Source organism: Temnothorax americanus, unplaced genomic scaffold (assembly GCF_048541705.1).
Source record: "Temnothorax americanus isolate GAGA-0224 unplaced genomic scaffold, ASM4854170v1 Scaffold69, whole genome shotgun sequence".
In the NCBI taxonomy this organism is placed as follows: domain Eukaryota; kingdom Metazoa; phylum Arthropoda; class Insecta; order Hymenoptera; family Formicidae; genus Temnothorax; species Temnothorax americanus.
Genome location: NW_027509791.1, coordinates 705626 through 777284, shown reverse-complemented (window position 1 = coordinate 777284; position 71659 = coordinate 705626). Strand labels below are relative to the sequence as shown.

The 71659-nt window shown below is 34.0% G+C and overlaps 5 protein-coding genes and 1 long non-coding RNA gene across 10 annotated transcripts; 3 read left to right on the top strand and 3 right to left on the bottom strand.

Annotated features, from left to right (window-relative positions):
- Nucleotides 1–37079: 37079 nt before the first annotated feature.
- LOC143905895 (uncharacterized) lies at nt 37080–39943 on the bottom strand. Its single transcript, XM_077421554.1, has 5 exons — nt 39802–39943; nt 38755–39606; nt 38439–38608; nt 38084–38317; nt 37080–37960 (listed from the first exon to the last, which is right to left on the bottom strand). The coding sequence occupies exons 2-5, from the start codon at nt 38871–38873 to the stop codon at nt 37530–37532; spliced, it is 954 nt and encodes a 317-aa protein (XP_077277680.1). The 5' UTR covers nt 38874–39606; nt 39802–39943; the 3' UTR covers nt 37080–37529.
- Nucleotides 39795–40680, top strand: LOC143905896 (uncharacterized). The gene is made up of 2 exons (XM_077421555.1): nt 39795–40195; nt 40391–40680. Exons 1-2 carry the CDS (start codon nt 39866–39868, stop codon nt 40562–40564), a joined length of 504 nt encoding a protein of 167 aa, XP_077277681.1. The 5' UTR covers nt 39795–39865; the 3' UTR covers nt 40565–40680.
- A 5736-nt stretch (nt 40681–46416) lies between these two features.
- LOC143905882 (uncharacterized) lies at nt 46417–49155 on the top strand. Of its 2 annotated transcripts, none has more exons than XM_077421532.1 (4): nt 46417–46986; nt 47073–47183; nt 47287–47354; nt 47616–49155. In XM_077421532.1, the coding sequence occupies exons 1-4, from the start codon at nt 46680–46682 to the stop codon at nt 48069–48071; spliced, it is 942 nt and encodes a 313-aa protein (XP_077277658.1). In that variant the 5' UTR covers nt 46417–46679; the 3' UTR covers nt 48072–49155. The 2 variants fall into 2 exon arrangements, with proteins under 2 accessions (XP_077277658.1, XP_077277659.1); XM_077421533.1 differs by having other exon boundaries at nt 46438–46961.
- A 5856-nt stretch (nt 49156–55011) lies between these two features.
- Nucleotides 55012–57082, bottom strand: Tcs3 (Probable tRNA N6-adenosine threonylcarbamoyltransferase Tcs3). The gene is made up of 4 exons (XM_077421531.1): nt 56861–57082; nt 55685–56126; nt 55391–55569; nt 55012–55322 (listed from the first exon to the last, which is right to left on the bottom strand). Exons 1-4 carry the CDS (start codon nt 56973–56975, stop codon nt 55051–55053), a joined length of 1008 nt encoding a protein of 335 aa, XP_077277657.1. The 5' UTR covers nt 56976–57082; the 3' UTR covers nt 55012–55050.
- A 3302-nt stretch (nt 57083–60384) lies between these two features.
- On the bottom strand, nt 60385–63036 carry LOC143905883 (uncharacterized). 4 transcript variants are annotated; one of them, XR_013259355.1, is made up of 5 exons: nt 62805–63036; nt 62062–62699; nt 61555–61708; nt 61327–61447; nt 61124–61200 (listed from the first exon to the last, which is right to left on the bottom strand). XR_013259355.1 is itself a non-coding variant. In XM_077421534.1 (3 exons), the coding sequence occupies exon 3, from the start codon at nt 61183–61185 to the stop codon at nt 60415–60417; it is 771 nt and encodes a 256-aa protein (XP_077277660.1). In that variant the 5' UTR covers nt 61186–61200; nt 61327–61447; nt 61555–61575; the 3' UTR covers nt 60385–60414. The 4 variants fall into 4 exon arrangements, 1 of the variants encoding a protein (XP_077277660.1); XR_013259356.1 differs by having other exon boundaries at nt 62572–62699; XR_013259357.1 differs by having other exon boundaries at nt 62062–62695.
- Nucleotides 63037–66540: 3504 nt separating this feature from the next.
- Nucleotides 66541–69506, top strand: LOC143905891 (uncharacterized). The gene is made up of 4 exons (XR_013259362.1): nt 66541–66684; nt 66885–66953; nt 68414–68559; nt 68711–69506. It is a non-coding gene; the product is annotated as an uncharacterized LOC143905891 (long non-coding RNA).
- Nucleotides 69507–71659: the final 2153 nt, after the last annotated feature.

Sequence of the window (71659 nt, the reverse complement as noted above, 5' to 3'; positions counted from 1 at the left end):
GGCTGACCCCTCGCCACCAAGTCGACCCCCCCCCCCGGCTGACCCCTCGCCACCAAGTTGTCCCCCCCCCCCGGCTGACCCCTCGCCACCAAGTCGACCCCCCCCCGGCTGACCCCTCGCCACCAAGTTGTCCCCCCCCGGCTGACCCCTCGCCACCAAGTCGACCCCCCCCGGCTGACCCCTCGCCACCAAGTTGTCCCCCCCCCGGCAGACCCCTCGCCCCTCACCCCCCCTCGGAGCTCCCGAGGTAGATCTGTTATTGATATATCTACTAATGTATATTTAAATTACAAACAAAAAAAATGTAATATTTTTTTCATGCAAATTCCCTATTATAGTATAAAAATTATACTATAAAATATTACATCTCGTAGATTTGTTGCCTTAAAATGGATAGACTAAAACTAATTACGGAATAGTTATTTGTGCAACAAGTGCTGGAAGATGAAAATTCACGGGTGCGGAGTTGACGCACGAGCCGAAGGCAAATGTTATTTCAAAAAAATATATGAAATCTTTAAATTACGCCAACTACAAAGAGAATATATATATTGCTTTGAAAAATAATTGTAGTGCAACTAATCTTAAAAAATAAAACAAAATTGTGTTACCTAATTCAATCCAATTGTGATATGTATCTTTGTATTCCTGAGGGTCTTTCTATCAACCCAAGTGGTAGTAGTTTTAATTCTCCTTGATAAAATTATAATATTACAAAGAATCATTTTAATCACAAAGAACTAAAGAGGTAACATTATAAAATAAAAATATTTAATTAAAATAAAATAAATTAATTTTTTTTGTAAAAAAACTCGGCGCTGCTTTTTTACTCCTGTCACATTCTTCCCTAAATTATGTTTATTGTTTTTTTATTTAATCAAAAATTTTAGTACTAATGTTTAAATTTCGAAGCCTAGCAGCACCAAGTTTTTTTACAAGAAAAATTTATTTATTTTATTTTAATTAAATATTTTTATTTTTTACTTTTACTTCTTTAATTCTTTGTAATTAAAATGATTCTTTGTAATATTATAATTTTATTAAGAAGAATTAAGAAGCTATTACCACTTGGGTTGGCATAGGAAGATCCTTGAATAGGAACACAAAGATACCACTTGGGTTTTATTTTTTAAAAGTAGTTGCACAACAATTATTTTTCAAAGCAATATACATATTTTCTTTGCAATTGGCGTAATTTAATTTAAAGATTTCACATCTGTTTTTAAAATACATGTCACTTGAGTTAAGTTAGGTAACATAATTTTGTGAAGGAGAAATAAAGCTACCACTTAAGTTGAATATTTGAATTTATATATATTCTTTGCAATTGGCGCAATTTAATTTAAAGAATTTACATTTTTTTTGAAATACATGTTACTTGAGTTAAATTAGGTAACATAATTTTGTGAAGGAAAAATAAAGCTACCACTTAGGTAGCTTAGATTTTTGAATTTACAATAAAATACATTGTGTGTATTTTGGCGTCTTTTTTTACTTTTTTTGAAAAAGGTAATTTTGTACTGTAGTAAGTAACAGTAATATATAGAATAATATATATATAGGATAATTATATATAAAACAATTACCTTGAATTAATCGTCACGTCACGTAAAGAGTCACGGTCGGTCTCGCTCCGACACTACCGTATCTCTCGATAGGTTAACTGAACTGACTGTGACAGCGTGCTGAACGCACTGTCTGCACTGCGCGCAGTACACACACGTATGTAGTACATATCAAAACTGGCGATACTAGCGCCAGTGTCGAAAAAGTGAAAGTGACATTTCTCTGATATATATATGTTATATATATGTTATATATTGAGATGAGAGCGGTCGACGTAGAAGTATCTTAAAATAAAATTTTCACATTTGGACTTTGCGTCGCAATATCTCCGCTCGTAGGGCACGTAGCGGAAAAATAAAAACACATCCCCCTCCCTCAAGTCGACCCCAAGCTATCGATTAAACCTACTTAGAACTTGATCCGTTCACTGGTTATTGAGATTTCAAAATCTCGGGTACTTGCAACTCGTGCGTTCGCGTAAATGAGTCACGGTGCGTCTCGCTCCGCGCGTACTTGGCGCGAGACACTGCCGTGTCTTTTGATACTACGTTTACGCGAGTGTTTACACAGGTTAACCTAGATTTTACATAATATAGATATATAAATATCGACAATCTGGGACTCTCTCATTGGGGCGACATATAAGACTCATAAAGAATCAGAAAACGTTTCTGACGAGGAAAGACGCAGAATAAATGTAAATATTGTTATTATTTGAAGGGTTTAATGACACGTTGTTGGACATCGCGCGAAAGATGATACAAAGAAATGAATCGGATAGCTCCGACGGCACATTCAACATGTTAACTGGTACAACCAACTTGTAAGATATGGGAATGCTAAAAGAGTGGAATTAGTAATTCATAATTTTTCCCTATTTACAGATATATCTATTTTTTTATATCATCTAACAAAATAGCTTACTTATTCTTATCTCTTTTATCAAAAAAAAATATCATAAAAATATTTTTTTAATAAAATTTAATAAAAATTTTATATTTCAAAAATCATTACTTTCTCATATACTTTTTGTTTCTCTTGTTTTTTTAATATATTTATTACGCTGATTATATAAATATAAAAATTGATCTACGTAACAAAAATTTGAAAATTTAATCTATTATGTATCTTATATTAATTCAAAAATCTGAGATCGAGATTTCAATCATGATAAAAAATTGACGTGGTCAATATGACATCAAATTGACATCATTTTGACTTTTCTGTTCTCCTTGGGTAGTAGTATTTCATCAGGAAGCTCAGACAAACTGATAGCTCCTTGGATTCATCCGAAGAGAGTTTTATACTCTGTACACAATTTGAATGACTTTTTAATAGAATATGAGGTGAGTTTTTCTCTTCATGAGGTTGCTCATAACCAGGAATTACTTCCTGAGATACTTCTTTGTGTTTCAAATTATTCTTATAAGAAGTCTTCCTTTTTACATCGCTTTTACAAATAACGCAATATTCGGGAAAATTCTGTAGTAGTTGAACTATCCAAATGTGCACTTTTTAAATCTGAGATTAAAAAATCTAGTTAATTTTTTTCAACAGAGTAGTTAAACTCTCGTTAGTTTCTTTAGAAAGGATCAATTCTGATATACCGATAAGCATTACAGCGTCCAGAACTGTGTGTCTTGTGTGTCTTGTTTGCAAGTCTAGTCTCGAGAAATTTAATTCTGTTATGCAATGCTTGGTTTTCTTCAGTGAGCAGTGAGCAGTGAGCAGTTATTTCCAAAGTCCTCTAGCTCATTAAACAAGCTCATAAACAACGGTTGGCCTCCCTCAGAACCCTTGAGGCCAGTATCTGCAGAGGGTGGATTTTTCCAGGCTTGTACCTGGTCTGCCTAAAGTAGTATTTCCTAAATTTGTTTTTTCTATTGCTCAGAGTGATTGCTAGTTTTGGTTCATCCCGGGTATTTTATTTCCCCGGTACCCTCCGGTAAGCCGAAGAGGGTTTCCCAATCCGCCACCTGGGGAGACGCTCGATGGGGGAGTAGCAACGGGCATATTAGACGTGCATATTTTCTCGATAAAGACCAAATAAATGTCCCATTGTGTTAATAAAAATTTGTCCTATTGTAATGTTTTTTAGATATGGGAGAATGTATCACGGAGAAAATTTTATATTAAATATTACTATGATATCTCACTAACTGCAGACCATCAACGAATTATAAGTTTAAAAGCTATGGCCATTGTTTTAAAAACAATAAAGCAACGCAATTTATACACTTTCTCATAGTAAAAATTTTTATGTCTCAAAGCAAAAACTTGCTGGATAAAAGTTAGAATTACAAAGAGAGGTAAAAAATATGTACCGAATAAATTATTTCTGTACTACACCATAGTAAACCAAAATTAACTCTTTCCATTTTAAAACAGCGTTTTTACAAAATTATTTATTCATATAATAAAAAGCAGTGTTGCCATAGTAAAAATTACATGAAGATCATCTAAACATTTCAAATTCGGTAACTCATTGTTAACCCTTAATTAGCACACCTCGGTTGGGCCACCTCAAATGCCACACTAGTGCGATCTGACATTTTGACAACTTTTAACTGTCGTATCTCAGTCATTTTTAATAAAAATTTATGTAAAATTTCCCTGGCAATCGAGTAGTGCTCTTTATTTTAGGAAAAAGAAGTGATTTTTATATGAAAAATTGAAATATATAAAGTGTTGAACGAAGAAAAAGTGGTGCGAATTAGCACATGTGTGCTAATTGAGGGTTAAAAATTTGAAGAGAAGGGGAAAGGAATAAGCATTGCTTGCAAGATCTTGTCGAGCATGAACGATTTTTGTTGAATAAGTAAATGCGGCAGTCAGCTAGAAATGTAATATATGCCATTTGTTTTTTAATCGTTTTTAACTTTAATTTGATTTATTAAATAAAATCTTCACTTTGTGCGTCCAAGTAGCGCTTTTAGGCGTTCTCATTATTCTCATTAACTTTATTACATATTTAGTTTTAATATATATTTAATATTATGTTATATTGTGTTGATATATAAGTGTTATTCGTATATCAACGGCGCTATCTGAACACAAGGTGAAGATTTTATTTAATGAATCAAATCAAAGTTATATAAAAACGGTTAAAAATCAAATGGCGTATATTACGCTTCTAACTTTAATTGCCGCGTTTAATTATTCGACAAAATCGTTCATGCTCGACAAGATTAGTATTCATTGTATATCACTGTATTGTTGTTGCATTGTTTTTAATATTTGCTAGTTAATAAATTTCAAGATTTTTGAACACCATAAAGATATGTTATATACGAATATAAAGTAGAAAGAAGCAGCAGAGTCAGAAGATCGCTACTAGCATGTTCGATCATCAAAGTCAAGCGACGTCGGGCGTGGATACTAGTTGGATGGGTAACCGGCTGAGACAGCGGATTTTCGGATGCTCCTGTAACCTAGCTGTTCTAAAAAGATCGGTAATATTTGTTTGTTAATTTTCAGACAAATATCTGATTTTTTTGATGGAAAAAAACCTGAATTTTTCTCTCAATGTACGAATTTTTACTATGGCAAATGATAAAATATGTTAGGTAAGTTTTAAATTTTACTACGTTGTACTATAATTTATTCTATAAAGTCATGATGGTCCACCAATATAATATAAAAAATAGTAAAATGTAATTTAAAATTGTATTACAAATTAATATAAAATTGTCTCCGTATATAATATTGCATTTGTTAAATTTAGAAATTTAATGTTTGTTGATTTCTTTTTTTTTTAAGAGGCCAATAATATTATCAAACAATTGAACCAGTCAGATAGACGTTTTACAATATAGTTTTAAAAGAAATAATAACATTAGTCTACGTGGCATTGCAATTATTGCCACTGCAGGTTTATAAGAGCAGTTTATAAGGTTTTATAAGAGCAGATGGAAGGAGGATGCACTCATTTATGCATTAAATCTGCAGGTTTGACTCTCCTCAGATGTCTCAGCCTTTCCTCTGTGAGGAGTAGACGGTTTAGATGGCTGGCAAGGCGTTGCTTATGTTTTTTAGTAGCAAGCGCTCTTTCTTCAGAAACGGTATTAATCTGCAGATCTGTTGATTTTCTTCAATAATTGGTTTGAGTCTGTTAATTATGAGTTTTTCGAAAACTTTGGATATGACTGGAAGAAGTGATATTGGTCTATATAAAGTGATTTCATTCAGAGATTTAGCAAGTTTTGGTATTGTTATTACTTCGACTATTTTCCATTGTTTAGGAAAATATCTTAATCGTGAAGACGCATTAAATAATAAGTGAGTCATTTTCATGATTCCTTTGTGCGGTAATTTCTTTAACATTTGAACAGTGATGTGAGATCGAGAAGCCGGGGTTTTTTTTTAAATTTAAACAATTTATTTCTTTTCTAGTTTTCTTAGGAGAGATATGTTTAATACGGATATTTTCTTTATACATGCACTTCATCGGTTTGATCAAAATCTACAGTATGGCTGTCATGTGGTTCGTGTGGTTGAAATACACTCTCCAAGTGATTAGCATGAAGATCAGCTTTCTTGGTTGCTTCTGGCCCATTTGCCATTGGATTTCCTAATAGGTGGAGCGTTAACAATAGGTCTTCTAATACGTTTTGTTGCTCTCCAGAAGGAATAATTGGTATCCTTTTCGGCTGAAAGTCCTTGAAGATACCTTGCTATCTCTTAGTTTTTGATTTCATATGTAAATCTTTTTAGTTTCTTATTTATTCTATTGAAAATAGTTTTACCCTCAGGCTCTCGTGTTTCCTGCCAGTTTCTGCGCGCTTCTTTTTTTTTTAAGCATTTCTTTTATTTCAATAGAACGATTTGTTCCGGATGTTGTTTGTTTAATGATTTGTTAATCTCGATCTTATATGAGGACATTTTTATAATTTTATTTAAGAACTTATTTATGTTCTCAAATACATTTTTTGTTGAGTTGTGACTCAATTGTGACCTCAATAGAATTTTTTTAGTATGGAAGTTTCTTAATTTTTGCCAGGGTATCTGAAGCAGGGGGGATCCGGGTTCAATATAAATAAATATACTTAATGATTCAGGCCTTCCGCAGGTATTGGGCCAGGTCTTGACATTATCTAAACATTTTCGAAATTTATTTTTGCAATCGCAGTGCGACATAGTGTATTCTCTATAATTGCATATTTTGTATATGCCTATTCTACATGCGTTACTATGAGGCATTTTCCCGGCGGTATATATAGGAGTGGCAGTGAACGTGTTCCCTACAGCACATATCCACTTTCCAAAAAAGCCGGAAATCTTCATCCAATTGAAGAAAATCATTTCGACGTTATTGGCGACCTTGGTATTGAGATTATGTAAACATCTGCGGAATTTGGCGTCGCAATCGCAATGCGACATAGTATATGGTGAATCATTGCATATGCCATCTACGCTGCATCGTTGCGGCGCTATCGTGAATGGGCAGTGATCCCAAGTATACATTTTAATTTAAAGTTTTGATTCAACTGTTTAGATCGGTTGAAGTTGTTGCGTTGAACATCTTCGCGATGTTCGTTTTTTTTGTTCTTCTAGAAAGATTTTAAGTTCAGATTTATGTTCGAAAAAATTGTATTCTCATCTTAAGAATATACCACTTATAATATTTTCCACTAAAATATAAGCGCCAAGAGAATCCTCTTAGTTTAAGAGGGAAATATCCTCTAAAGATTCTTAAGTTTCAGATATTCTTTTAATGTGTAAGAATATATACTAAAGATATTCTTAAGTATCAGATATTCTTATATATATATATATAAATTTGTAAGAATATATACTAAATGGAATGTTTTCTTATTATTCATTAAGAGAAACGTTTTATTACTATGTGAACCAACATTTTTTGCTGCAAAAGCTAATTAATTTTGCAATAATAGCAAAATCTTTTGTTGCAATAGCAAAGTTCAGTAAAACTTTCATATTATTGCAAAATTAATTAGCTCTTGCAGCAAAAATGTTGGTTGTTCACATAGTAACAAAACCTTTCTCTCAGTGTTATATTATTATATTATTTATTATTTGGGATTGTTGATCATGATAACATAAAACAGTTCTACAAATGAATATTCGCTATTTATTAAATGATCGCATACATATTGTAACTGTCGTTTAGTCTTTCGTATTGTATGCCACGCACCTTCTTTGCATCCTGATGAGGACTTTAGACGCGGAACTTATGCCTCATACTACTAAAAGAACATTCCCCAGCGTAATCGCGCGCTCTATCCACGTAAATCCACCTGTTGAATTTACATTGTTATTTTCGGCATACGTATGTTAATTAAATGAACGCATACATACTATTGATATTATAGATAGCGAACCCATTTCGGAACAGCATTTATTTTAGAACATTTTAATTTTTTCTCATGTCAAGCACCATATTTCTCTTATACTTGGTGTTGCAAATAGTTACTTCTTATTTAACTATTACAGAGTTCTCAAGACCAGGAGGTAAAATATATTGAAAATTATTATAGTTATAGCAATCAGAATTTTTTCTTTAAAATGAAAAACTATATCCCATTGAAAGCCCCGCTTGGATAAAAAGCGAGCCGAAAGACTGAGTGAATATTTCTTATAACCACTGTTAGCGGCAGATTTTTTCGACAAGTTGTAGCTTTAGCTACTTGTTTTATTACTGGTCGATGTTTTTCTTCCATGACACGCATCGACCATACATGAATAAGAGGGCCAATAAGATTCATAATTCTAGGTTAATGAACCATAAAGTGGTATTTGGGTTTTAATGTCTTGGAGAATAATTTGCAATATAATTCATGATGTTCAGCAATCAAAGTTGTCAGATACGGAGTTAAGTTTGTGTCTACAAATGGAGCAGTAACAATATCTAATATTTGAACAAGTCGAATGTACAGTTGCCAAACTTTCTCAACTTCAGGCACCAAATCTCTAATCATGAGACTAAAATGTCGAACAAAAAACAACATTTCAGATGCAGACATTTTCAACTTTTGTCCTCGAATATAATCAAGTATTATATATATATATATAATAGAGGGTTTATTACCTATATTAAAACCATAATCAAAATTTTGTATTTGATTATTGAGAGTCCAAGAGTAAAATATCCTTTAACAGAAATCAAATCTTCTAAAATAGCACAAATATCGTAATGACAAACGCCTTCCAGGAGATCGTGCATTAAGTCTGCAACAAGATTGATAATCACATGGTAGGTTTGAAGCTCATTTTAAACACATCGATTTTTAATAGTGATGCATTCGAGCGAGACAAGACGAAAAATACCGATACCGAGATTTAGTGTCGACAAAGACAAATGATTGAAAAAATTCTCTCGTCTCGACGGGCCGAGATTCTCGTTTCTCGATATTCTCGAATTTTATGTCGAGATGTTTGAGACTATCGACTATCTCGTTTAATCTGTTCTTTTATAAAGAGATAGTTCATTTCACGTTATTTATGACAGTAACATGGATATGAAGAGAAGTAATAATGAAACAAATAATAATTCTTATTATAAAAAGCAACGACTCGCTGAAATATCACGTAAGACATAATTAATATCTTTATCAATTACACAGGACCATAAAAAATAATTTTGAAAAATTAACTGGGATTAGAGTAGGTGTTTCTTATAGAAACATCCGCACACACGCAGACACACTCAAAACACTCTTTTTTCCCCCTTTTCCCTTTTCCCAAAAAATCTTTCACCAGTACATTTTATGATATATGTCATCCGAATTTCTGTAAATAAACCAATGCTCAATTTTCAAAGTGTTCCTCAAGCACCACAAACTTTTTAATAGTTTTATCGTATTCAGGAGATTAAAATCTACAAAAAACACTATTTCTTTTACTTACACCTTTTTGGGCGAAAATCGGCTCTTTTTTAACATTCTTTTTTTTGCACTTTATTTAACTTACTAAAATATATTTAAATCAGTTCTGCGACCGCATTTTGATGTTATACCTTTTCTCTTTCTTTGATGTTATACTTTTACTCTTTCTTTAAATGTTTATTTCAATTTTCACAGATTTTCCGTTATTTTTCTAGATTATCTAAAAACCTAGACGTGATGGAGCAAAACTGTTTACAAATTTGGATTCAGTGACCCAAAATCTATAAGAAACATCTACTCTGATCCCAGTTAATTTTCCAAAAATTTTTTTTGTGTTCCTGTGTTATATATTACATTTATTATACTCATAGTGGAGACAAATTAGGTTTTTATCTCGGAACCGGTTAAAACTACTCGGATTTGAACGTTTCTTTTTAAATGTAGGTAATTAAAAACATTACAATGTTTATGGGTTAAAAATTGACGCTAATTGTTTATTTAATAAATTTTTATTTAATAATTATTTAATAAATTAAAGCGTCAATTTTTAACCCATATACATTGTAGTGTTTTTAATTACCTACATTTAATATAGAAAAAACGTTCAAATTCGAGTAGTTTTAACCGGTTCCGAGATAACGCACTTTTTTGGTCTAATTTGCCTCCACTATCATAACATGAATATTGCCAACATTAACATTATTATTATTTTCAACTCGCTTATAGAAAAGACGACAAATATGGAAGATAAAATTCAAAATGACAAGGATGACAGAGATTGTACTCCTGATCAAAGCAAATCCACAGATTATTGGACTGGCGATAAAAAAGTATTATTAGAAAAAGCATTTTTATTTGAAAAACGAGAAAATCAAGGTGAAATCGCAGTCTGTAAATTATGTACATCAGAGAAAAACGAAGTGAAAATAAAAGACGGTAATACAAGTGGAATAAGAACATCTTTTAAATGCTTATTTGCAATATTATGAACTTATATATGCTAATAATGGATCAAAATAAAAACTTACATCGGTAAAATATTTTTTCTCTTTTAAGAAAACTAATTTTTATTATATTAAAGCATAATTATTACATACATTGTTGGAAAATTTGTGTTAAATTTTATAACATAAATCGCATGTCCCAAACGGTCCACTCAAATTTTTGTGTTAATTTAACATAATATGGATGTGTTAAATGGTAACACCGATATACTATGTTAAAATCTTTCCACAGAAAGGAAATGTAATTCTAATCGTAATTCGAGGTTAATTATGTGTACAATTAACATAACTTTTATGTTGAAGTTAAGATTGTAAGATAAAATCAACACTCTTTTTTTGTAAATTTTTATTTCTACTTCTGTTATAAAGTAAAATCAACGCCCTTTTTCTGTGTAAATTTTAACATATTTAATAAGTACGTTCAAATTGTGTGTTATTTTAACATATTATAAAGCTAACCGATAAATAAAGTAATTTATTTTTAATGAAAATTAATAAATAAATAAATAATTAGTTAAATATATAAATAAATAAATAAGTAAATGTAATATATTATACGTATAGGTATCATTCACGCAAGAACGCTTCTCTGAGATGTTGGTTGATTGGGTTGCAAGAAAATATCTACCATTGAGTTTTTTTGAAGATGATGAAACTCAGAGATTATTCACATTTTTAAATAAACAAGCAGTTTTACCTGGCAGAAATAAACTTAAATCTAATGATCAATCCCAATTTTATAAAAAACAAAAAGCGGTTATTACGATTTTATCAAAAAATTAATCGAAAGTTTCATTCACAATCGATGGATGGACATCAATTGCGCTAATCAATCTTTTTATGGCATAACTGGTCATTTTATTGATAATGATTGGAATTTGAGATCATTAGTTATTGATTTTGTTCCATCAAATGGAAAACATATTGGCCAAGATATAGCAACACTTTTTTATGGAGTCCTAGAACAATTTGGATTGCGTAAAAAAATTTAAGGCATAACTGTCGATAATGCTGCCGTTAATACTACTTTTATGAAAAAACTCTCATATTTAATGAATTCTGCAAATGGCGAAGTGTTCGATCTTATCAACCAACATTTTCAATGTATGGCGCACATAGCAAACTTAGGAATTCAAGACATGCTTCGTTTGTTAAAAAGTGGTTTGCAAACTGAGAAAGACAATGATTCCTTTAATGAGATTGATGAGGATGAAATTGAGGAGGATAACGATAACGATGATGATAGCATTAATGAGAAATGTGTATTTCAGAATTTTCGTACTCTCTTTAAAAAATTAAAGTATTCAGAACAATTGTGAAATAAACTCAATGCTTGCTGCGAGACAACAAATGTCAAACCTATGGCACTGATTTTAGATGTGTCAACGAGGTGGAACTCAACTTTTGAAATGATAAAATCAGCAGTAAAAATGAAACAAGCTATTAATCTACTTTACGAAAATAATGCAAATATTCAACATCTTTCTGTTGCAGAAAATGATTGGCAGATATTATGTGCAGTTTTTAAACACCTTCGTATATTTAAACAATTGTCTGACGTTCTTAGTGGTGAAAAGTATGTGACACTACCACTAGCTGTGCTGACATTTAATCTTTTACTTGACAAAATTGAACAAGTTATTGGAGACATGAATCAAAAACATGATCAATCAGACATAGAATATAATATTCAAACAGCACTTGTTGCTGCTCGCGATAAGCTTGTTAAACATTATCGAAAAATGAATTACATTTACTGTGCAGTATTAATTTTCGATCCGAGGCATAAAGTAGAAACATTTAAGTACACCGATTAGGGAAGAGAAATGGAACAGATGTCATATTGAAAACATTTGAAAATATTTACAAAGAGCACTACTACTACCCAGAAATTAATATATTTAACTTATCGCAGGATGAGAAGAAGAGAGTAACACATCTGACGATAATTGTATTAATGTAAATAGATTATTTAAAAAAGGGACTAGCATTAATCTTACAAGAAATACTGTATATCGTAATAATCTTTGGAAGTAAGAAATAAATCATTATTTATCTGCTGAACGAGCTGATGCAAAGAAAGATATTCTACAGTGGTGGCATCAACATGAAAAAGTATATCCGACACTGTCTCGAATAGCTAAGGATTTCTTAGCAACACCCGCTACGTCTGTTCCTGCCAAACAATTATTTTCAAGAGCCTCTCTTATTATCCGTAAACACCGTAACAAACTCACAAAAGAATCCGCCAGATGGTTGTTATGTTTAAAAACTCATGGATAATATATGTGATTTAGTAAATTATATACATAATTTCATGGAATAATTTCAAAACAGTATAATATGTTCTACAATAAATATTACTTTCATAATTATTTGTTTCATAATTAATTTTCTTAATTTCTAAACTGTTTTTTAATTAATTTTTGTCTTAAAATTTAATGTTGAGAATAGTAGGGGAGACCGGGGCTAACTCAACACAATTTTTTTAAAGGCAATTTTCAACAATTAATTAAAATTTCCAAGCAAATTTAATGGTACACATTTAAAGAGCGTTCCTTCTGGTACAAAATTGTTTAAGGAAATTTTGCTGTATATCGCTTAGTTTTGCCCGAAAGCTCGATGAAAGAGTAGACCATTTTCGAGAGATCAGAAAAATTACTTTTCACTATCAAAAACGCTTATGTCGCATTAAAAATTACACTATAACTCAGAATGTTACCAAATTCCGTTGATAATACTGGCACATAAAGACGCATTTACAGTAGGAAAGGCAAGTTTCTACGATAGATTTAAATTGGCAAAAAGCCTAGTGTCAAGTTTGCCCCGGTGTCGAGTTAGCCCCGGTCTCCCTTATTTATCTCGTTTTTCCGAGAAGAGACGAGAACGAGACAAGACGAGAAAAAACAATTGACAGATAATAATCTTGAAAATATTATCTTAACGAGACGAGAAATTCTGAGACGAGATTTCGAGATTCTCGTATCAAAATGCATCACTAATTTTTAATACCTGTTAATGATACGTTATTGATAAGAATATCAGTTTTATAATTTTCTTTATTACGTAAAAGCAACAAATTTTTTCTAACTTGTTTTCTTATTACTAGTTTATGTTCTTTACAAAAACGGCAGTAATAGTTTGCATTAAAAGATTCAGTAAATCCAGTAATAGAGTACAATCACTACAATCCTAAGTTGTCAGCAAGACTTGTTGATTGCCAGTTGCTGTATGCACTAATATGACATTGTCTTCGAGATCTTGAAGTTCATTTATAACAGGGCGGAAGACGTTTCCATTGTTTAGATGTCTGTCATCTGATAAAAATATAAAAGATACAAAGATATTCTCAAGAGTGGACATATGATGCTGAGGAATACAAGGAATTTGATAATATAATGCTCCAAGACTATGATCACCCACATGTGAACCTGTGTGATTGTCAGGTTCCACATCATCAAAGTATATAAACAATGGCAATACTAAACGGTTTCTAAAATAAGAATTTTTAATATTTTTCCACAGAGGGCTTTGAACTATATTAGTAAACTTATCTGCATTTTATTGAGATTTTCAACGTTAGCCAAAATAGCATCTGTTACGTTCTGTCGTCCGTTTTTGGGTCAAAACATTTAAGTTATTTACCCGGGATTTGGACCAAGTTGTGTGATTAACGCTCAGGGTACGATCTGGGTTAGCGTAACCCGAGCGTAATTTTGAAAGTAGCGCCATTTTAAAGGAAGTGAATGGTGGGGGTCCGTACCGGGGGGGGGGGAAATCTTTGAGGTAGCTACTATGTAAGCGCCAAGGGGCAGCGTCAGTCTACGCTTGGTGCTCAAGGTATACGAGTTTGAAAATTGAACTCGGGTAGTCTACACCCAGTTCGTACGGAACGTTACAAAATCCGTGTTTTTCAAACAAAAAAAATTTGTGTTTTTCGAGTATTTGCTGCAGTAGAGTATTCTGGTATATATAATTTACTATTTTTAATATACTTTTGTGCATTCTAACCTCAAAATGATGCTCTGTAGCATACCAGCATAACGTATCCGTGCATGCAATTTTTGTTATTTATTTATATTATACTAATCAACAACATCCAAAAGAACTATTTTTACTTTAAGATATTTTTTTTGCGTTATTACGATAAATCAAGCAAGTAACGTTATATCGCTATCGCAAAAAAAACGGGTATTTTCATAGTTCAAAAAAAATATACTTTATGGAATGGATCAAAAAACGAATTCAGCCATTTCAAAGAACAACTTTTTAGCTTTTAAACGCGACTTAAAAATTGTCGATATCTTTTTTTTTCATAAAGTTATGCAATTTAAAAGAAAAAATAAATTTTTAGGAAAATTTTTTGAGAATGGTTTACATTTTCAAATGTATCTTTGTTTAAACAAATAAGATAATAAATCTACCAACGCCATTGTATTTTTGAGAAAATTTCCGATCCAAAGAAAAAAAAATTTGTTTAAATTGATAAATTACAGCCCGATATACAGTCAATCAAAGTCGCCGGGTTAGGCTAACCCATGTTCGTACGGAACGTAACTTTTTTATAGATCGTACCCTGAGGGTTAATCAAGGCCGAAAAGATAGCGAATTTTATAAGTTTTATAACGAGGATCAGACTTTTTAATTATTTCAAAATTAGGGAAATCAACCGTAAAATCCAAAGGAATTAATTTGTATGGAGTTAAGGTTTTTTTAATTTGAATTTTGGTTTCAACTTCCTTTAATTTTAAAAATAATGGAAAGGGGTCGTGATCAAATAGAATAGCTTGTTTAATAAGATATTTTAATTTTTTGATTTGGAATCTTTTGCCCCCTTTTCTGGGCATTCAGGAATCCTGTTGCCACGCTTTTGGCAGCGACAAGAATAATAGGAAATCTCCTGTTGCCACGCTTTTGGCAGCGACAAGATTAATAGGAAGTCTCCTGTTGCCACGCTTTTGGCAGCGACAAGAATAATAGGAAGTCTCCTGTTGCCACGCAGTTTGGCAGCGACAGTTAGTAGTGATGAAATCAAAAAGGTTTTGGATATGAAATTAGTTTCAAAATTAAAATTACCTTTATTCCGGAAAACTCGATTACAAATGTTAAATACGGTTTTTTTAAAGTTCTTACTACGAGTTTAGATTTTGACAATAGAGTATCGACTACTCAAAACTCCGGACTTCGAATAACTACTGAATTAATCCTTCGCTCTTATTTATACTTAAATGGCGAGAACCTCCCCGCCTGAGCTTCCCACCATTTCATTGTCTTATCCTAAGGGAGGAGGAAGGTCTTATCACCAAGTGTAACTCGATTCCCTGTGAACCACGGCCAGAGAACTGTCTCCATGAGAAATCGGATAATTAATCGATATCGATTAGCATTCTTGGCTATTTAAAGATTTTAATATCAATTACCACTCTTGGTTATTTAAAAAACTAAAATTTTGTTCACACGTAACACCTTCCCCCTTAAGTCATACGTGGTACGTTTGTTACCGCGTATGAACTATTAATAAAAGGAGAAAAATTTTTAAAATTTTATAAATGTATTTAATATGAAGAAATTTGTATAATATTGTGTAAAATATATGTATAATAATAATAACGTATAATAATGTGTAAAATATGTGTAATAATATTTAAATATGTATAATAATAACATATATAACATATAATAATGTGTACATAATATTTAAAATTGAATGTTAAGTAATATTTTCAAAAAATAATATTGAATTTAACGAAATAATATGATATAATATAATGTAATATAGTATAATATAGTATGATATTGAACATTATATTCGAAATAATATGATATTTGGCATAACATAATTTCTAACATAATTTCTAAAATCCATAATATAATATGGTATAATATAGTATCTATATTAAAATCTATATCAATATCGTATACTATCTTTTTTTTTTTTTTTTAATATCATTTAATTACTTTTTAATTTCGAAATTTTTTGTTGAAATTCCATAATTTCAAACTCTACTCTATTCCTGACGTATTCCTCGAAACAGTCTCGGCACTGGTGAGACGGCCTTAACCACATTAATTCTTGATTACAAAAGTAACAATTAACTTTTGTATCGATGTCAATTCCGTGTAAGGGTGAGCATATCGAATGCCATCCGGTCACTTCCTCAAAATTTCCAGGTTGGAATTCTCGATCGTAGCATTCCTCGCATATTCTTCTTCTCGGATCACTCCGCTCAACGTAAAGGATCTCGCCGTTATTTTCTGTGCTTAAGCACATGCATCTCATGTATATGTTATATACTTCTTTCCTTCCTTCACTGTAGCCTGCGTAGTCTGCTGGTAGGACTCCGTCGATCGGTCCATAGTACTCATTCTTCTCTTTCTCGCTTCTGTTGTCCGTCGGTCCTTTCATTTTCTATTATTTGTTTAAACTATTATTAATTATTTGACTCTAAAAAAAATTTACTTAAAAGAACATTATTTACCACTGTTATTTATTTTCCTTAATTTCCTTTTATGATTTTAATTATAATTTCAATCTCGTTGAGCTTGCACTGAGTCTGAATTTGAACTGACTTACATTTACTGGTTGTCTCTCGGCTAGCCCTCTTATCTCTAGCGTAAACCGAAACTTGATCTTAAGAATTTAGAGTTTATTTTGTGTTTATAATCGCGGATATAGGCTTTGAGTTTCATTGTGGATAACTGTTTCATTTTTAATTTATTTAATTTTAGTTAAAGTCTCTCGGGAGCAGAGCAAATAATTTTATTTATATGTTGTTGTGAATGTAATGTATTTGTTTCTAAATTTTCATTTTCTGTTATTATGTGTGTTAATGTTGCTTCTGGTAACTCTTGCTTCGGAGATATTTGATCCTTTTCTTTTAGTGTTGTTTCTCTTGCTAAATGTAACAGCAAATTCGTTACTGAGTCCCATAGCGCTCCAATTAAATAAATTGACCATCCATAAATTGTATGAAGAGCATAGCCATGTATAATGGTATCCATTATTAATTTTATTGTTGAAGTATAATCCAATTACTCCTGCACTTGCATTTCCGATGGATAAAAATGTTCCCCAAATTTTCTTCCAAGCGTTTTCCGTAATTTTTTCCAATGAATTTTCATCCAAAAGGTGAGAAAGCGATATTCCTTGAGCTTGTACTGGTTCTCCCTTTACGCCACGCGCCATTGTGTTTAAAATTCCATTTCTTTCTGCTGGAAACATTATTTGGTCCCTTAAATTTTCTAGTTCATTATTTGTATAAATTCCGCTTGCTGCCAGGGGTCCAGGATCATTATATTGCCACGTAGGTTTATTGTTCGGTTTCATTATCGTTGGTGGTTTGCTGAATTCTAGAATTGGTGTTATTCGATACCATCCGTCATTTAAAAGGTACATTGTTGGAATTATACGACTACAAGTAGTTTGTGTTCCTGTTTTGAACAAAATGTGAGTTCTTGGCGCTAGAAAATAGCTTTTGTTTCCTTTAAGTACTGGTAATTGCTGATAACATTCTTGCGTATGTCGGTACTTTATGTCCACCGGAGTGCATTTAATTATATGTACAGCTTCTCCAGAGATCACTGCCATATATCCGGGTCCTTTCATAATTTGATATGCGAAATCGTCTGGAGCATGGATTGCTAGGGTCAGTGCGTTCTTCATTACTTGTCGTTCCAAATTACAGCGTTGTGTTAATACGTCTGTGTATAAGCGGTTCATTTGTGTGCGTATATGTTTTTCTACATAAACAAATTTTGAATTAATATAAGCAAAAATATCTAAATTTTCTACTGATAATCGGCGCTTATGCGCGAAAGATTCTCCTTTTTTAATTTCTAAAATTACAAGTTTTGGATGCTCTGTTTTAATTAATGTGTATCCACAAAGAAGCTCTTCCCCCATTTGTGTTAACGCAAAAGTTACATCTCTAGTTGACAAGGAATAAATTATTTGCAAATTTTTATCTACATCACTAATCATTTTATTAGCTTTTCCTTCGTATAAAATATCATAATGATTGAATTTACAATAATCATTGGGTATTGTTTCCCAAAAGGTATATTTTCCTTCAATATCTATACAATTTCCATCTGAATATTGACAGGTTGTTCCTGTTTTTAAATGAATCTGATTTGTTTCTATATTAGTTACTGCTTGATGAGAATTTAAACTAATAGTTATTATTCCTTGCACAACTACATTTTGCCATGTCCCATAAGGATCTGAATATTGTGTTCCAAAACATTGTCCATCTGTTGTTACTGATCCTGCAAAAGTGATTGGTCGCGATGTCGTATGATTTACTTTTAGCCCATTGATTACATTGTTAACATTTATAATAAGTGTACCGGTTTTATGCATATTTTTACATTGATCTATTGTCGATTCAATAATATATTCCGCTTGCGCATTTGTTACAGTCGCTATGTGTGAGTGCATTCCGCAGTAATAAATTGTTCTTGAAATCAAAATTTTACATTGAATTACATTTATTGTATCGACTTTCGCAAGTTGTAATAATTGAATGTTAGTTTCCTCTATATGTGGTTCTATTAGTGGTATGTTGCATTCTTCGATCTCCAATAATGAGACAGTCGTCACATTGAAGTTTGACGTCCCACAGTCGTACCCGATGATTCCATAAATTGGTTGAATGTTGAGAAATAGGGTGATTATTGGGATTATCATCTTCATCGGAATCTTCTTCTTCAGGTGTATTAATTACAATGTAAGAAAAGATTTTGAATTACTATTATTCTAAAGTATAATTCTAAAGTATATTGTCTTTTAGGATTAAAAACGTTGCGGGTACACTTTTAATCTTATTTAAGTTTTCATTTTTCTGACTTTATTTGAATGAACAATTCTTGATTTTCCTTTAAAAAGGAGTTTAATATTACCATTTGGTAAAATATCTGTAATTATATGTGGGCCAGAATATTGGTCTCCTAATTTACCTTTCTTCGGTTCATTTAAAAGAAAAACTTGATCGTTTATTTGAAAAGTTTGTGGATTAATCTTTTTATCATAATAATATTTTGATTTTAATTTTGATGCAATCAAGCATTCTCGTGCCAATTCTTGTAAATCATGAATATTTGTCATTAACTGATATAAATAATCATCATATGTCTTTTCTTTTCCAATATCGTTAACAATTTCACTGGATGGTTGTCTGGCTGTTTTTCCAAATACCAACTCATATGGAGTATATTCAGTTGATTCATGAGTGCTTGTATTATATGAAAAGGTAGCATATTCTAATAAATCATCCCATTCTGTAAATTTATTTACGTATTGTTTTAAATATTCAACTAATATTAAATGTGACCTTTCCAAAGCTCCATTTGCTTGTGGGTAAAAGGCAGTTGTTCTATATTGTTTAATTTTAAATTGTTTGGTAAATTTTTTCATTAAATTACTCATAAAATTTGTGCCTTGATCTGTCAAAATTATTTTAGGTGCTCCAAAAATGCAAATAAAATATTTTAATAATGAATCAGCTACTTGAACTGCAGTTATTGATTTTAGAGGAATAGCAAGAGAAAATTTTGTGAGATGATCTTGGATTGTTAGGATATAGGAATTTCCTTTGGTGGTTTCAGGTAATGGTCCAACTATGTCCATTGATATCTTTTCAAATGACGAAAATGGTGTGTCCGTGATTAACATGGGCTGTTTAGTTTTAACTCTTACTAATTTTTTAATTTGACATTGCAAACACTGACTTATATAATTTTGAATATCAGCTTTTATATTTCCCCAATAAAAATTTTGTCTAATTCGATTATAAGTTTTGGTTATTCCTTTGTGTCCCCCGATTTTCGATGAATGAGCCTCTTCAATAATATCTTTCCTTTTTTGAATTTCCGGAATTATTACTAACCCATGGCATATAATTAATTTGATTGAAATTCCAAGCAATGTTTTTCGAATTTGATTTAAAATTTCCTCCCATTGAATATTATATATTTCTTTTGTTTTTGCAATATTTATTATTTTAATTAAGTTTTCTTTTATTACTTCTCTTAATTTAAATGTAAGTTCAATTAATGTTTCTCTACTCATCTGTTCTTTAACATCTTCTTTACAAATTAAAATCAAATGAATTTTATTTCCCCTTCTAATGATTTCAATGTTTCCTGATTTACTTTGTTTAATTTTGGGTAATAAATTTTGATTTTGAAGTTGTTTCGATCCTTCGTCACAAGGTTTACCATTTGCAGTTAGGAAATATAAATAATTTTCTTTCCTCATAAATATTTGATCACGACTATTTATTACACTGTGTTTTTGTCTTCGCGTATATATTTGTCTTTCAGTTCTGTCCACGGTCTCGTCTGTAATCGTAAGTTCATTAAATGTTGTGTCTATGTCCTCTTCACTGTCACTGTCTCTTTCTTCTTCACTTCGTTCTACCTCTTCTTCTTCCTCAAAGTCGTCGTCGTCAGTAACTTGATCTTCTTGGTCATCTTTCAGGTTGTCGCCAATGGTTTCTCCTTCGACAATTTTTGTTTGGTTTTTGCAATGATTAACATGTGTAGCCTTATTTTGATAAAACTCATAATTTTTACAATCTCTTGTTAAACTATTTAATATTTCTAAAAGATTATATATAGATGGTATAATTATTTGTGAATTTATTGTTTCATTATTGGTAATTGAAAAATTTAGATCATCGTTATTAATGTTTTCTAAAGATGTTCCCATCTCAAGTGTTTCATTTTGAGTGTCATCTATAATGTTCGGCGATTCCAAAGGTGATGATTCGTCATTATTTATCTGATTTATTGGATTGTTGTGTATTTCTAAAGATTCATTATTGTTTATTTGATTTTCTGAATTATTGTGTATTTCTAAAGTTTCATTATTATTTAATGACTCTAAAGGCAAAGATTCATCATTATTTGTTTGATTTATTGGATTATTGTGTATTTCTACATGGATTGTGTGTTCAATAAATAGCGGTTCTTCTAATTCTTTTTTTGTAAAGGGTATGCTTTCTCCTTCTGATTTCTCTGCATTACGTGTTCGCATTCATGTAACTATCGGCTCCGGTTCTTCTATCATCATTCCCCTTCTTGGCGAAACTGGCAAAGGTTTAGGATTAGCATTTCTTTGTCTTGCTTTTTCATCTTCTGGACACTCTTCGATTTCATCAAATGAAGGATGTATTGGAAATATATTTGTCACAGGGTTTCTCGATAAAGCATCAGCATTAGCATTTATTTTTCCCGGTTTGTAAATTATTTCATAATCATATTCAGTTAATTTAATTCTCCATCTCGCTAATCGTGAAGTAGGATCTTTCAATTTATGAAGCCAGGTTAATGGTTTATGATCGGTTATTAATTTAAATTTTTTTCCATAAAGATAAGGTCTAAAATGTTGCACAGCGTAAACTATTGCTAATAATTCTTTTTCAATTGTAGAATAATTTTTCTCAGCTTTATTTAATACTCTTGAAGCGTAACTTATTGGTTGATCTTTTCCTATTTGTCCCTGACTTAAAATTGCACCAATTGCAGTTCCAGATGCATCAGTTGTTAAAAGAAAAGGTTTAGTAAAATCAGGATATTGTAATATTGGTTCATGACATAATGCATTTTTCAATATATCAAAGCTTTCTTGCTCTTTGTCCCCCCATTTAAAATCAATGTCTTTTTTTAATAAATTGGTTAATGGTTTAGCTATTTTTGAAAATCCTTGGATAAATCTACGATAGTATCCCGCTAGTCCCAGAAATTGTTTTATATTTTTAGCAGTTTTTGGTATTGGAAAATTTTGTACTGCCTCTATCTTTTTAGGGTCTGGACGGACTCCATTTTCTCCTATTATATGTCCTAAATAAGTAACTTCTTTTCTTAAAAATTCACATTTATCCGGTTGTAGTTTTAAATTTGCTTCGCGTAATCGCTTAATTAATTTTTCGAATTTAATTGCATGTTCTGTTAAAGAACTTGAATATAATACTATGTCATCTAAGTATACAAAAATTTCATTACCTTGCATTCCTGTAAGCACTAAATCCATTAATCTTTGAAAGGTTGCCGGTGCATTCTTTAATCCAAAAGGCATTCGATCAAATTCATAATGTCCATATGGCGTTGAAAATGCTGTTTTATGACTATCAGCTGGATGCATTTTGATTTGATGAAAACCTGAAGCAAGGTCAAACACCGAGAAATATTTCGCGCCGCCCAGCTGATCCAATATCTCCGTTATGTTTGGAAGTGGATATGCGTCACCTACTGTCTTATCATTTAGGTCGCGGAAATCTAACACCATTCTCCACCGTTTATTCCCCTTTGAATCTGGCTTCTTAGGGACTATCCACACAGGCGTGTTATATGGAGATTTTGACGCCTTAATAATATTCTGATCTAATAATTCATTTACCTGCCTACTTATTTCATCTTTATGAATTACTGGAAATCTATATTGTCGTGTGTGTATTGGTATTTCATTTACCGTTGGAATTCGATGTTTTAAAACATTCGTATGTTCAAGTTTTTCTCCAGGCAAGTAAAAACAATCTGAACTTTTTTCAATTAATTCTTCAATATGTAATCGTTCTTCAGTATTTAAATGTTCTAATCTTAATGTTTTTATGATTTTTGCTTTTTTTTCTTCTTTATTCACGTGAAAACAAAATCTTGAACTTGAGTTAAGGCTTTCGGAATTCGGAATTAGAATTATTGTTAGAATATATGTACATCTATATTACACGATTGCCAAATTCAGCGAGAATCTAAGAGTTAGAGCGCGCAGGAGAGGGCAAACGTATACATGTACGCCTCTTCTCTCCCCGTATGTGTGAAGTATCACGAACGTGATGCGTGATGCGTGAGAGCGAAGCAAGGGCGTATTACGGACAATACGGACTCACTGCCGTATAGACTCGCGCTGAGAACGGAACGTTCATTGTATCACCAATAGTTATTACTCTTAAATATACTTTTGCACTAATAGTGATTACTCTTCATATCACTCCAAGTATTACCGCATCCACAATCCCTTCATGGTAGCAGAGCGTGGTTTTCGGGTTTGCTTGTGTGATCCAGCATCGGCTTTAATAAGGTAAAAGTGTTAGAGCAAAGAAGAGTCCGAACACGAAGGAACGTTCAAGAACATACAAAATGGAGAGAAAGGAAATCACGATACCGGTGTTTGATGGAGAAGACTACAGCATGTGGAAGAAAAGAATTACGATGTTTCTACAGTTAAAACATTGTGATGAGGTGATAACCAGAGCAAAAGTATCAGCGGATAAAGAAGACTGGGATGAGAACGATTTGAAGGCGATAAATCTGATTTATAGTGCCATATCGAATAAACAATTGGAGTTTATTTGCGAAGAAACTACAGCTTATAAAATTATAAGAAAACTGGACGAGATGTATTTGAAAGAGTCTACGGCATTACAAATTGTGTGTCGAAACAAATTGGAAAAGCTGAGACTAGAAAAGTACAGTGATACAGCAACATTTTTTAGTGATTTCGAGAAAGCAGTCAATGAATTGAGAAGCGCGGGGGCTAAAATAAGCGAAAAGGAAAAATTGAATTATATGTTGAACACGTTGCCGAGCCAGTATAGTTATATTGGCGATCTAATAGATTCATTAAAAGAAGAGGATCAAACAGCAGCATACGTGAAAAATAAAATTCAAATTACTGAAATGAAAAATAATAACGATCATGAAGAAAGAAGATCGAACGCCTTTGCGGCAAAGAAGAGTCCAAGGGGAAGCTGCTTTAAGTGTGGAAAAACAGGGCACTTTGCAAGAGAGTGTCAAGATGGCGGCCAAGCAGGACACAACGGCGGAACATGGCGAGGCTCAACACGCGGTCGCAGCCGAGGCAGAGCCAGAAGAGGCAACTACGGCAGAGGACGCAGCAACTTCCGTGGCCAACAAGGAGCGAACATGAGCGAACAGAGCGGATCAGGCGCGGGCGAAGGCGCGAGCGCATGGATAGCGACGGCACACGCGGCGAAGAGTGAATCTAGTCAGGACAGGTTAGATAATAAAATCCAGTGGTTATTAGATAGCGGGTGTACCGATCACATTATTAATAATGAGAACTATTTTGAGAAAAGTATTTTGCTTAAAGAACCAGTCAATATTTATTTGGGGGATAATAGATATATAAAAGCAACAAAGGTAGGAAATGTAGTAAGCTATTTCGACGCGTTTGGTAAACGAAAGGAAGTAAATATGAGTAATGTTTTTTATGCCGAAAAAATGAATACAAATTTAATAAGTTTCGGAAAATTAACAGATAACAATACGATTATTTAAAAAGGAAATACAGCAAAAATAATAGATGAGAATAATAAGGTAATAGCGGTAGCATACAAGGAAAATCGAACTTACAAAATAACAAGTACCTTGAAATGCGAAGAAATGTTAGTAAATACAGCCGACAGTAATAATAAGATCATGAGTTTGAAGGAGAAATGGCATAGAATGTTAGGACATGTAAATTTCGGCTATCTAAATACTTTATGTAAACAGCAGTTATTAACGGGCATTCCAAATGAACTTGAGTCAGAGTTTATGAAATGTAAGACGTGTATTGAAAATAAGATGCATAACTTGCCATTCAGTAACAATAGAACAAAAGCTAAAGATATTTTAGAAATTATTCATACTGACGTATGTGGTAGCTTTAAAACAGCGGGTTTAAAAGGAGAAAAATATTTTGTGTCATTTATTGATGATTATAGTAAAATAGCCAAAGTGTACTGTATTAAATCTAAGGATGAAGTATTTGATTGTTTAATTCAATTTATTAATGAATCTGAAAACTTAACTAAAAAGAGAGTTAAAATATTGAGATGTGATAATAGCACAGAATATTTAAATAATAGATTCTACAAATTTGCAAAAGAGAAAGGAATAATTATAAACAATTGTCCAGCGTATGTACATGAACTGAATGGTACTGCGAAAAGGTTTAATAGAACAATAATGAATATAGCACGTTGTCTATTAGCGGAGGCAAAAGTACAAAAAAGATTTTGGCCAGAAATAATCTGTGCAGCGACTTATTTGAAAAATCGCACGTTAGCTAACACTATAGAAAAAAAAACTCCGTATGAAATATTCTTCAAAAAAAAACCAAATGTAGAAAATTTGCGACTGTATGGTAGTAAAGTTTTTGTAAGAAGACCTGAACAGTGTAGAAATTCTAAATGGGACGAAAAGGCAAATATGGGTATTCTATTAGGTTATAGCGATGTAGGATATAGAGTTCTTGTAAATAATAAAATAATAGTTGCGAGACACGTTGATATTGTAGAAAAAGACGTAAAATGTATTGGTATTGATTATGATGATGATATTGAAAGCAACGCTAGTCTAGATGAAAGCTTAAGTGACAATGTGTTCGAAAGTGAGAACGAAACCGAAGAAAAAAAAATAAAATAAAAGGGGGAGATACTGAAAAGTCAGAGTTAAAAATTCCACGTAGATCTACACGCGATAGAAAAAGTCCAATAAGATATCCAGAGAACAGTTCTAGTAACATTTATGTAAATTATTGTAGAGTTGATACCCCATGTACATTTGAGGAGGCGTTAAATAGTAACAATTGTGAAAATTGGAGAAAAGCTATGGACAAAGAAATAGAAAGCTTAAAGGAGAATAAAACATGGGAGTTAGTTGATAAACAACAAGGTAAAAAGGTCTTAGATGTAAAATGGGTATATACAAGAAAATCCGATGAAACGTATAAAGCTAGGTTAGTCGTAAGAGGCTTTCAACAGACGAATGTAATTGATGACATATACGCTCCTGTAGCAAAAACTCAAACCTTAAAAATCATGTTGTCTTTTTGTTGCCAGTCTGGTTTTATTATAGAACATATGGATGTTACTACAGCATTCCTTAACGGTAAAGTAAGCTCGGAGGTATATGTCAGTCAACCTGAAGGTTACAATGATGGAACAAATAGAGTTTGTAAATTGTTGAAAGCATTATACGGACTACGAGAAAGTCCAAGAGCGTGGTATGAGTGCTTGGATGAATATTTAACAGGATTAAGATTTAAGAGAAGTAATCTTGATTATTGTTTATACACTTATGGAGAAGGAATAGAGGCTACATACCTATTAATTTATGTCGATGATTTGTTGATATGCAGTAAAAGCAAAAAGAAAATACAGAGTATAAAAAAGGCTTTATTAGAAAAGTTTAAAATGAAAAATTTAGGTGAAATTAAAGAATATATTGGTATTAATGTACAGTATGATTATCGAAAATGCGAAATGAAATTAAGCCAAACCAAGTATATAGAGTCACTAGCTAATAAATATCAATTACAGAATAGTAGATTATATAGCACTCCTATGGAAACGAATCTGAAAATTGAAAAGGCTGAAAATTGCGAGTCAGATATTAAATATAGAAATTTGATAGGTTCTTTACTATACATAAGTTCAAGTACAAGACCTGATGTAAGTCATAGCGTAAACTATTTGAGTAGATATCAGAATAGTTATAGTGAGACACATTGGAAGTATGCTTTGCGAGTATTGAAATACTTATACTTAACAAAAGATCTAAATTTGCATTATAAAAGAAATGAAAATTGCGAAATTATAGATTGTTTTGTAGACGCAGATTGGGCTGGCGATAATGTAGATAGAAAATCTACCTCTGGATATGTAATTAGGTTATTCGGAAATGTAATTGACTGAAAGTCGCGAAAACAAAAGTGTGTAACAAAAGCTTCCACTTACGCTGAGTATGTAGCACTATCCGAGGCAGTCAGTGAAGTAAAATTTATACGAGAATTGATAGGAATATTTAATGTAAAATTGAGTGATCCTGTAAAGATTTTTGAAGACAATTCTGGAGCAATAAACATTGCAAAGTATGGAAACTTCACAAAAAATTCAAAGCATATAGAAGTACACTATCATTATGTACATGAAAGTGTAAAAGAGAACTTGATAGAAGTATGTAAAGTCGCTTCAGATGAGAATATTGCGGATATATTTACTAAGGCACTGTGTAAAGAAAAGTTTGAAAGGTTTAGAATGTTAATGAATATCAGGTAAAAGAATAATGTGAAAGCGTGCAATATAGATGTAAGGAGGCGTGTTAGAATATATGTACATCTATATTACACGATTGCCAAATTCAGCGAGAATCTAAGAGTTAGAGCGCGCAGGAGAGGGCAAACGTATACATGTACGCCTCTTCTCTCCCCGTATGTGTGAAGTATCACGAACGTGATGCGTGATGCGTGAGAGCGAAGCAAGGGCGTATTACGGACAATACGGACTCACTGCCGTATAGACTCGCGCTGAGAACGGAACGTTGATTGTATCACCAATAGTTATTACTCTTAAATATACTTTTGCACTAATAGTGATTACTCTTCATATCACTCCAAGTATTACCGCATCCACAATCCCTTCAATAATCTCTAAATATTTTGAAAATCCTGAGTTTTCTTATCTTATGTCCTTACTCCTTATAACTTAAATTAGTAAGAAACGTAAAGAGCTATGAGCTCTTTAAAGCTATATAGCGGCAAATGCAACAATGTTGCATCACACATGCATCGTTAGGTCGCTGATTCAACTGTTTTACATCAAATCAAATGTAACGGTAGTTGGTAGCTGCATAGATGATTCACTAGCGAAACCTTATTACGAAAGAACGAAATACTAAATATACTGCTTTTACAATAGTCTTTATTCAAAGAATGCCGCCAATCGAGAAAGATACGTTTGCTTCATAAGTATTGATAAACGGGAACAAATTTACCGGATTAATTATAGTAAATTCAAATATCAATAGTAATAACTGATGCTAACAAAAAACAATAGACAAGGTCCCGTTTATACATATATATGTCCGTTTATATATATGATATGAGGTTAAGCATTTTCCAACGAAAACTCAAGATTTATTCCAAAACTATGTTATTTCTTCTTCTCTCAAATAACTAAACAATGTATAAGAGCTTTATAACAAATCCACTATATAACTTTTTTCATTCTGATGCAAATTCAATTTGCATTAATATATCTATATTTTAATTTCTTAAGCTGTAAAGATTTTTTAATTTTGATATTTTTTTCTCTCACAATTATATATATTTTTTCTTGTTCTGTGCATGCATAAATCCAATTTTCAATCATTACTATTAATCATTACTATTATAATTTTTAATCACAAAAGAATAATTTTGATACAAACTTTTTAAACAATCGATTTTCGCGGTATGAAAAACTAATTTACTGTTTAAAAACTGCTTTATAAGAGTTTTTAAAAATATCTTTTAAAATAAAATTTTATCTAGTTTTCTCCTACAAAAAAAAACTCGAAATCTATTTATTTTTTGTATCCTATTCACACGCATGTTACGCACACAACAGAATGTTCCATTTTCCACCCATTATTTTTTAACAATCTGTGGTTAATTTAGATTTGTGTGATTATTTTTAAAATATCAAAATAATAATTTTTGTGGTGTAAACAAATGAAAAAGAACTTTTCGCAAAATTAAACTAATAATCAAATAGATTACAAAATTATATTTATTAGCTAATTTTAAATAAAAATTAATAAAATTCTAATTTGAGTCACCAAAAATATACAATACTAAAAGTTCGAAAGTTACTGTAAATATTAATCTCTCTTGCCATTTTCGCTAACAATAAGAAAAAAATTTTTTACTATATAAATTTATAAATTGAGAGAGAGAGAGAGAGAGAGAGAGAGAGAGAGAGAGAGAGAGAGAGAGAGAGAGAGAGAGAGAGAGAGAGAGAGAGAGAGAGAGAGAGAGAGAGAGAGAGTGTGTATGTGTGTGTGAGGTAGATATCTTTTTAGATAACTTCCAAACTATTCTTTTTCTACAACAATGAGAGAAAAAGCTTATATTTATTCTTAACCCTCAGCCTCTGCCCTTGTTTTCGACCAACGTAACTCCTGTCCATGAGTCGTCCGTGTCCTGAGCTTATTAAATAACTATAAATGTTTAAAAATCTGAAAAAATTCATAGAGTATCTTTGAACCTTATAGAATACGAAACAATACTTTAGAACAATAAAAAAATTTTTTCAATAATTGTTTAAACAAATAAACTTGGAAAAGTCGCTAAAAAGACGTAAAAATTTAAAAAAATTTTATTTCTGGTTGAAATTGACGTGGAATAAATTTTTTTTTAATAGAAGCTGAAGAGTTGATCTTAAAGAAAAAAATTACGTCAACCTTGCATTATTAAAAAATAGTATTTTTTTACAATTAAAAAATATTCGTATTTTTGATGTCGTTAGATTCATGAAAAAAAGGGAATAAAAATAAGATAATCTTGTGATGTTTGTTTTAAATTGCGTATTTATAGAAAATATTATAAAAGAACAGTGAAAGTATGATAAAAATTTGTATTTTTATATTTTATGATTAATAACAATCCCGGCATATACACATAAGCGACTAAGCGATGATGTTTCTCACATATGGATCTTAATTGTCTTATATATTTAATTTTAACACCTGTCTATATATATAACTTCTTTTGATGTTATTTTTTTTTTAAAGCCACAAAAACAATTTTTGCGCGAAAATAACAAGTTTTGAGACCCTGCGTTTGGCACACGTAGCCCCTGTGCATGGGTTATTCGTGTCTGTTCGAGATTTGTAATCTCCAGTACGAGCGGCTGTACTACCGGAATCTAACCAAGTTTTTTCCATGAAGTAGCTTTTCACTTGAAGTTTTTTTTCAGCTACTACAAATGGTGCCACCTCTGTTGAGTTTCAAGATATTACAGGTAATCGATTTTGGCCGGACACACAAATGACCCATGGACAGGGACTGAGGGTTAATTAAACAATTCCATCTACGTTATAGCTTAGATTATAATTAAAAAAAAAAACAGAACAAATTTTGAGAAGGCATTACATGCATCCTGATATCCACGTAAATGAAATGATAAAATAATAAAAGATAATCGACTGAGAATCTGGACAACATACGAGGATGTAGTCTCAAATTATCTGAATCTCGAGATTAAGGAATATTCTTGACAATAACAATAATAATATCGGCCGTGAATACTATATCGTAATTACTATACAAAAATTAATAAAAGACAAAAAACATACAATGTATGTATGCGCAAAGCAGGCTAATAGTATTTAAAGCGGTGGTCTCCGAACGTATCTCCACATTACTCACCTTTCTCTTCCTTCAGCTTCAAGTTTAACCGCCGTCTGGTCGAAGAAACGACGTGTCGTCGCGCATTGCATTGGAGTGTTGCATCTCGTCACGCAGCTCGGGCAAGGTCACGATGTCTGCGATAATAACGATAATGAACAAAAGTGAATGACAGTGATGATAACAACGAAGATGACAACACAATGACAATGATAATGACGATAACAATAAAAAATAATGACAATGATGACGAAGACTATAATGATGACTACAACGATGGCAATAACAGCGTGACAACGATGGCGATAATAATGATAATGGCGACAATGACAACAATGACGACGATGACAGCGATGACGACAGCGACGACGATGATGACGACATTGACGACAACAATGACTACGACGACAATGATGATAACGACAATGACGACAATGATGATGACAATGACAATGACAATGACGATGACGATGACGACGACGACAACATCGACAACGATAACGACGACGACGACGACGACGATGACGATGACGATGACGATGACGATGACGCTGTCGATGACGACAACGACGATGACGACAATGATGACGACGATGACGGTACGACGGTTACGATGGTTACGATGGTTACGACGGTGACGACGGTGACGACGGTGACGACGGTGACGACGGTGACGACGGTGACGACGGTGACGACGGTGACGACGGTGACGACGGTGACGACGGTGACGACGGTGACGACAATGACAGCAATGACAACAATGACAACAACGATAATGAAAATAATAATGATAATAACGATGATAGCACTAGCACTAACCAACACTTTTTCCACCAAGCGCTGCAATCGACACCCTGCGCGCTTATCGATTCAGCGCTATGGCACAATCGCGCGCGTTAGGGTACGAATGCAAGGGTGCACGACGTTGTTACCTCTTGGATATCTCGTATCATTTCGAACGCTTAAACGCAGGAAACGTTCAGCAAGAGAACAAGGAAAATCTATATAAAACACAATAAACAACCAACTTTTAGTTGGCTAACAGAAATAAAATCGCGTCGTCGTTAATAATATCGCACAATTATCAGGTAGACGACAAAAGAGGAGAAGCCGTGCAACCGAGAAACTCCGGAATTGTTCAACCACCGTATTTCTACTACTACCTACTGCTGTCGATTGCTTTTGATAATAGTGGAGGTGATGGTACAGTCTCTGCCACTATACTGTTTGTTGGTGCCGACAGAGGCACTACTACTTGGACGCAAGCCAGCGGTGCGCCTGCCTCAGCGATTATCCCGAGCTACCCTGCGCTTCGGGTCGCGCATCGTCTCCCGCATTCTGCTCCAGTGACGAAGTAGCACTTTTCAAGTGAGAATAAATTTCACGTGTAGAAAAATCAAGTGGTATAATTTATAGTGTCACCCACAATGAGATTTTAATTTTGATTCAATGTTCTAATTGTCATCTATAGTAATATAATTAATTATATATTAAAACATTAATTTATGAAATTAATAAAAAAAAAATTTTTGACGATTTAATTATTAATTTAAATTTGCTTTTTGTACAATGATCTGTATGTAACACGATTAATTTATTTATAAATTTTATAACAATTGCATGTAATATAAAAAACCGAGATCACTAAAATTCAGCAGATTTGATCATTAAAATATTATTCCTAAATATTATTATTATATACAATATTTCTAATAATACTATAAATATACAATTTTATCAATAATATATTCACTTGTATAGCGTTCCACGGAGAGTAGTCACCCAAATGTTCGATTGATGTTTCCACCCCTGTTTCTCCCCTACTCAGACCTCTTTTTTAGCTCGAACGACTTCGTAGCGTGTTATCATCAAAATTCGTGTTTTCGATCAAATGTAAAGCTTTGCAGTTAGTCCTCACCAAAGCGTTTGCTGTTCCTTATGAGGATCAAATCGATAAACCATCGTATATACGCTGAGAAAATGTTTCATATATGATTAATGAAACGATCGATATATAGTATCTGAACAGGGTCAGTGTTGAATCAGGGTGCTGTCACATGGCAGTCAGAAATTCGGAAAACGGAATCTCGGAAAAGTAACGGAGAAGGGGTCAACCAGGTCAGAGTCAGCTCGTTCGGTGCGATTTTTACAAGGGCCGGGTTCCCCATAGAACGACTTTTACGGAAAACTAAATGGCATTCTAACCTTGACATATTTTTAAATTAAAGAAATTTCTATATAATTTTAGAGTATAATAAAAAATACGTCGAAGCTTTATTTTTTAATAGACTATACTACTACGGTAAGTATCTTTTTTCTTCTAAAACAATAAAAATAATTTTTTCAATTTTTACTTATTTTGGAAATATCAGTCCATGGGGAGCCCAGTCACAAAAATCGTTACTTTTCCGAGATTCCGTTTTCCGAATTTCTGACTGCCATGTGACAGCACCCTCAGTCGAAAGAAGACTCGGAAGGCGCATAAAACTAGACAATTGCTACAATATCGATGCAAGTTCTTACTTCTTTAACAGAAGATTTATTCAATTATTATATTTATCAATAAACTAAATTATTATTATTTTAGTTTATGTTATGGTCATTATAACAACAGGAGACATTTAGGAATAGTCGAGGTCATCATAAATAATACGGCAATCAATCCTTAGCAATTGTTGTATAATTTACTATTAATAGCTAACAGACTTTTAAATAATGATAAACAGTATATTCTTTTAGAACTCACTGACATCAATGTTGGAATACATGACTTTTTGTAAAATAGTTAAAACGCAAATAAATTAAAATAATCTAGGAAAAATCAGAATTTATCGTGTATAAAATTCAATGACTATTCTCCAAACACGAAACTATTTCTTTTTTTATCTTTTTAACATTTTTTTCTTGAATGCTTAATAAAAAAACTTAAATCAAATTTATGCCCGTGTTCATAGTCCTTCCTTGAGGAATGAGGATTCCTTGTTCCTTATTCTACATTTCATAAACCTTCCTTTACCGAACAAGGAGTCTTATTGGCTCCCTTATCTCAAGGCAGGTCACGAGCTTCCTTGAGGCGGCGACTGCAACCTTATTATCAGAAGATTCGATAATATAACCTACAAAAGTGTCTGCATTTTACGGAGTACTGTCATTACGGAGTGCTACAGTATATATTGCAATTAAAATGGATAATGAATTTTTAAACGATTCAGATTCAGATGATGGATTTGAAGATGAAAATGTGGAAAATGATATTCGGTGGCGTTTGCCAAAAAGATATATTCGTGACTGGGAAAATCCTATTGAGTTTTACGAAGATGGGCCTTTCAAAAAACGCTATAGATTCAGTAAAAAAGCTGTAATTGATATTCTGTTACCACTAGTAAACGAACAGCTACAGCGAAACGATAACCGCGGGCTGCCGATTTCTCCAATAATGCAACTTTTAATAACTTTGCGATTTTATGCAACAAGTAGCTTTCAAGTACGTATATAAATTTTGCCTTATACTTGTGAAATCTTTCTTATATTTTTGATGTACTTTTTATTCAGATTGTTAACGGAGATATTAGAGGAGTCAGTCAAGCATCGGTATCACGTATTGTTGCACGAGTATCAACAATTTTAGCATCTTATTTAAAACGGTACATAAACTTTTCAACACAACAGCGGCAAAGGCAAAATACTAATAGATTTTATGAGGTAGCGAATTTTCCATGTATAATAGGATGTATCGATTGCACTCATATACGTATTGCCAATCCTGGAGGAAATAATGGGGAAATATTTCGGAATCGAAAAGGATGGTTTTCGTTGAATGTGCAAGTATGTTGTTTAATTGCCATTTTTAGTAGAAAAGAAACCAGGACAAAGTGAATTAAAATATTTATTGTATGTAATTATAGGTTGTATGTGGGCCTCAAAGAGAAATTTTAGATATTGTTGTGAGACATCCTGGTTCAGCTCACGATGCTGTAATTTTTGATCGAAGTGGTGTTCGATGTCGTTTCGAATTGGGATATCTCGACGGAATTTTACTTAGAGATAGTGGATACGCATGTCGAAAATATTTACTGACTCCTGTATTGAGGCCTGATAACAATGCAGAAATTAGGTATAACAATGCACATAAGAAGACCAGAGTTATCATCGAACAACTATTCGGAGTTTGGAAGCGCCGCTTTCCATGCTTATATTATGGTTTAAGAACAAAACTAAGTACATCGGTTGCAATTATTTGTGCTACTGCTGTTTTGCATAATATATGTATTTATCATGGATTCGAGGAAATTGAACAAGAACATAATGAACAAGAACAGAATGAAGTATTCGAGGCTGTTTTCAATCGAGAAGAAGATGGCATTGGACTTACATATAGAAGAGCTTTTATACTAAGGCATTTTTCGTAGAATATATGTGTGTTATTTTGAAAATGTAAATGCTGTATAATCTGTAAAATAAAAAAATTTGTAAAACAAAAAGGTTTTAAATATAATAAAAATAAAGTACACGCAATTAAGCAGTATTTATATATTGTGTAAAATGTTCGAAAAATGCCTTACAATTAGTATAAAAGCTCTTCTATATGTAAGTCTAATACCATCTTCTTAAGATGGAAAACAGCCTCGAATACTTCATTCTATTCTTGTTCAATTTCCTCGAATCCATGGTAAATACATATATTATGCAAAACAGCAGTAGCACAAATAATTGCAACCGATGTACTTAGTTTTGTTCTTAAACCATAATATAAGCATGGAAAGCGGCGCTTCCAAACTCCGAATAGTTGTTCGATGATAACTCTGGTCTTCCTATGTGCATTGTTATACCTAATTTCTGCATTGTTATCAGGCCTCAATACAGGAGTCAGTAAATATTTTCGACATGCGTATCCACTATCTCCAAGTAAAATTCCGTCGAGATATCCCAATTCGAAACGACATCGAACACCACTTCGATCAAAGATTACAGCATCGTGAGCTGAACCAGGATGTCTCACAACAATATTTAAAATTTCTCTTTGAGGCCCACATACAACCTATAATTACATACAATAAATATTTTAACTCACTTTGTCCTGGTTTCTTTTCTACTAAATATGGCAATGAAACAACATACTTGCACATTCAACGAAAACCGTCCTTTTCGATTCCGAAATATTTCCCCATTATTTCCTCCAGGATTGGCAATACATATATGAGTGCAATCGATACATCCTATTATACGTGGAAAATTCGCTACCTCATAAAATCTATTAGTATTTTGCCTTTGCCGCTGTTGTGTTGAAAAGTTTATGTACCGTTTTAAATGAGATGCTAAAATTGTTGATACTCGTGCAACAATACGTGATACCGATGCTTGACTGACTGCTCTAATATCTCCGTTAACAATCTGAATAAAAAGTACATCAAAAATATTAGAAAGATTTCACAAGTATAAGGCAAAATTTATATACGTACTTGAAAGCTACTTGTTGCATAAAATCGCAGTTATTAAAAGTTGCATTACTGGAGAAATCGGCAGTCCGCGGTTATCGTTTCGCTGTAGCTGTTCATTTACTAGTGGTAACAGAATATCAATTACAGCTTTTTTACTGAATCTATAGCGTTTTTGGAAAAGCCCATCTTCGTAAAACTCAATAGGATTTTCCCAGTCACGAATATATCTTTTTGGCAAACGCCACCGAATATCATTTTACAGACAAAGAAATAATGTAATTTTTACTTGTATATGGAGGAGTGAAAGGCATAGTGGTGTAAGTCAAATATTTTAAGATATTGACTCGTGTACATAGATGCAATTTATATATTGTATAGATTGCATCTATGTGCACACAAGTCAATATTTTAAAAAATTTGACTTACATCACTAATAGGTATATAAACGCATACGCTGTAAGAGTAATAAAACTATAATCTGTATAATAAAAAAATTTGTAAAACAAAAAGGTTTTAAATATAATAAAAATAAAGTACACGCAATTAAGCAGTATTCATATTGTGTAAATTCTGCAAAAACAATACTATGTACTTAACAGTCTTTACAAACTAAAAATAATAAATAATATTGTATTGGAAGATAATTGTTTAAAAAAAAAAATCGAGTGTGTATGTGTGTGTGTATGTGTGTAAACATTTGTAAATATTTCAAACAAAACATACATTTTTTCTCTGATTTGTATTAAATAATATATCTTTATTAACATTAAGTAAGGAATCCTTAATGTAAAAAAAAAATACCATTTTCCTGATTGTTAAGCAAAAAGTTTTAAGAGAAGAACTGATGCCCATCTATCGAATCTCATCTGTCCCGACTAACGGCGTAAGTATACTCAGCGAATATAAAAATATATTTCTTACACTGGCAGTAGCAAAATTATTGAGACATTTAACACTAATTAAATAACATTATTTAACACTTTAATGACACACAATTATATTACATAAAAATACTTTTTATTATTAGAAAATGTAATACAACTGCGTACAAAATTACTGTTATTAACAAAAAGTCATTGAAAGTAAAATAATAGGAGTGAATCTAAAAGATAAGGCTGAAGCTTGGGAAAGGGTTGCTGTGAAATATCGCATGCAAGGTTTACCACTTCGCACCAGCAAACAATTAAAAAAATTCTGGGATAATATGAAACAAAAGTTTATAATAATGAATGCAGATAAAATGGCTAAGCTAGCTGTTTACCTTATCACTCTGTTAGCACATATTAATAAAACTATTTAATTCTATATCAACATATCTTTGAACACATTATGAAAGACAGATAGAAAAAGAACATATATAGCACCAAACATATTCTTTGGTATAAATTTATATGACTTATACGATATACGTATAAAATCAATGTACATATATTATAATAAAATAGAATATACGATCTTATAAGAAGCTTTCACAGCGGGTATTATCAACAAATATCTTAAATTATAGTGCCATGAGGACTGAGGATTCGGACTGCATTTGTACTTTCTCTTCAGTCATTGAAAGCTTGAGCAATGCGATTTTGACTTCCGTTTCAGCAACTTTCATTTTCATTGAATGAAGTTCCCGCTGCTGTTCGATTGCTTCGCGAAGCTTTATCAATCTCAATTCTTTTTCATCGTTTATATTTTGAAAATTTTTTTGAATTTTGGATGCTGGGATTTGGTTCTTTTTCATGCCACTCGTAGCAATTTTGTCTACATTGAACTTGGAAGTAGCACTACTACTACTACTGCACTTGGAATATTGGCCTGTTGAATTTTCTCTATGTTGAGCTACTTGTGGAAGAACATTTTCCCCATCACTTGTTATTGATATCGAATCTTCATCCTCGCTACTTATTAATTGCCTTTTTAAGTTACTTTTTATATGGTCTGAAAAGAGATAAGTACAAACGAATTAGATTGACAAACACCATATAAATTTAAAACATTATTATATTTTATGAGATAAATAAATAAATAAAAATAAGAAATAAATACAAAAATATATCATACACTCTTTTTCAAATTGAGCTGTATTTTGAATCTTGGATGCTGGGATTTGGTTCTTTTTCATGGTTCCACTCGTAACAATTTTGTTTACATTGCACTTGGAATATTGGCCTGTTGAATTTTCTCTATGTTGAGCTACTTGTGGAGGAACATTTTCCCCATTACTTGCTATTAATATCGAATCATCATCCTCGTTGTCACTTATTAATTGCCTTTTTGAGTTACTTTTTATATGGTCTGGAAAGAGATAAGTACAAACAAATTAGATTGACAAACACCATATAAATTTTAAACATTATTTTTTTAGGAGATAAATAAATAAATAAAAATAAGAAATAAATACAAAAATATATCATACACTCTTTTTCAAATTGAGCTGTACTGTCAAATGGACATGGCACTTCAATATCTAAATTTGGAGTGACAGTATCCATAAAATCCATGACTGGATCAACAGGCACTGCAGGTGAAACGCCTCCACCCGTCATAAGACGTTGAACTTTCATCGAAGTATTTAACTTCTTTTTTCTAAAATAACGTTTTATAAATTAATATAATTATCATTTCTGATATGAATGTAAACTATATTAAACAAAGCAGGTAGCATCTACAGAAATTCAGTAGCACATATTTGAACTATTCATGTAATTATATTAAGAAAATTATTAACATACTTTTGTTTCATGTTATCCCAGCATTTCTTTAATTGCTTGCTGGTACGAGGTGGAAAGCCTTGGCTGCAGTATTTTGTAGTTACCCTCTCCCAAGCAGAGAGAAACCTGAGAGAGGCCATCACGGCATTTTTCGTCAATTTTTCTGTGTCACATTTTCCGACGCGCACCCTGATAAAGTGCGTATCAACTACGTCGTTTCGCTCGGTAACCGCACATGGTTTGCGTCCGTGCTAATGGTTCGTGTCCGAACTAGCCAGTTAGTGGGGATATGCTGCGGTCTCGCTCGGCCACGCTCGGCCGCGCTCGGCCGCGCTCGGCCGGCCCGGCGCCTCGGCAAGCTTCGAGCGAGGAGAGAAGGACAGACATACGATTTACGATTTACTGTCTCCGTCTATGACTGCTAGCTGCCTTGGCACGCGCCGGCTATGCGACGTTGCCACGATGCCACGCATTTCGGATATCGCGTACGGTGTCTCGCCGAGTGCCGAATCTCGAGTTGTTAAATATATATATATATATATATATATATAATTTATTAACATAAAAATTAAAATTTGTTAACGTAATACTATTTTTGTTAAGTAAGGAAGGAAAGGATTTTTAGAAGTCAGAGGAACAGCTACGCATAAATAAAATATATCACCTATATGTATATTAATATTGTTATTTTATTTCAAAGTAAATTAAAAAAAGTACGATATAAAAGTATGATATAAAAGTTATATATTATTTCTCATAGTAATGAATTTGGATTCCGGTGATTTATTTATCTTCTCCAGCTTCGCCTCTGCCTCTGCCTCTCCCTCGCATCGCGTTGTATACCGCCCGCACCAACGAGCTTAACGTTTCAGGCTGTAACAAAAAATAAATATTTTAAGTAAAATGACATTTTCGTGTATATATATATACGTAAATAAATTTCATTATTAACACTTTGTCGAACGCTGTCACGTATGCGTCACATGTGATATGTGCGATTGTCATTGCAAAGTGTTAATAATCATTATCAATAATGATAAGAAATTATCCCATTATTTCAACACTTACGTTTAATACGATCGGCTGAGTCGCCGTCGGAGCCGTTGCTGTGGTCGACATCGTCGCCGTGGCCATGGGCGCCGTTACGACCGCCGGGGTCGTCGTTGACGTCGTGGCTCTAGAGGCCGTCGCGGCCGCCGTCGGCATCGTGATCGTGAGGGCCGTCACGGGCCTCGGGGTCGTCGTTGCTGTCGTCGGCATCGTGGCCGTAGGAGCCGTCGCGGCCGTCGTCGGCATCGTGGCCGTGGGGGCCGTCACGATCACGATGCCGACGGCGGCCGCGACGGCCTCTAGAGCCACGACGTCAACGACGACCCTGGCGGTCGTAACGGCGCCCATGGCCACGGCGACGATGTCGACCACAGCAACGGCTCCGACGGCGACTCAGCCGATCGTATTAAACGTAAGTGTTGAAATAATGGGATAATTTCTTATCATTATTGATAATGATTATTAACACTTTGCAATGACAGTCGCACATATCACATGTGACGCATACGTGACAGCGTTCGACAAAGTGTTAATAATGAAATTTATTTACGTATATATATATACACAAAAATGTCATTTTACTTAAAATATTTATTTTTTGTTACAGCCTGAAACGTTAAGCTCGTTGGTGCGGGCGGTATACAACGCGATGCGAGGGAGAGGCAGAGGCAGAGGCAGAGGCAGAGGCAGAGGCAGAGGCAGAGGCAGAGGCAGAGGCAGAGGCAGTGGCAGAAGACGAGGTGGAGGAAGAGGCAGAGGCGCGCGAAGCTGGAGAAGATAAATAAATTACCGGAATCCAAATTCATTAATATGAGAAATAATATATAACTTTTATATCATACTTTTATATCGTACTTCTTTTAATTTACTTTGAAATAAAATAACAATATTAATATACATATAGGTGATATATTTTATTTATGCGTAGCTGTTCCTCTGACTTCTAAAAATCCTTTCCTTCCTTACTTAACAAAAATAGTATTACGTTAACAAATTTTAATTTTTATGTTAATAAATTATATATATATATATATATATATATATATATATATATATATATTTAACAACTCGAGATTCGGCACTCGGCGAGACACCGTACGCGATATCCGAAGTGCGTGGCATCGTGGCAACGTCGCACAGCCGGCGCGTGCCAAGGCAGCTAGCAGTCATAGACGGAGACAGTAAATCGTAAATCGTATGTCTGTCCTTCTCTCCTCGCTCGAAGCTTGCCGAGGCGCCGGGCCGGCCGAGCGCGGCCGAGCGCGGCCGAGCGAGGCCGAGCGAGGCCGCAGCATATCCCCACTAACTGGCTAGTTCGGACACGAACCATTAGCACGGACGCAAACCATGTGCGGTTACCGAGCGAAACGACGTAGTTGATACGCACTTTATCAGGGTGCGCGTCGGAAAATGTGACACAGAAAAATTGACGAAAAATGCCGGGATGGCCTCTCTCAGGTTTCTCTCTGTCCCAAGCTTCAGCCTTATCTTTTAGATCCGCTGCTCCTGTTTTTTTATTTTCGATCGCTTTTTCTTGCAATATTAGTTGAGCAACATCCGCTCCGTTTCAGTATAATGAACGTTTTTGGATTCGCAGTCCATAATTATACTAGCTAATATATTGTATTTATAACCTGTTGAACAAAGTTAACGTATACATTCAAATTTATACTTATCTCAGGTTTACAGTTATAATAGCTTCACACAAAGTTACTAGGGTAAAGGTTTATTTCTATTGGTAGATTATCGACTCTGTTATTTTACTATGTTTCCGCTCTAGTGATATTATATATTCATATATACTTTGGTTACCGAGTCTCACCGCGCTACACTTTTCGCTTATCGCTTCTTGATAAAACACGTGTGTACTAGCGATCACAGTTAATAAAGATACAGTTTCATTTAATCTCATCGAGTTTGTCTTCGACTCATTGTATCAATCCAGCACATTCTGACATAACCTTGTATAAAAAAATATTTTGAGGCAATGACAGTCAAAGTCAGTTCAAGGTTAGGTTATTTATTCGCGCTCTTGATTTAAATTGTACTCTGAACAGTGACATAAATCATAAAATACATAAAGTTCCTAGAGAACAAGCTCCTTCTGGAAGGAGACATGAAGGCTTTATTATGAAACAAGGAGGTCTTGATAAAATAAGGAATCCTCCAATAAGGCTTCCTCAGTCCTTAAGATAAGAACCATCTATGAATACGGGCATTAGTCAATATAATCTGTCACTGATCAATATAATCAGACATAACAACAAATCTATCAATCTGGAAGTGCTCATCTCTTACTGTCTGAGAACGTGAATTTTTTTAAGTTACACTGTCTTGCTGAAAATGGTTCGAAGCAAAGCGGCCGAAATGTCCGCTATTTCAACTATACTATTTTTAACCCTCCGAGAACACATCGGGTCAATTTGACCCAAACCTCGAGTTTTATCGTAAATATCTTTAAAGCATTTTTTGAAAATTGGCGGACGTGGCCCTCTAGCTGTAGTTTGGGGTACTAACTATACGTTAGGATCACGGTCAACACACAGGTCTGGAAACTCTAGTGGTGGGGAATAGTCGTCTTAAGAAAATAACTCGCTTTGTGACCGCAAGAGTCGCTGACATCGGTCAGTGTACTATGTGGTGGGACAAGGACGGAAATAGTAATTAGTAAATTCAAAATCGTGAGTGTCAGATAGGCAATAATTGAAGTTCCAAATGAAGAAAGGAATAATAAATAACTTTGTATTAAGAAAAACGTTTGAAATCTTTTATTATACGTATGCGCAAATTAATAAATTGATAATTTATTCTTAATTTACAATATTTAAAGATGACGCAGTATGAGAGCGGTCGACTTGTATTAATTCTAATTCTTACCTTATGTATGCCTCGGTTTTATAAGATTAATTAGAAAGTTAAAGGCTATGAGTAAAGAAAGTAAATAATGAAGTAAATAATAACCCGTTTTGAAAATCCATAGTTAATTTACAAGTCACAATATTTACATTCTCATTCCAAGAAATATCAATGCAGTTGCACACACAATTAAGGTCAATACTAACCTTTTTACTGTGACAGTTATTTAAAAAAAGAAAATGTCATATAAAAAAAAATTTACAGGAGAAAGATGTTATTTTCAATCAATGTCGCTGTCCATGTCCTCAGGAACTGAAAAAAGTCTTTCAACTTAGCTCAAAGAAATAATAAATGACTTTGCATTAAAAATAAAACGTTCGAAATCCTTTTATTTGTTTTAAGAAAACCATTTATTCGTTTGTAAGTTTAGACAATTTCTTTTTTACAACAAATTTTTTAATTAGCTTTAAATTCTCCTGATGGGCATTTTGTCGCATTCTCAATCTTATATAATAAATTAAAGCATACGATAAAATATCCGAAGCGTGATTCATGCAAGGAAAGGTAATAAACTTATACGTGTCCAATACGTATACGTATACGTGTCTTATACGTGTCCGTTTTATATTGCCCGAGATCGCTGCTTGCCACTTTTTAAATAAATATATTTTTTTCGGGACTTTAAAAAAGTTGACCGGTTTACTTTTAAAGATTTATATCCCGTTTTACAGTTTAGGACTACGCAAGAATTCGTCATATTTATTCCGATAAATTTAATCCACCAAAAAAAAATCCACTAAAATACTTAATAAATAAAATAAATTCTACTTATAAATTCACAAAAATAACACAATTCACAAATATATCCACTAAAGTACTTTTCTCAGTACATGTCATTTTTAAAAATGCACTTGAATTAAGCGCAATTAAAAGATTGTTGTCACGTTACCATGAGTTACCATCTACACTTCGCGATGACAGCGATGCATGGTGACAACGCCGTGAAATAAATTCTTCCTTGCTAAAACGACCATCCCCCACCACCAAAATCGGTCCGAGTTTCCAGGCCTGTGTGTAAAGCCCGGTGTCCACGATGCAAGAACTTGGTCCAAGTTTTGGTTTAAGGCCGTCCTCTACCTTCTCGGCTGTTTTTTTACGGCTTTTTCAATAATTTTTTACGGGCAAACCATCAAAATAATCAATCTCATTGTTTTTGCATAATCTTGATGAACATTTAAATAAGCTTTACAAATTTTTTAAAGTCAAAATATATAATAAAATAAAAGTTATAGTGGCCGACAGGAAGACATCAAGTAAAAGAGGGGCTTGACGGTGACCAAGATTGCGACTGTTCTGCTTATCTGAAATCAAAAAACCAAACGGCGTTTTAATCTTCATATTTAAGACTAGCGATTGAACTAGAGTGAATTGTAAATTACAAAAATTGACTTTCTTATACACTTTTGAAAATTACATTCTATTTTTACTCATTTTTTATCAAGTTTTTCGCTCGTAGAAAAAAAACTATCGAAGCAATCACGATAATCCTAGTTCAATCGCTGGCTTATAACATATTAAAGATGCTGTATAAATTTCAACAAGATCTGTGCAGTAGTTTCTGAAATATCGTGGTCACCGTTTCGAAAAATGGTGTTTCGAGAAAAACGCGTTTGAAAGTTTGCGCATGTGATTTATACTGAAAGTTTCATCTCACCGTCAATCTGCTATGCCTGGACCATACAATAGGCCTTCCTCTTCTTCTTGGAAGTCACGCAGAGCTGCTCCATCTTCTCTTTTCGCGATTTGGGCCTGCTTCACAACGTCACTCGTGCGCCTTTCTGAACGGTCGATCCGAGAGCTATCACGCTGCTGAACATATCCGTTAGCTTGTGGGCCGATTTTCACTCCCATGGTTTCCAAGATCTTCAGGATAGATTTGAATCCTTCGTTAAAGATTGTGGCAGCGAGAAACGTGGCGATTTCAACCACTTTTGGCCCAGAATGGAGGTGCTTCGGAGCAAAAGTCCAAATTAACGAATTGAGCGACTCGTTATTATTTTGAGTTTCCGCTCCCAGGCATCTGCTTAACAATTCTTCTTTGGATAAATCCAGTACACGCTTCGCAACTGCCACAGCAAAACTGAATTAACCAACGCTTCACGGCGTCTCAGTCAATATTCGAAAACATCTGCTTGGCTTTCGGATCAGCCCGGCGCGCGCTCTGTATACCTGCTCCGTTCCAGGGCCGTAACTTGTGAACCACTTCGAATATCGAAAAATCCTTTGGAACACATTTTTTACACATGTTGTAGATGTGATTTATGAAAAAAAAAAAAAAATATTTTTTCGACCCGAGAAGGTAGAGGACGGCCTTAAGCCAATCAACTTGCAGCTCTTACGGAAAAGCAGCAGTTTCATTGGCTTAAACCGAAACTTGGACCAAGTTCTTACATCGTGGACACCGGGCATTAGACCGTGTTAAGGTGCAAGCACATAAAATTGCAGGAGCCATGAGCACGAATGCAGAAGCCATATGCGCATGCGCTATGGTGTCTGCATACTGCCTATGGCTTCTGAATTTTCAATCTACATAAAAATACATAAGCATAGTATATGTAGATTACAAATTCAGAAAGGCAGTATGCAGACACCATAGCGCATGCGCATATGGCTTCTGCATTCGTGCTCATGGCTTCTGCAATTTTATGTGCTTCCACCTTAATGTCGACGGTGTCATAACTTCTATGGCTTATAGAACTTCTATGGTAGAACTTCTATGAACTTCTATGGTTACTTCTAGAAACTAACTTCTAGAAACTTCTATTAAAAAACTTCTATTAAAAAACTTCTATTAAAACTTCTATTACTAAAAAACTAAAACTTCTATTACTCTAAAACTCTAAAACTTCTATTACTTCTAGAAACTAACTTCTAGAACTTCTATGGTTACTTCTATGGCTTAAGTTTTTAACTCTTCCTGGCCACAAAAATTTTTCAAAGCAGAATTACACTAATTCCAAGCTTTGAAACAGACCTTGTGGTGCATCTACCAAAAATTGACATTTTAAAAAAGTCATTTTTTATGTACCTTAACTTTTGTGATTTTTTTTAATATGTTAATATTAAGTAATTAACAAAATTATTATTGCGGCAGGTTTTACAACATTTCAAGAGGGTTAAGGTAGTTCGATGATGAAACAACTTTTGCCAAAAGTGATAGGTTTCATTTTTTATATCGAAAAAAGGAACTCTCCTGAATCGATTAAGCCCAGAAAAAAGATAATTCACCGTCCCGTTCTCAAGATATTTAATTTAAAAATTAGGTGATTTTAATGATTTTGACATTGGTCTAATAGGAAAAGAGGTTATTTTCCTATGAATAACACGAGTTTGCGAAAAATCTTTTGCCAAAAATATCCGAACAATATATATCGATGGAAAGAGAACACTGTGAGGAACCCTATAGTTGAAGGTGAACATGATCAACCGTATAGTTTTTTTTTAATTAATAATTAAAGTTGAAAACTATAGTCAAACGACGCATTAACACACACTTAATAATCTATTTCAGGCAAAATATTATTCTACAACGTAAAAATTATTTACTAATTGTCTTTTTACGTCGTTACGAAGCTTTGCGATGCGTTATTCTATTTTTTTAATAATCATATAAATAAAAAAATTATAAACATTGTTTTGACTTCAGCCCTTCATCATCGAACTACCCTTTTCCGGTTTCACAACTTTTAGTTGAACCCGAGTTAAGCTGAACCGCCGTTAAAGTTGACGCTGACGTTAAACCTGTATCGCGTTCCACAACCTCATTTTAACCGTTGGTTACGTAAACCTATACCCCATTAACTGAAACTCAGAACATACGCTTCTTTCTCTTAGAACGTGAACTGTGATTGGTCAGCTGAAATTTTGCAAAGAAGAGGTTAAAAGCGTGCCGGTAAAGAGATCAGCTGTTTGATAGTCCGATTACTTTTTCTACAATAAACTAGTAAAGATTAATAGAAATAATAGAAGAATTGTGTGTGATGTCAAATAAAAAAGGATTGTCCGTGAAAGACAATCCGAAAAAGCGGCTACCGAATTTTTCGACAGACGAAAAAATGACATTAACTGAAATTATCGAAAGTAAGAAAAACATAATTGAATCCAAGCAAACCGACGCTGTAACTATCAAAGAAAAAGAGAAATGCTGGTTAGACATAAGCCGTGAGTTTAATAGCAGATGCATACTAGCAAACCGAAATGTGGCGTCGCTAAAAAATTGCTGGGACAATTTGAAAAAGAGGACTCGGAGACATTTTGCGGAAGTACGTAAAGAAGTTTTCGCAACAAGTATTGTATATAAGCATATATATGAGCATATTGTATATGTATAGGCGTATTGTATATAATTATTAATAAATAATTGATATGTATAGGCGGCGGAAAGATGACTATCCCTGATGACCCGATAGCCGAAAGAGTCAAAAGTATTATTCAACCATCAGTCGATGGTTTAAAAAATCCATTCGACAGTGATCATGTACCAGGTATATATTTTATATGCTTTGAGATAATTATACACAGATTGTATACATTGTATAATGTGTAAGTGCCTTAGCATCTGAAATAATTGTAAACTTATTTTTATAGGCATAGATGACGTAAATGTGGATCAGGATACAAATGATGATGGTGACGATATGGTTTTTGACGTTGAAGTATGTACATTAAAAATTGTTTCTATAATCTTATCTCGGGGATGCTATTCTATGTACTCGCTTACTGATAATGCTAGTTGGTGCCAGTAAGCCGATATTCCGTGCATTTTGATCAAACGCAGCTCTCTTCTTAAAAAAAAAAGGTATATTGCGTTACCGACATCTATGATTGTTGGTCAATATTTTCAGAATGGCATTCGTGATGTTCCAAATATATTACTACAAAAATAATACTAATTACAATGTGTTTATTAACTACAGGCACTCGATGAAACAGGTGTAGCAACGGTTTGGGCTAATTGGACCCCGGCAATGTTGAAATCGAACAAGAGTACTGAATTAGACGTTCCGATATGCAACGATAATGAAGTAGCTCCAGATTTGGACTTTCCTTCAGATGCTGAAATAGAGGCAGCTGTAGGAACATCGTTGAAGGAAAATCGAAATGCGACAAACCCTACTAGTTCGATCGTAAAAAAGAAAATTGTAAAGCGGGGAAAACATACGAGAATGCCTGTAAGGCCTGTAATAAGCGCTGTAAAACGCAATCAATGTTTTTATGATTTAGCTCAATCTAAAGCCGAATTAGTCGAGCTAATGAAGAAGGATCTGAGTGCAAAATCTGAAATAGAATTACAAATTTTAAATGTGCAACTGGAAAAAGAACAACTTGAAGTCAAAAATCTAAAAAAGCAACTCCAATCATATGAGAAATAAAACTGTATTAGTTTTTCTCTGTTGATTTTTTTATTGATAGCCTTACAGTAATTCTTATTGTATAAGGTATAAGTATATAAATATGCTTGAAATATTGTTATATGAAAAATAAAACTGTATTATTTTTTTTCTTTAATTTCTATTGATAGAATGATAGCCTTACAGTAATTCTTATTGTATAAGGTATAAGTATATAAATATGCTTGAAATGTTATTATATGAAAAATAAAACTGTATTATTTTTTTTTCTTTAATTTCTATTGATAGAATGATAGCCTTACAGTAATTCTTATTGTATAAGGTATAAGTATATAAATATGCTTGAAATGTTATTATATGAAAAATAAAACTGTATTATTTTTTTTTCTTTAATTTCTATTGATAGAATGATAGCCTTACAGTAATTCTTATTGTATAAGGTATAAGTATATAAATATGCTTGAAATGTTATTATATGAAAAATAAAACTGTATTATTTTTTTTTCTTTAATTTCTATTGATAGAATGATAGCCTTACAGTAATTCTTATTGTATAAGGTATAAGTATATAAATATGCTTGAAATGTTATTATATGAAAAATAAAACTGTATTATTTTTTTTTCTTTAATTTCTATTGATAGAATGATAGCCTTACAGTAATTCTTATTGTATAAGGTATAAGTATATAAATATGCTTGAAATGTTATTATATGAAAAATAAAACTGTATTTTTTTTTTTCTTTAATTTCTATTGATAGAATGATAGCCTTACAGTAATTCTTATTGTATAAGGTATAAGTATATAAATATGCTTGAAATGTTATTATATGAAAAATAAAACTGTATTATTTTTTTTTCTTTAATTTCTATTGATAGAATGATAGCCTTACAGTAATTCTTATTGTATAAGGTATAAGTATATAAATATGCTTGAAATGTTATTATATGAAAAATAAAACTGTATTATTTTTTTTTCTTTAATTTCTATTGATAGAATGATAGCCTTACAGTAATTCTTATTGTATAAGTATATAAATATACTTGAAATGTTGTCATATGAGAAATAAAACTATTATTTTTTCTTTCTTGAATTTCTATTGATAGAATGATAACCTTACAGTAATTCTTATTGTATATGTGTATAAATATGCTTGGGATGTTGTCTGGATGTGAACTGAAAGACTTGTTGCATTATAACGAGTGATAGTCATGTATTCGATACTTCGGCCAGCTTGATAATGTAGCACGAGTCTGACGATTTACTTCCAGGCTATGACTTCTACAGAAAGTATCAAAGGATAATTCAAGGTAAACGTTTATTAAAATAAAATAAAAATGCAAGTATAAATAATATAATGAACATGATTTCGTGTATGACTACCGTGAGTCCACGTATTGAAGCGAACACTTTTACATTTCATATTTTAAAAATAAATGTCCGATTTTTTTTTATTAAAAATGTACAAATTTTAAGATGCACTGCTAAATACATAATATTCCAGCATATTCTTCAACTTTTTCCAAAGTAAGGATTATTTATTCTACAGCAGGCTGAAAAATGATACCAAATTTAAATATTACTACATATAACAATAATACGTACATAAATAATTTGCCTAATATTTTTATTCTCACCTGCGGAAATAATCGTTGATTAGTATGTTCTGCATATGATCATTACCAGGCGCATCATTCATAAGCGGTACATTTCCCTGTTCCAAAATTTCTTCCCACGGCAAGTGTAACGCGGGATCATCTGGTGGTAGTGGATCTCCAGCACGCCGGGCAATATTATGTAATATGGCAGTTGCTACAATGACTGGTAGTACTCTTTCAACTTTAGAAAATCGAGAACCCAGTGCCAAAATTGGAAATCGTCTTTTCCATATTCCAAACACGCGTTCAATGGTATTGCGTGTTCTAATAAGCGATTCGTTATAGAGTTCCTGCGCACGAGTTTCTGTATTGCGTAGAGGCGTCATTAAATAGGACCGAACAGGATAACCACCATCACCTAAGAGCAAGGCATCTCCAAATATTCCAGCCTCAAATAGAGCACGTATCCTGGAATTGTTGAAAATTGTGGTGTCGTGCACCGATCCTTGCCAACGAGCTACAAGGTCCGTTATTTGCAAGTTAGCGTTACAAATCGCTTGGACATTAATCGAAAAGTAACCTTTTCGATTTCTGAAGTATTCTGCATCATTTCCACCTGAAAATATTTACAATAATTATTGACACTTCTATAACAGCAAAAAAATTGTATAATCCCAAATATCAATGATATACGCAGTTTAAACTTTATTTACCAAATGACTGGATTTTTATATGAGTGCAATCTATGCAGCCCACAACCCTCGGAAATCGTGCAATGTCAAAAAACTTTATTTGCTCGGTTTTTATTTCATCCGCAAGAGTAGGAAATTTAATAAACCTTGGCCGAAGACGAGCAATGGCATTCGTTACGCGGTGGACAACTCTGTGTGCACTCGTTTTGCTCACTCCAGAAAAATCACCTGCTGATATTAAGTGGCTACCAGTAGCGTAGAATCTCAACGTCAAAAGGAGCTGGTTCATGGGAGAAATAGCATTGTTCCTGATAAATAAATAGTCATAAATTAGTTACGTACAACATAAAAAATGTTAAACTACTACTTGGGATAAGCAACATGAATTGATGATTTTGAACTTCTCAACAATAAAAACTTATTTCTCTGCGTTACTGTGGTTGTACTTATTACTGTCCATATCTTTATTATTAATAACAATCAATAATTACTATTCTTGAATGACAGCTCCGTCAATTACAAACACTCTCAGTTATAATGCTGTTTTGTAATGCTGTGTATACTCACCGTTCGGTCGGATGTGAAATTTCGGGTTCGATAGCTTCTAATACTTCAGTAACGCATTCTTTCGATAATCGGAATCGAGCGTGAAAATCAACATCGTCAAACTCGTAAAAATAAGCAGGTTGTCTTCTAACATTATTTGGTCTTCGATTAACCATATCAGCAAAATCTTCATCATCTGATGACGATAATACATGTGCAAAAGCCATATTGTATAGAAAGAGACTTTGAGATTTCAATGAATCTTGGGAGAATATATTCCGTAAATTAAATACTCCTTTTCTCAATTCAACACGTGAAGCACACTGCACACGACAATACATAACCTTATAATTGCGAAACGTGCGAAACTGTCAAATGGCGCCACGGTCCTCACACTCTTCACGGTCGTAAACCTCGGTTAAATTGGTTGAACGCCCAAAATCGGAGGTTCATCTTTAACCGAGGCAAGTAAACGTTAACGAAGGTTTAAGGCAGTTGTGAAACGCCACAAATGCGCTAAACCGAGTTCAGCGAGTTAAACTTCGGTTAACTCTAGTTAACCGTGAATTGTGGAACCGGTAATAGTAATTTTTTCAAGTCAAAATAATGAAATACTGTAAATGCGGCAACCGATTTTAAAGTCGCTGGAGTCGTTTTGACTCCGGTGTGACTGTTATGAAATTGTAGATAAGTATGACCACAAAGAGTTAACAAACAAAAATTTCATTGTCAAAACATCTCAATATCAACTTCAAGAATTTATAGTAATACATGAGAATTCATGTTTAAAAAATATCAAAATAGCCCTACCCTGACTTTAAATTTCATCTGGGGTCAAACAAACATTACGTTTTACATTCTACACATATTTTACATTCTACTTCAGTCTTAGTCTAAAAAATTTTTTAATAGACGTATTTTTTTTAAACATTTTTGCAACAGTCATATTAAACAGTTTTTCCGGTATACCTCTATACAAAACATACATATACAGGGTGTTGAAAAAAGGTGATACCAAATTTGAGAAGTATGTAGTACTCATAAACCAAGAAGTCTTAAAAAAAACAATTCTCAAAAACCATTTATTTCCGAGTTATAAAGAATATAAAGCATTTTCTACAGCAGATGTTCGATGTGCCCTCCATTCATTTCTATACACAATTCGGTATACTTTCTCATTGAAGATCGAACATGTTCAAAAATTTCAGGTTTATTTCGTATTAACAAAAAGTTTTTTATTTTTTGTATCAGTTTATCCAATGTGTCAACTAATGTGTACACTATGTTCTTCAAATGTCCCCATAAATAAAAGTTGAACGGATTTAAATCCCATGAACGAAATGGCCATACAACTAGACCGTCATCACTTCCTATCCACTTTTCCTGAAAACAATTGTTTAAATGTTGCCTAACAATCATAAGAAAAATTCGCAGGAGCACCATCGTGCATGAACCACGGTTGTTGTCTACGTAGAAGAGGAATATTTTCCAAAAGTTTGATGATGTTCATTATTCGTCAACCTTAGAAGCTCGTGAAGAACGGGTCGCGTGTAAATACGTTATACTAGAGACCCTCTAATCAGAGACTGGCCATAAGGGGGCCACTTTTGATTGGTCCGTCATTTTTCTTCAAAAACAAGAGAAAGAAAGAGATATAAGAGAGAACGAGAAAACAATATAAATGTAAAGGATCTCTATGAATTAATGTATATCACTTTCTCTTTCTCTCTTATAACCTTCTCTCTCGCAGGATTTTGAAAAAATCGCCTGATGGCCAGTCTCTGATTACAGGGTCTCTACGTTATACAATGCATAATCGTAAAACGAATGGAGAATACATCGAATACTTTATAACTTGGAAATAAATGGTTTTTGGAGTAATAATTATTAAGACTTTTCACGAGTACTACACACTCTTAAAATTTGGTAACACACCTTTTTTCAACACACTGTATATATACAGGGTAAATGGAAAGATGAGGTCACCTCCAACTAGGAGGTGAAAGAGGAGCTTAAGTAGAATAAAAAAATGGATATAAACTTTTGTCGTATTCGCTATGGTTTAGTAAGTGTAGCACTTCATACATATAGTATTTTATATCTGCAAACTAAACATACAATACATTGTTGAAGACCTTTACTAGAATAAGTGTTCAAAATGCTTTTCTCGCAAGCATAATTTTCTCGATCCACATGTCCACATTATGCCTTTAGACGATGGTGTAGTTGAAGTACACCTGTCTCTCTTATCCTTCGATGTAAGGCTTCAAACATTCGTCTATTAAGGATGTTTTCGCCGCAGAAATCGCATCTGAATATTCTCTCTCAGCTGTGGCAGCATTGCCACCACAAAACCCATAAAGATAATGCATATCGCGATATTCCTTGTTAAAGCGGGGAGCACACACTTCTGCACAACGCATAATGCGTAAGCATAAGAAAATTGATTGGTCCATACACATGTGCATAAGGAAATAGACCAATCAGTTTTCTTATGCTTACGCATTATGCGTTGTGCAGAAGTGTGTGCTACCCGCTTTAGTTTCTATCTGTGATCTCACTATACAATTTTCTGTGTAAAGCACTTGGTTGTCTTCACTCTTTCTTTTAGTATTGTTGTAGATACAGTCTGACTGAACACAGTAGTCTTTTAAATAAAGCATAGAGACATCAAGAGACATGACGACAACAGATATGGACACAGTACGGACGCAGTAAACACAATTGGCTCACAAATCACAACATTAAATATTCAGCATAAATAGTCTAATGGGTCTCTAGAAGAGTGTTCAGAAGAAGGTTGATCATATTTATTTTGCAAATGTAAAACCTACAACACACCTGTATTTACTATAAATCATAGCGAATACAACGAAAGTTTATGTACTTTTTTTATTCTACTCAAGCTCCTCTTTTATCTCCTAGTTTATTGACCTTACTTTTCCATACACAATGTATATAAATCAGGATGAATCACTTAAGACTGGCTACCTGAATAACTACCACAAAAAATGCTTCAAGTAAAAATTGTGAAGGAGACATCTTGCGGATATTTTTTCCCAGATGGAAGTACTTAGAAGATTTGAAGGTCACCTTTATTCTTTTAAATGGGACCATGCATTTTCGAACACCTATGATTACAACCTTTTCCAAGACAGTTTCAATGGTCATGGACATGAAAAAAGTTAAAAAATAAAAATTAATCGTGAATATTTTCGAAACAGAATATACTCGTGGTTTTATTAATTAAATCAAATTGAAATATTCACGAAAAATTTTCATTTTTTAACTTTTTTCATGTCCATGACTTTGAACAACCATGACCATTGAAACTGTCTTGGAAAAAACTTCAATCGTAGGTGTTCGAAAATGCATGCTTTCCCAGTTAAAAAATGAAGATAACCTTTTAAATCTCCGAAGCACTTACATACCCATGAAAAATTGCACCTCAAGATGTCCTTGTCGATACCACACAACTTTTACTTGAAGCATTTCTTCCGTGACCCTATCAATGACGTATATACATAGACTAAACATTCCTATACTTCTGCTACAGCAGCGATTGACATCAAGGTCGGTAGCGCCATCGTCCATTTACCGACTTTGGTTGACGTTGAAGGCTGCGGTCCACTTGAAAGACAGAGCGAGATAGTTGATTTGGTTCTAGTGCTTTCTCACTTTGTGTCTTTCTGTCTTTTTCTATAACTCTCTGCTAATATAATATTTTCAATTTTCTCTCTTTCTTTCTCACGAATAATAGCGACTTTTGACAGTCACTCTAAGATGGAGTAAGAAAACAGTAGAGTAGACACACAATATAACTTTCTCACTGTTCTAAACTGCCAACTTCCGGCTTCACGTCAATAGACGGAATGTTTGGTTCTACATTAACCATGTCACTGATATATAAGTAAATATATATATATATATATATATATATATATATATATATACATATATATTTATTTATTTATTTACTTATATAATATGTTCTGATCTATTTTTTTTTAATTCTGTCCTCTCATTACTTTTATTAGAATTAAAATAAAACATTCTAACATGAAATGAATTATAAATTAAATTCTAGAAAATATATTTTTTATAACAATCAATATATTGATAATGGAAATTTAAATATTGCAGCAAAAATTTTCTTAAAAACATTTTATTTTCTCCAGGAAACATGTACGTTATCTGTCCGATATCTTTGAGCACAAGTAGTTCGCATCCAAGGAGTACTACCCTTACATTTGTATTGGAGTAATCCGGCGACCGCGATCATAACACCATTATCTATACAGAACCGCTCATCCGTCGCATAAAGAGTTGCGTTCCTTTCCTTACACATGACACCCATCATTTCCTGCAGTCTTTCATTACATCCTACACCACCCACGATCAATACCTCATTCGAGCCTACATGCGCCATTGCACGTTCTACAATATTATTCGATGTAAACAAACAAGGAAAAAAACGAGAGAAAAATTCATCTACTTGGAATTACCTGTGATTTCGATAAGCATGGCAAACACAGTCTCTTGCAAAGAGAAACATAAATCTTCAGGAGTAAACTCTTTCGTATCAAGCCACTTGGAAAGATGTTCCTCTATGTAACTCAAAATACCAGAGAATGATACGTCCATCCCTTTTACAACATATGGTAGTGGTACCAATTTTTCACATCTTTTCACATCCATAAAATTTTAGTTGAATCCAGCAAACATGACATCCATGAGCATAAATTTAAGATTAATATTTATATTGAGAATAAACAATAGTCAGATAAAAATTTACTTGCTTTTTTGCTAACTGCTCTATATTATATCCAGGGGAAGGATTATTTGAAAGCTTTAGCAACCTTGCAAATCTGTCCAGACAATTTCCAACTGCTATATCAATTGTTTCGCCAAAAATGCGATATCTTTGTCGAGAATATGCGATGATTTGAGTATTTCCACCAGAAACATACAAAACAGTAGGATTTTCAGTACCAGTGATTAAACGTCCCATCTCAATATGGCCAATGCAATGATTGACTGCAACTATAGGTTTATTGTATAATTGAGCAACAGTCCTAGCTACTAAAGCAGCAACTGTCAATGGTGCTCCCATTCCAGGTCCCTTTGTATAACAAATAATATCCACATCCTTCAGACTAATCTTTGCATCGTCTAATGCTTTTTGCAAGATATCTAATATATGTTTCCTATGATGTTGCGCTGTCTCTCTAGGCAAGAAACCTAATATAAAAACATATCTAGATTACATGTTAAAATATTTACATATTACAACTATTTAGAATATGTACAGAAATATAAACTAGACCAATCTATATACATATATTAAAGTCCTCAAAAAATAGCTAATAAACTTTATTTGATAAATAACTAAAAAACTTATACTGTGTATAATATGTGCTTTTTATTTTTATCATTATTTTATTTTATTTTTACATTTGTATTGACAAATTAAGCTCAAACTAATAAAATTCATATAATAAATAATGAGAACACCAATGAAATAAGTAAACAAATATATATATATAATCTTAACGTACAGAATATACAATGTCCTGATTAATAAGAAAGTAAAAAAAAATTAATAACATTAATTTATTTTTGTAATCTAAGTAAAACTTGATTCTTATATATAACCTTTAATATTTTAAATATAAACCTAATTCAACACGTAAAAGATATTTTTTCAAAAAATAAAAATATTGTGTGGTGTGTGTGTATTTATAAGTAATATTTAAGAAATAAAACTTTATTTAAATATATTTTTTTCCCTTTTGTATTCCAACTAACTGCGGAAGTTAATTGAATCGTTTTGAAATGACAGATGGACATACAGTAAGTAGTACAAAAAAAAAATTAAATGGAAAATATAAATAACTCAAAAATTAACTTATATTAATAAATATAAAACATTTAATATATGCTTGCATATTTACAAAATATTATTTTGAGTTTACCTTCTCCAGGCGGAGTAACATAAGTGTGGCGTACGTTCGACAATACGTTTTGATCACGAATTATTCCTACACCCAATTTATTCGCGCTACCTTCAAATCCAATAACTACGACCATTATTTACAAGTTTTTTATTCTCTGTAGATTAAATAACAAATCGCAAACTTCCTCTTCTTTTTCTATATATATTTGATGACTTCCTCAGATTACTAATAAATAGATTAGCAACTCCCATAGTTTGCTTTGGAACAGTGTTTTGAACGCCACCTGGACCCCTATTCTGTAACTCGTAACGACAGTGTCGATATCGTTACGTTGTCGTTGCGCAGGTATACTATATGGAAAAAATGCTGCGCAACGACGATATAACGATACCGACACTGTCGTTAGAGTTACAGAATAGGGCTTCTGGGCTAATATACGTAGACGAATTAATATTCAATATGACCGATGTACTTCTAATACAGCATATTTAATAAGGCTGCGGTCCACTTGACGCTACAAGTACTTCGAAGCATTCCTCTTCTCCATTCTTTTAATGAAGAGAAAAGAAGAAAATAACTTCAAAGCATTTGTAGCGTCAAATGGACTGCAATCTAAAAGCAATTGTAAAATTAAATCAAAAAAAGAAAACAAAAAAGTTACAACTATAAAGTTATAAGCCTTAAAAATAGAAAATAACATTAGTTTAATTAAAGCATAATAGTTATTATTAAATTATAACTTAACAATTGCAACTTTTATAAGAATATGTGGGTAAGATAAATTTATATAAGTATTGACATATAAATATTATGATATAAATATAAGTATTATTTAATAAAAGAATTTTTACATTTTTCTTATATATCGTTTTTGCTTTTTTTTACAATGTTCGATAGCTTGCTTAAATATAATATTTGTAGGTATATGCCGAGTATCACGACCAGATAAAATTCTATTAATTGTTTTACAGAATGTATATAAAAATAGTTTTGTAATTTTTTGAATTATAGTAGATTTTAATTCTTCTTTATGTTCATTATATCTTATAAAATCTAAATTTAATTTTTCGTTTAAACGTGCACGTAACAAGGTGGAAACATTTTTGCGAAAACATACTGAAGAAATATTTTTGTTTAGAATTGAATCAGCTTCAATAAATGCATGTTTTAAAAAGGATATACACGGGTAAGTTAACGAAGGTTTCTCTCGTACATATTCTCTGTGAACTAATTGCATATATTCTTCACGTGTTGTATCTGTTGTTAAAAGACTCTGTTTACACGCTGGACAATTTTTGAATTGTTTCAAGTCTTTTTTGCAATCCAGCCAGCAACATACACTTGACTATTTCTATTCGATGAGATTTTATCCATTATTGTTGTATGCGTAATTTGAGATGTTTCTAGAGAATCTTCTTCTACTATTTGTTCTGTAGTGTTTACATGAGAAACGTTTTTCACAAATTGTTTAAATGTAAATAACAAATCACCGTCATTTTTATTTTCACAGTTAGAGCCCATAGACCCTTTCGAAGTCAAATTATTAATTAATAATGTTTTGTACGATCCACAGAATTGGCTACAAGAAGGATTAATATTTCTACGTCCGTGGCTACGAATCATACCAAAAAAATTTTCTAATGGGTCTTGATTAATATTTCTTGTCTTTAAGAACTGTATGCCTGCGTTATTTACTTTTTTCCATATGTTTTGAAAACCACGTAGAGTAAAAATCCAATTTTTTAAGGATGGTATGCACCTAACTGATTTTTTAGTTTTGGGATCTACATACCGCATGTGAGATAGTTTTTTAATAGCATATGGCCAAAAATCGTGATGTTTGCTATTTTCTTTTACTGCAACGCGTAAAGGAGTTTCCGGACGCAAAGTATGTGCGTTGACAGAATCAAACACTTTGTTAAAGAAATCTAATGCGATCGCTGTATCATATCCTTCCTTGTTTGGCATTTGTAAGGGACCAATCTGCGACTCAACAAATCCTCCTGCAAAGATAAATAAAATACATATAAATATATACATATAAATTAAAACAAAGTGATAATGTGATTACTACTTATCAAATTACCTTTGATTTTACTGTTGTATTCAACATATGCTGATAATCTTCCACTAAAAACTTGTGCAGCATTTTTAACTTTCATTTTCTTTATTTTTGATTTAATTACATGTTCATCAGTTAATGTTGGCACTTGACGATTTAATTAATGTATTTGTATTAATGTCCATCTTATATGCCAGCTCAATGACATCCCACGGTGCAAACTGTCGTTCATTTGTTTCTGAATTAGTAACATTAATTTCCAAATTTTTATATAATAAATTATTGCGTATTCCTTTCAAAAGATGCGGTGGATCATAGATAGGTACTATATTTTGCCCAAAAAGTTCAATAGTACCTCCTTAAAAAATAAAAATTATTTTATGTATTATTTTTATTATGTTTAATATATAATATATTAATTAAAACTAAAAATACTCACGATATTCTTGACCTGTCTGTATACATTTACTTCTTGAATCGTCGAGAAGTTTTTTAATGACTGTCATATTTGGCCCTCCTTGGTCGCATACTGTTGCGACAATTGTCAAACCAGCTTGAGTTAATTTATTTACTATTTCCTTAATACATCTTAGTAATTGTGGAGATTTTGTTTGACTTTTGCAGAAGTTGTAACTTAATGGAATTTTCCATCCTGTCCAAATTTCTCGTGCCATAAAAACTAATACGTTACATGATCGGCTAGTAATGATGTGCGTCTATGTCCCCAATCTTCAAAGCCAATTATTTTGTCATTTGATTGGTCATATTGTAAATTGGCTTCTAACGACATCTCGTCCCACATTAGTACACATAATTTATCTCTTTCATCATTCATTCGTGCAACATGCTGCCGAAGATGCTCAAAAATAAATGTATTAATTCCTGGTTGTAGAGAAATAGTTCGTAACAAATATTTCAGAGTTGTAGGACTCGGTAAAACAAATAATTTTGATAATAATTTGTAACAAGCCCCGGATTGCTTATACAATGATAGTGCTAAAATTTTTTCTTCCAACGTAAATCTCCTTCCCTATATACACAAATAATAACAAAATAGATTTAGTTTTTACAATTTTTCTAATATAAAATTTTTGCAATGATTGATTGTATCTGCTAAAAAAAAGAGTACAAAATTAAAAAACCTGCGCGAACTGTCTTTCACAAATGACAAAGATTTACAAATTTATACAATTGCATGATTATAATTCAAAAAATATATTGTTCAAATATTGTGAACTTCGTTCTGGGCAGGTTGATTTTAATGTAGCTTTTAATTCATTAAATAATATTTTGAAATCTACCTTTGGAGCATACTTTGTGTTTCGTAATTGCATATCAAAGAACAATCTTTGTGTTGGAGTTAAACTATTGAACTTTTTGTAAAATTGTGTATTTGAAAACTTCTTTGCATCTTACAGGCGTGTTTTATAATCTATTATTTGTCTTTTCATTCGGTTTCTTTCCTTCGCTAATTTTACAGTTTTCTTATATAGTTTTTGTGCTCTTGGTGTTAAATGGCATTGTCTTGTAACAGAACCAAGTATATTTCTTGAGGTACTTGGTGTACTGGGAGTACTGGGACGATTAACTTCTTTATCTGCGATATTATTTTGATCGTTTTATAACGCACTTGTTTCTGCACATATAAAATTACTTGTAGAAGTTTCATATTAAACTCATGACTATTTTGAGATTGTGAATGTAACTCATTGTCAGTTGTATTTGTTTCAGATTCTAAATACAGCTCAGTTGTACTTGTAGAAGTTTCATTACACTCATGACTGGTCTGAGATTGTGAATGTAACTCATTGTCAGTTGTATTTGCTTCAGATTCTAAATGCAGCTCAGTTGTGTTTGTAGAAGTTTCATTACACTCATGACTGGTTTGAGATTGTAAATGTAACTCATTGTCAGTTGTATTTGCTTCAAATTCTAAATGTATCTCAGTTATACTTGTTTCAGATTGTGAATGTTGCTCAGTAGTATTTATATCATTCACCTCTGTATTAACTGTCTGTGCATTACATATATTTAAACTAGGTACTGCATTATGTTTCAGTATTCGACGATTGACAGAGTAAATATAATCTTCAGGCAAAAAATGTAAGTGGCATACTCTATATTTTCTTAAATCCTCTGATGAAGTATTGAAAATAATACTATTGTTTACAATTTCTTTCCATTTTTGTGATAATGTAGGATTTTTTGGAAAAAAATGGCCAGGATCCTTTGAGTTTGATTTACAGCCTGGTACAATGCAAAACCACTCTACTTTTACCATGATTAAAGTTGAAAACTGCAAAAGTATAAGAAACTTAAAAATATGTCTTTATTATCTCATCTTATTAGGCATACACGCGAACATAATTAGCAAAAATTCTGTTCACAAACTTTTATGCAAAACAACATTAAAATACCTTACCTTTGTCGCGATGAACCGTCGTCGATCCGCCGATGACCGCGTCACCGTCTTGGTCTCCCTGCCTCCACGACGTGGACACGCAGCATCCGGATTCCAGCAAAGCGGGCCGAAGGGCAACACCCTTAAGATCAACATATATAAAAGCATACAACTAAATAAAGCAATCATAACCTTTTATTATCGGTCGCTGCGATATTTATATATTTATATTGTTTATATAAAACTTACCTTATCAGAGAATATTCTTCACACGCTCCACACACAATGTAGTTTATTTCCTTTCAATCGCTTTTCTCTATAATTAATAAGCTCACGTTTTACAATAGACCACGTGTATGTATATGTTCACACGGTTTAGCCGTTGAATTGATGTAAACGCCACCTGGGACAATATACCAGAATGAACTAACGCGGCCTGAATTTTTATATGGGAGTTGACCGTGCACTACACCCATGGTGTATGTATGTACTATGTAATACAGTATAAAGATGCTCATTGGTCCAGCGGTCTTATGCTATGCTTATGCTAAGCTATGCATTTTTGTGTGCGATGGCCTTAAGGCTGATTTATAGAGGCCGTAACTGTTGATTTAAGCCGCAATTTTTAAGAAATTGACCAATCACAGTCGATTGTTCTTCTCACATTCGACTGTAATTGGTCAATTTCTTAAAGATTACGGCTTAAATCAACGGTTACGGCCTCTATAAATCAGCCTTTAATAAACGTATGCAAACCGTATGTTCACTCTAGAGTTCTAAAGAGAGAAGCGACATTGATGTCCGAACTTCTGATTGGTAATCTGATTCGTATTCTGATTGGATATCCCCTCCTAAGTTAGCAGCCATATTGGGACCGGAGCTGACCACGATCTTACATACGTATGTACATACATATGTACAACTGACATAGTTAGGTTAGGTGAAATCCAAGAGGCCGAAAGAGAAAAAGGACTGGTTAGATTATAATATTAAAATAATTATTGTTGTAAATAGACAGTCATATATATAACCCATTTGATTTATATCGGTTCTTATCTTTCTTACAGTTTTAAATATTAATTAATGATAAATAAATATGGTAAAAAGGTGCGAAGTTTCTGGCTGCCCTGTTAGGCAAGGTAAAGGGTTACGATTATTTTATTTTCCAAAATGTGAAAAGCGACGTTTACTTTGGCAATCTTGGATAAGAGTCAACCGACCTGGATGGAGCCCTAAAACGAATAGCCGCATATGTGATATAATTACCTAATTATCTTTATGTCACCATATGACATTCTGCTGTGATATGATTTTACGTTTTGAATAATGTAACATTTCTATTATTTTGTATATTTATTTTCAGTTGCACTGTATATTTGGGAAGCGCTCACTTCCTAACAAAATAAAAAAATATTAATGTTCAAATACATTATGATTTTATTGGAATAATGCATTCAATAAAATTAGAATCGATTGTATATATACAATACGTCATTTACCTCTTTGCATGACATTTTCAATTTTCACCATCAATTATCACTCAATCACCACATTTATTCAATAAAAAACATGAAGAGAATAAAACTGCAACATGTATTAAACATGTGTATCGAACATTTTAACCTCACGCTGACGGAGTATGTTTATATATATTAAATGGAGTTTGATGTTTGATGACATGGAGCGGTCCCAATATGGCGGTGCTGGAGGTGATGGTGGGGATGCGAAGTCTGTAGTAGGGGTTCGATGTCGCTTCTCTCTTTATATAGAACTCTAGTTCACTCTAGCTAAAGCGGGGAGCACACACTTCTGCATTAAGCTAGCCACACACACTTTCCGTAGAACGTAACAGTAGGATTTCGACCAATCGCGTTGCTCGATTCAAAAACGTACGGCCATACGTTCCCGAATCGAGTAACACGATTGGTCGAAATCCTACTGTTACTGTTATGAAAAAGTGTGTGTCCGGGGCCTTAAGGGGCCAAGGTTCTTGGCACATAGAAAAACTTAAGCAGTAAAACTTAAGCAGTAAGAAATCAACGGTATGGATTCGCTACCGCTTAGGGCCGTGCCTTAAGTTCTTAATTGTGATTGGCTGATTTGCTTACTGCTTGAGTTTTACTGCTTAAGTTTTTCTATGTGCCACGGCCTTAAGCATAAGAAAACTGATTGGTCTATTTCCTTATGCACATGTGTATGGACCAATCAGTTTTCTTATGCTTACGCATTATGCGTTGTGCAGAAGTGTGTGCTCCCAGCTTTAATGGAGGATTCACATTGCGTCCGATCACGTCCGATGTTCGACGTACGACGATCCGACATCCAATAACAGAATTTATTATTAGAGACAAAAATTTCCTATTGGATGTCGGATCGTCGTATGTCGAACATCGGACGCAGTGTGAATCCTCCATAAGCGGGGAGCACACACTTCTGCACAACGAATAATGCGTAAGCATAAGAAAATTGGTTTATTTTCTTATGCACATGTGTATGGACCAATCAATTTTTTTATGCTTGCGCATTATGCGTTATGCAGAAGTGTGTGCTCCCCGCTTAAACGGTATCGTTTTCTATTAGTCGGCGACCATTTGTTTTAAAAACGGAAACAGAGAGAGAAGAGCGAGCAAGAAAGCCAGGGCAAGAACATTATTGCCGTAGCGTCTGGCTGATATAGAGGCCGTAACCGTTGATTTAAGCCGTAATCTTTAAGAAATTGACCAATCACAGTCGAATGTGAGAAGAACAATCGACTGTGATTGGTCAATTTCTTAAAGATTACGGCTTAAATCAACGGTTACGGCCTCTATAAATCAGCCTTAAGGCCTTGACTGGTCAGCGTAACGTAACGTTAGTCAACGCACATGAAACGTATCGGTCAGAGCCTCCGCACGAGCTCTCGCATGGTAACGTAACGTAGATCAACGCACAAGAAACGCGCCGTTAAGTGATAAGGCCATCGCACACAAAATGCATAGCTTAGCATAAGCGTAGCATAAGACCGCTGGACCAATGAGCATCATATGTAAATCAAATGGCGACTTTATGCTGGATGCTCATTGCTTTAAGCGGGGAGCACACACTTCTCCATAACGCATAATGCGTAAGCATAAGAAAATTAATTGGTCCATACACATGTGCATAAAGAAATAGACCAATCAATTTTCTTATGCTTACGCATTATGCGTTGTGCAGAAGTGTGTGTCCGGGCCCTTAAGGTCATCGCACACAAAATTGCATAGGCTGCATAAGCATAGCATAAGACCGCTGGACCAATGAGCATTTTATGTAAATCAATATGGCGACTCTATGCTGGATGCTCATTGGTCCAGCGGTCTTATGCTATGCTTATGCAGCCTATGCAATTTTGTGTGCGATGGCCTTTAGCGGTCTTATGCTATGCTTATGCTAACCCAGGTAGCAGACAGTCGTCATAATGACGTGATTTTTACGTCATTTTATGACGTATGTTACGTCATTTATTCCTAGAGTTTAACGTAAAAATGACGTATTTTACACGGTCCTAAGTCACATCCCAAAGACGTCATTTTCTGACGTTTTATTGACGGCAAAAATAGGTCCAATGTACGACATACCGGTTTCTAGAAATGTTTTTTATGAAATTAAAATTTTAAAATGTCTACTTGATAAACGTTTATAAAAATATGTTCTTTTTCTTTATTTAAGAAAAAAAAGCTTTTTTAACTGTTTCGTTACATGCCATGTGCATATAGCCGCTCCTCTCAAGGCGGTCACCCATCCTAGTACAGTACCGCGTCGGAGTCGCTTGATTTCGATGATCCAGTGGACAGTGACGATCTTCTCACCCTGATGCTTCCTTATTAACTGTACTTGTGTATAACAGGTACATCTTTAAAATGTTCAAAAATCTTGTAATGATATCTTCTTGATAGTTCTAACACTGCATGAAGTAGTTATCATAAAACTATAATTACACACGCAACTAGATCCACTTATACCATAAATTCACCACGTCAATCATAAAGTTACGAAACACTTTATAAATGTAGGAATATACCTGTGAAAAATATTGTGAAAAATATGTCATTTTTACGTTAAACTTTAGAAATAAATGACGTAACATGCGTCATAAAATGACGTAAGAATCACGTCATTATGACGACTGTCTGCTACCTCAATTAAACGTCTATACAATGTCATTTTACAAAGTCTTTTTGACGTATTAAAACATGACGTTAAATATACGTCACTTAATCGACGAATGACGTTACTGACCAATTATGACCAAATATTGACGTCAAAATGACGAGTGCTTGCTACCTGGGAAGCTATGCATTTTGTGTGCGATGGTCTATAGCGAATCCATACCGTTGATTTCTTACTGCTTAAGTTTTTCTATGTGCCAAGGCCCTTTAAGTGTTTGTCTACAATAGGTGTTTTAAGCCCTAAGCCCTAAAAAATTGACTAATTGCAGTCAATTATTCTCCTCAAATTCAACTGTGATTGAACAGTTTCTTAAAGATGCAATTTCACGCTGCGAATAAAAGCTGGCGTTTTACCCCCTTTCCATCAATTTTCGCCAAAATAGCAAATTCAGCGAATAAACGCTCAAAGTTCGACACAGTCCAACTTTTAGCGAATTGAAGCTACGGTCTTGTATACAACGTCCTAAAGCAACGGTGAAATTTAAATTATTTTTATAAAAATGTATAAGAAAAAAACGAAATTATGGCTGAAGAGTTTATTGAACCCTAAGGCTGAGTTCCCACTGAGCGCGTCACGCGTCGCGTCGTCCGAGTTGAACCAATCAAAACATCCTATTTTGATCGATCCCGTCACAAGAATGTAATGAAATGGAATGTTTTGATTGGTTAACTTGTGACGCGACGCGACGCGTGACGAGCCAGCCTTATGAGCACAGTTGACGGAAAGTCGACGGTATGTCGATTTTTATAAGTCGACTTCTAGTCGGCTTCTAAAAATGGCGGAAAGTCGACTAAAAGTTGACTTCTAAATAGGCAATTTCTAAAAATGGCGGAAAGTCGACTAAAAGTCGACTTTTAAATAGTCGACTTATAAAAGTCGATTTTCCGTCGACTTTTATAAGTCGACTTCTAGTCGACTTCTAAAAATAACGGAAAGTCGACTAAAGGTGCGTTCCGAAATTCACTGACAGTACTGCCAGTACTGAGTACTGGGTGTTTCCGACAAGTAGTCGGATTTCTAATCGGCTCGAGCAGTGGTACTCAATTAGTTCATTTCGAAAAATCCCCTAAACTAATCTTTGCTGTCTCAGCACTCGGATTACGGATTACTGCGTTGCGTTGTGAGGAGCAAGTCGCAATTGTTCTCTCTGAAAGTTGAGTTCGTTGAGTTTTAATCAAAGCAGAGAAATAGGTACGTATTATTGTTCTAATAATTAACACTTTATTTTCTTTGAAATATACATTAAATAATAGAAGTATATGTACATACACGTTTCACTGACAGAAATCCCGAAAAACGAATTGTTAATCTCACTAACCTCTAACTTCACTTAACCTCACTACATTGATTGTTAATATGTAATTTAATTAAAGCAATATTTTTTTAAGCAGCTTGAAGACTTACAAGTCTTTTGAAATGGATGCGAGTGAGGACAGATCCATTGTGAGCAGAACTTTTTGGCAGGTATATTATAAAATTGAAAAATTTTTTTGTGTCTGGGAAGGTTTATTAAATATATATTTTTTGCTATTATATATTATATTGTACACATGTTTAGAATTAAAGGAACATATATTATTATATTATTTCAATAAATATATTTTTTTGTAACGATGCACCCCCACACATGCATCATTCCCGGCGAAGAACTGCCGGATGCCGCCTGACGATCTCCGTCAGGCGAGGAAAGGGCGCGGTGCGCCCACCTTATTTTTTAAACGAAAGAACCGCGATCGTGTGCGCGGCACTCCGCCGCACCGACATCTTCCCGGGTCTCCGACAGACACCGAGGGGAGCCGAACGCCGCCGAGCGCGAGCACGCTTACCGCCACGCCGATCCCGCTCCGCTCCGCCGGCGGCGCGGCTCACGCGGGAATCGGCCTCCCCTCCCTAGCGTACCACCCGGGCGAGTATAAAATACCGGCGCCGCGACAGATCGACACTCGCAATCCGAGCTTAGCTACCTGTGCTCCGCTACCCTCGGAGACGAGTACCTTTCCGCTTCCTAGGCCAGCTCACGAAACGGGGTACAGCGTTCTGTGCCTCGCTCGAGAGTTCTCGAGCGCTGACCGCCTTCCTACCCGGGACACCCCGTCTGCCACGGTAACCAGGGGTCGAGCGTGCTCGGCCTCTCGACAAGAGTTCTTGCCGCCGGAACAGTCGGACCTCCTCGTCAACCGATCGACCAGCCTAGCCCCTGGCCGTTCGTTTCCCTTACCTCCGCGCCGCATAATTAACACCGGATCATATCGCGAGAAAAGAAACCGCGCCGGATAACGCACACGCGCCCGCGCCGCGATTCTCGCGCCGCGGGCCGACCAGCCATTGGCCGGCCTCAAGGCCCGTTCGCACGCGTACCGCATCGCGCCGGTGCGGACCACCTGATTCGCGTCTGCCGCATAAACCGAATGCGCTCCCGACATTTGTAACTATCGCGACCGTCTTATAGAATACAATCCGCCCGCGGCCGCCGCATAAACCGAATGCGCTCCCGAAATTTGTAATTATCGCGACCGTCTTATAGAATATAATCCGCCCGCGTCCGCCGCATACACCGAATGCGTTGTAATTCTCGCGGCCGTCTCATAGCATATAATCCGCCCGCGTCCGCCGCATAAATCAGATGCGCTCCCGAAATTTGTAATTATCGCGACCGTCTTATAGAATATAATCCGCTCGCGTCCGCCGCATACACCGAATGCGTTGTACTTATCGCGGCTGTCTTATAGCATATAATCCGCCCGCGTCCGCCGCCTAAACCGAATGCGTTTCCGTACTCTGTAATTGAACCACTGTAATAAACCACGTTTCGTATCAAAACTGCCTTCTGTCTCTGGGCCTACCATCGAACTCCTGGTCCGGCGAGCTAGTCCGCGTTCGATAAAAACAGCCAAAAGGCAGGCCGTTACATTTTTTACAGAAAACTGTAAATGTTAGCTGGCTGTTGACAGACATCAACGTCTGTATCGAGACAGTTAACGCATTCACTATAAATATTGTTCATCATCACTTGGATGTATCAAAAACCTGCAAGTGAGGACAGATCCATTGAGCAGGACATTTTTGGTAGGTATATATTATAAAATTGAAAAATTTTTGTGCTAAGAAGATTAATTAAATATATATATATTTTTGCTATTATGTTATTGTATGTACACATGTTTAGAATGAGGAACATATATTATTATATTATTTCAATAAATATATTCCTTTACAGAAAACTAGATTTTAGCGGGCTGTTGACAAACATCGACAATTAAAGTCTGTATCGAGGCAAGTTAACGCATTCACTGTAAAATATCTCCTTCAAGGTAAATTCAAAATGTAATTCATATTGTTCCTTATCACTTGAATGTATCAAAAACCGCAATAAATTATTTACATTCTATTACATGTCTATTGAAATTGTTGCTGAACATAGGGATCATACAAGGATGGATATATTTCTTTTATGGAATTTTTTTTTTAATAACGATGAGGACAATGAAGCTAATTGGCAAATGCACCACGTTAGAGAACCGCATTTGAAAATTAGTAATTATTTTGAGAACATTGTTCTTTTCTATTCTGTCACAGGTGATGACAAGTTTGTATTATTTATCGTTTGAATTTCATACAGAATGCTATTTATGCCGAACCAGACGGAATAGTCATTACACACACACACACACACACACACACACACACACACACACACACACACACACACACACACACACACACACACCCACACCCACACCCACACCCACACCCACACCCACACCCACACCCACACCCACACCCACACCCACACCCACACCCACACCCACACCCACACCCACACCCACACCCACACCCACACCCACACCCACACCCACAGCCACACCCACACCCACACCCACACCCACACCCACACCCACACCCACACCCACACCCACACCCACACCCACACCCACACCCACACCCACACCCACACCCACACCCACACCCACACCCACACCCACACCCACACCCACACCCACACCCACACCCACACCCACACCCACACCCACACCCACACCCACACCCACACCCACACCCACACCCACACCCACACCCACACCCACACCCACACCCACACCCACACCCACACCCACACACACACACACACACACACACACACACACACACACACACACACACACATCCCTTAAGGGGATGCTAAAGCTAAGGCCGAACTTCCTCGACGTCGGTAATGTCAACTCTGTCAACTAAAAGCAAAGGCCGAACTGATATTGGAGACCTCGCGTGGTGACAACGCGAAACTTCGGTTTCAGTGTTACCAACTAATTTCAGGTTCTATGAAGTGGTGTATGTCCGTACACGTACACACACCACTGAATTGCTCACACGGACGCACGTGGAGAGACATATGCTATAGACGCGGCAACGCCGCGCGGCGTTGCCGCGTCTTGGATTCTTTAGCAATACGGCCTGAACCTGAAAATGCTTTCTGGCCGTCCGCGTAGCAGAAGGCAGTAACGTATCAAGGCTGATAAGCACCCGCTTTTTATAAATTACATATATTCTTATGCACACATGCGTATATATATATATATATGTATATATATATATATATATATATATATATATATAATATCTATCTAATTATTATGTGTATGTTTATAATTGTCTGATGACAAATAATAACAGTAGCACAATTGAGAATGTGAATTAGTATACATAGTATATATTGACGCGGGTACTTATTAGACTTGGCAATTTACTGCATCTCTTGCACCTCAAATAATTTTTTTCTTGTAATGTAAATGAATGATGTAAAACTATTTCAAAGGATCTATCGATCCATTCTTGATGGGGTAAAACAATAACTTCTATAACAAATGCAATAAATATTAAATTTATATAGTATTGATTTATTACACTCAGTCTCTTAGCATCAGAGTAGAGGGTAACGCAGCTGATGAACAGTATAGATATCAAACTGAATAAAAATCTTAATTATTATAACATAATGATATTAAGAATTAAGATTTTTATTCAGTTTGTTAATTATCTATAACTGCATAACGTGTGCAGTTTACGCCGAAGCGGCTGTTTTAACGCGAGCGATATGTTTCGTCGACGGATGATTAGCTAATTATGATTGTATACAGAATACTGGATATTTGCGTAAAGTATCGTTGCCTCGCGAATAAAGTCGAAGGACCGTCGAGAAGAGGAAACTCGCGGTGCTTTCATTTCCCTTCCGAGTGCGCTTTTCAATCTTTTATCCGTTTTCGCCCTCGTCTTCGTTTCCATTGTTAGTATGCGACAGCCGTTACTGCACTCCATGAAGAGTATCATTGCTTTGTCGAATAATACATAAGCAAAAGAGATGTTTTTCCTTGTGCTTAGAAATCCAAACAGATTTGATTTCGAGAATCATAAAGAAATTGTATTGTGTTACTTTCTTTCCATCGCGGCGAGTACCTAATCGTTTTTATACATTTATAGTTTACAAGTATACAGAGTACTTGAAAAGAAAGAAAAAAGGTGATCGTCGCGTTTTTTTTTTCACAGAGACGGGCAAACGTGTAACTGTGTTCACGTTGCCCGACTAAATCAAACTCGGATGCTACTAAGTATTTAGTTTTTATCCATCGGGACTTTAGGGTGCCGCGAATGCTGATATCAAGAATAATTATAATTTATCTTAGTGGAGTACGTACATCTTTTCGGCTTAGAAACGAAGACGATGACGATCAAACGAACGCTTCCGTTCTTGTCCCAAAATTGTTTTTGTTTTCTTTTGTAGCGAACGTTTCGAGGAATTTGCTTACGACGGTTCGTTAGCGGTAATTAACTGTTAGATCAGAACGAAAATCGCATTCGCCTTGCGCAGCAGGTTAATTTATGTGAGAAAGGATCAAGGCCGATAGTATAGTAACAGATTTATTAGTTACAATATATCACGCGGTATCGAGACGGACATAAACACAACACGCGCGCTCGTACATGAAGAAGACTCAATGCTGCCAATGACAAAATAAAAAAGTTTTTAGAATCGCGAAGCTAGCGCGTCTCGCCGCCAACACAAGAAAAGAACTAGTCACGCTTTCCGCCTTACCGACACGAAAACTAATGCTTCAATATTAACGATTATACGGAGCCGTCATATTTTCCACAACGCGTCGGGAAAAAATTG

Coding starts and splice junctions, on each gene's coding strand:
- Tcs3 (XM_077421531.1), bottom strand. CDS start 56,975: ATGGTCGTAGTTATTGGATTTGAAGGTAGCGCGAATAAATTGGGTGTA. Junction 56,127..56,860: donor TGTTACTCCGCCTGGAGAAG/GTAAACTCAAAA, acceptor TTTTTATATTAG/GTTTCTTGCCTAGAGAGACA. Junction 55,323..55,390: donor CATGCTTATCGAAATCACAG/GTAATTCCAAGT, acceptor ATAATATTGTAG/AACGTGCAATGGCGCATGTA.
- LOC143905883 (XM_077421534.1), bottom strand. CDS start 61,185: ATGGTAAAAGTAGAGTGGTTTTGCATTGTACCAGGCTGTAAATCAAAC.
- LOC143905882 (XM_077421532.1), top strand. CDS start 46,680: ATGTCAAATAAAAAAGGATTGTCCGTGAAAGACAATCCGAAAAAGCGG. Junction 46,987..47,072: donor TAAAGAAGTTTTCGCAACAA/GTATTGTATATA, acceptor TGATATGTATAG/GCGGCGGAAAGATGACTATC. Junction 47,355..47,615: donor ATATGGTTTTTGACGTTGAA/GTATGTACATTA, acceptor TATTAACTACAG/GCACTCGATGAAACAGGTGT.
- LOC143905895 (XM_077421554.1), bottom strand. CDS start 38,873: ATGGCCTCTCTCAGGTTTCTCTCTGCTTGGGAGAGGGTAACTACAAAA. Junction 38,609..38,754: donor TGGGATAACATGAAACAAAA/GTATGTTAATAA, acceptor ACGTTATTTTAG/AAAAAAGAAGTTAAATACTT. Junction 38,318..38,438: donor AGCTCAATTTGAAAAAGAGT/GTATGATATATT, acceptor ATCTCTTTCCAG/ACCATATAAAAAGTAACTCA.
- LOC143905896 (XM_077421555.1), top strand. CDS start 39,866: ATGGGCGCCGTTACGACCGCCGGGGTCGTCGTTGACGTCGTGGCTCTA. Junction 40,196..40,390: donor CTCAGCCGATCGTATTAAAC/GTAAGTGTTGAA, acceptor TTTTTGTTACAG/CCTGAAACGTTAAGCTCGTT.